Source organism: Nipponia nippon, unplaced genomic scaffold (assembly GCF_047370975.1).
Source record: "Nipponia nippon isolate SJK-2023a ecotype South Korea unplaced genomic scaffold, ASM4737097v1 scaffold_6, whole genome shotgun sequence".
In the NCBI taxonomy this organism is placed as follows: domain Eukaryota; kingdom Metazoa; phylum Chordata; class Aves; order Pelecaniformes; family Threskiornithidae; genus Nipponia; species Nipponia nippon.
Genome location: NW_028262380.1, coordinates 12,327,699 through 12,393,008, shown reverse-complemented (window position 1 = coordinate 12,393,008; position 65,310 = coordinate 12,327,699). Strand labels below are relative to the sequence as shown.

At 38.2% G+C, this 65,310-nt stretch overlaps 1 protein-coding gene across 2 annotated transcripts; it reads left to right on the top strand.

Annotated features, from left to right (window-relative positions):
• Nucleotides 1-5,852: 5,852 nt before the first annotated feature.
• On the top strand, nt 5,853-46,992 carry SH3TC1 (SH3 domain and tetratricopeptide repeats 1). Of its 2 annotated transcripts, none has more exons than XM_087736498.1 (18): nt 5,853-6,273; nt 16,604-16,855; nt 19,284-19,358; nt 21,605-21,732; nt 24,300-24,405; nt 26,226-26,369; nt 28,058-28,235; nt 29,012-29,085; nt 29,952-30,147; nt 31,033-31,160; nt 33,803-33,844; nt 35,397-37,085; nt 37,771-37,951; nt 40,966-41,116; nt 43,229-43,351; nt 43,641-43,791; nt 44,670-44,866; nt 45,093-46,992. In XM_087736498.1, the coding sequence occupies exons 2-18, from the start codon at nt 16,648-16,650 to the stop codon at nt 45,321-45,323; spliced, it is 4,002 nt and encodes a 1,333-aa protein (XP_087592624.1). In that variant the 5' UTR covers nt 5,853-6,273; nt 16,604-16,647; the 3' UTR covers nt 45,324-46,992. The 2 variants fall into 2 exon arrangements, with proteins under 2 accessions (XP_087592624.1, XP_009469415.1); XM_009471140.2 differs by lacking the exon at nt 5,853-6,273 and adding an exon at nt 10,314-10,376.
• Nucleotides 46,993-65,310: the final 18,318 nt, after the last annotated feature.

The following is a 65,310-nucleotide window of genomic DNA, read 5'->3' as shown; positions in this document are numbered from 1 at the left end:
CAAAGTTGTCATACAATATTTCTATTTAGTGCTTTTCTTGAAAAAGTCCAGCTAAAGCAAGCAAAAAGGATTGTTTCTAATATTTGTGAACTTTCCAACAATGGGGAGGCCATAGGCTTTCAGCACAATAAAATTATTACTTTTATTTGATTGTTTGCTTGCAAAGCTTTTTAGGTCATTGCCAACTGAGTATGAAAGGGGTCATATTTTAAAAGCATCTCAGTGATGGAGGGTCCGGCAAGAGGGAGAGGAACTGGAACTTCTGCACTGGGAATTAAGCAGAACCTTTGTCTTTTCAGCAAAAAAAAATACTTGTGAAAATCCCATCATCCAGCCAGTTGCCAGAAGTGATTTACACGCTAATCCAGAATATAGAAGACCACAAGTTCAAGTAGATGTTTAACCTGATGAAGGAAAAGAAATTGGCCCTTGGCTTCATGTTCAAAGCTGACATAGTATCACAAGATATTCAGGTCAAATAGCAACTTGGAGTGAAACTTAAAAACCAATTAATCAGTTTGTGCCAGCTATACTATTAGTTATTCAAATCCTTCTAAAAGTGTCCTAAATGGATATCTCATGAAAAAAAAATTGGAAAACCCCACATAAATTAGATTTCCTTTTGTAAATCCTACTGTGCATCTCTGTATTTCATGCCTTTAAATTCTATTAGGTAGTCTTGAAAACTGGTCTTAAGCTCCTAAGAAACTTTGGTAACCTGCTGTCTTTTGACAACTATTATATCTTCTGGAAGATAAAAAGTAATCTTAAAATTTATAGTAATTTATTTTGAAGTGCTTATGTTTTAAATGACAAATTATCCCTCAGATGTTGTGGTGGGTTGACCCTGGCTGGACACCAGGGTCCCACCAAAGCCAATCTATCACTCCCCCTCCTCAACTGGACAGGGGAGAGAAAATATAACGAAAGGCTCGTGCGTCGAGATAAGGACAGGGAGAGATCATTCACCAATTACCATCACGGGCAAAACAGATTCGACTTAGGGAAATTAGTTTAATTTATTACCAATCAAATCAGAATAGGATAATGAGAAATAAAACCAAACACCTTGCCCCCACCCCTCCCTTCTTCCCAGGATCAACTTCACTCCCGATTTCTCTATCTCCTCCCGCTGAGCAGTGCAGGGGGTTGGGGAATGGGGGTTGGGGTCAGTTCATCACATGTTGTCTCTGCTGCTCCTTCCTCCTCAGGGGAGGACTCCTCACACTCTGCCCCTGCTCCAGCCTGGGGTCCCTCCCACAGCAGACAGTCCTCCATGAACTTCTCCAGCGTGAGTCCTTCCCACGGGCTGCAGTTCTTCACAAACTGCTCCAGCGTGGGTCCACGGGGTGCCATCCTTCAGGAACAGACTGCTCCAGCGTGGGTCCCCCGCGGGGTCACAAGTCCTGCCAGCAAACCTGCTCCAGCCTGGGCTCCTCTCTCCACGGGTCCACAGGTCCTGCCAGGACCCTGCTCCACCATGGGCTTCCCACAGCCTCCTTTGGGCATCCCCCTGCTCCGGCGTGGGGTCCTCCAGGGCTGCAGGTGGATATCTGCTTCACTGTGGACCTCTGGGCTGCAGGGGAATCTCTGCTCCGGGGCCTGGAGCACCTCCTCCCCCTCCTTCTTCACCGACCTTGGTGTCTACAGGGTTGGTCCTCTCATGTATTCTCACTCCTCTCTTCTGGCTGCTGTTGTGCAGCAACTTTCTCCCCTTCTTGAATCTGTAATCCCAGAGGCGCTACCACTGTCACTGATGGGCTCAGCCTTGGCCAGCAGTAGGTCCATCTTGGAGCCAGCTGCCATTGGCTCTGTCGGACACAGGGGAAGCTTCTGGCATCTTCTCACAGAAGCCACCCCTGTAGCTCCCCTGCTACCAAAACCTTGCCACGCAAACCCAATACAAATGGGTTCCATAAATTTCCAGAAATGTGTCATTTCCCTATTACTTCAAAACTGGTAATTCTTTTGTATCACTGAAGACAAAGAACCTGGCATGACATACTGTCATGGCCCCTCTTTTGCTTTTTACCAATTCTCTTTTGTGTGAAGAAACCTCCCTAAAAATCTGTATGTTAAAAACATTTCTACTTTTTTTTTTTTTTGAGTCATATGTCTCTCAGGAATTCAGGGCTAGACAACTTTGCCTGGGTTACAGTCCTGTAACTAGACCTGAACTATTCTTATTTTATGTCTAATCCCAAATCTAAGTTATGATTTTTTTGGCATTAAAGCTACTATATCAGGGAATTACCGGTTCTGGGACAGCTGCCAAAGTAAGCCACGCTTGTGTTTGTAACCTGTTTGTGTGACAGTAGTTACCTCTCTACCACCTTACTGTGTTTGTTGTATTGATATGACATTGATAGTAAATAAAATAAAAGTCAGGTCTGAAGTTTCAGAAAAATAACAGGCTGGGATCTTAAAATGAGATTCTGGGTATGGAAATAAATTGCCAACTATTCACTGAGCCAGAAGTACACGTGTTTATAAATAATGAATTAGCGTGAAGCAGCTGTAATGAAATAATAACGTAGCACTATATTGAGATGTCTGCATCGCACTATCAGGATGTCTGTAGCAACTTCCATGCAAAGCTCCTCTCACACCGCAGGCAGAATATAAATATTGCAGCAGCAGTTATAACTTAGACATCAACTGCCCATTACAAACCTAAATGCATTATGATCAGTAGGTCAAATAAAACTCCCAGGCAAACTTTGAAAACAGAAAGAACGAAATAACATCAAAGGGAACAATGGCTGAGGATGAAAGAAATCTTTGTTACAGTGAGACAATCAAGGACTGTTCTCTCATGTCAGCAGTCAGCTTTTGGAAAGTTGGTCAGAACAAATAAATTTTAATATCACGGACTGCTGCATATGACAGGAAGGCTAGCAGGTAATGATTAGCACCAATATATAATGTATACAGAAGAATGACAAGCACCCAGGTTACAGCAATGAAATGTGCAGAAATACAAATGCAAAGGATGGTTTGGGGAAGAGCCAAGACAAAGCATGAATAATATAAAAGTCACTACACTTGCAAAAACATTGGCAAAAATTTAATTTTAATTTGAGAACAGCAGATGAAGCTTGCAAGGATTTCAGTGCAATCTTACAGTCTGTGTAACCAGCGATATCCGTACTCCTGACTGTAAACATGTAAATAATGTTGTGCTTGCTGTAGTAAACAAGAGAGAATGATAATACTGTCCCTTTTGTGCCTGTTGCGGAGAGGTTAATGCTTATCAAGCATATTGTGATCTCTTGCAAATGCAACTCCTTGGAAAATTGCTCTTTATGTGAAGCTACAGCTTCTCACTTCAAGTAGAGGATATTGCAATCCATTGGCCCTGAGTCAATTTAACTCTGTTTTGCAGTACAGGCTGATGTACACCGATTTCCTGTTGCTTATCCTACATTGCGTTTCTAACACTGTTCTTATGTAAAAAAAAAATACAATATCATGCTAGCAGAATTTAGACTCTTCCTGGGTGATAAAATTCTCTCATAGCACCATCTGTAAGTGAGGCTTTGCCTGGTAAGATGCACGGCAGTTTACAGAAGCTTTCGGCACGCTCTGCCAGGGAACATACCTGGGCTTGAAGACATCGGTCCCTAGAAAAATGCAGCTGTGACTGAATGCTCCTGTCTATGTACCCAGCTGCATTAAAGCTGCCTGGTACTATCAGTATTGCTTCCCAGGCTTAATGATATAAGGTGAAGGTCCCAGTCTATGTAATGGCCAGGGCCAAGCCGATCTAAAAGATAACTTAAAGCTTTTAGGTGAGGTTTGTGGATAACATATGCACAGATGTCAACTAGAAAATAAGGAGGAATGGAAACATAATATTTTTTTCCAAACATGGGAAAAAATGGAAAAAATATTATGGAATATAATGAATGGATATGACACATACATTTAATGGAGTGAGCCCAGAATATATTAATGCTTATTATATTATTTCTTTTTAGTTGCATACTCTTAAACGTATTAAGAATCTTTTTGTAGCATGCCCCTACACATTCACACCTTAACATCATTATTGTCTGTGATGGCAAGTGAAAGTATATTTCACTTAATCAAAAGTCCATAGATGGAATTGTAAGATGTCTCAAAGGCCAAAATTTAAATTGGAAGCATCTAGAGTTTTCACAATTTTCAGATCCATGTTGACAAAAGCTCCACTGTGCCTCAGATCTTCTCTATTAAATAGAAAATCTTTCCTCATATTTCTCAAGACTATTGATTGCACTATACCTTTTAAAGACTTTATTCTTCTTCTAAGAAATATTGCATCAAGCATGACAAGGCTGGATACTTAAGAAGCAGAAAGTGTTGTGCTTGCTATGTTTATTACCATCTTTTTATCTACTTAGTTGTGGTGTCTGTGGCCAAGTGGTCTAAAGAGATACATATAAGGGGAAAGATGTTACTAGAAGTTGTAGCTTAGACCTACAGATAAAACTGCAAAAAATGGACACCATTTTGGACACGTGAGCCCTTCTCCAGGTCTCAACTAGAGGGCAGCAGTAACGTGGAAAAATCCCAATTACTTTGCTATTTTTACACGGATGCAGACTTTTACAGTTATTTGTTAAAGTCAAAATTATCAATATAGGATTTTCTATACTGTAGACATTTTGGTGGCTGAAGATGTTCATTCTAAACTATAAGAAGATAGTATTTTGGGCTACCTTGATCAAAGGGAGAACCCTCTCGTGTCATGCCTACCACCACAGAAACTGCTGACATTGTGTTGTGTTGCACCTCATGAATGGCACAGAGATTATAGGATGATAAATTGCAATTCTACGATCATTTCTGGCCTGGTGGCTATCTATCATTTTGGGTCCTCCAGGTATTCCTTCAGGTATGTTCTTTCACAGAGCATCAGCAGAGGCAAAAGTGAGCCTTTGTTTCCACTGAATCCATATTAAAATATCTTTCCTCCAGTTTGGATGCCTAAGTAAGTCAAAATTTACTTCCTCAATACCAAAGCTAGCTCAGGAGATATCTGTATTCCATGTATATTCAAGCTCCCATAAATAAAGTTCCCTCGCCCTGCATTTTCTAGCACTAAGCAGAATCACCAAGCAGATGGGTAAAATTTCAGTACTGCAAATTAAGTGTTTCAGTGTACAGCTAAGGATTGTTAAGTGCTTTTCTGTTGAAAGCCTTTTTATCCATCCTAGAAGTGTTTTAGCACCCTAGTAAAAAAAACAGCGTGAATATGTATATAGAAATATAAAAATATATTTCAAATAGTATACATTTATGCAAATCCTTAGAAGGGAGAAGGAATTGAAGCAGAACTAAATACTCATTGCTGCTGCTCCTCCTCTTTTTTTTAAAAATCATGGAGCCATGGCTTTCTACTCCAGTTCTCACAATAAACAGTTCCAGATATACTGACATAGTTTTCTCTGTTTTAAAAGCTAACAGGAAAACTGTGACAGAAATCTCACTCAGGAAAAAACCTTGATTAGTGCCCTTTTCTGAATGCATGAGAAGGAAAATAAAAGATTTCTCAGAAGGAAAAGAGATGCCAAATTCATTTAAACAACAAAATAAATAATCTCAAATCAATATATCATTATGTAAGTATTTCCTGGCTATCTATAAGAAGGTTACAAATCTTTCCTTAAGAATAAACTCTTATTTTGACCTGCAAACTTCAAGCAGCTGGAAAAAGTTAACCTTAATGAAAATCCTTTCACCTGATTATAAAAGGAAGTACTCATTTTCCTTTAAATTATCTGTAATGCTACAAAAGGTGAGGATTTAGCTTGTGGAGGGTTAAAAATAAATTTTTTTTAAAAAGCAGGTGTTCTATGGCAGTTTAGCTATAAATTGAATTACATGTAGACTTTTTTCCCCTTTTAATAGTTGGAGGTTTGTGGAACAGTATTGTTGCTTCTGTATCAACATGTCTTACCTAAATTTTTAAGGTTTCATCAGATGTTTTAGAGGCCTTGTTTACTGGGTGGTTTGTTAATCCCAGTAGATAAGAGAAGATATAAGGAAACCAATTTCACTTTCAAAATTAAAAACAAAAATAGAGACAGCTCATTCCTTATACTGGAGTTTGTGAATACAAGCTCTCTGAATGTTTTTGGTTTGGGGTCATGGAGAAGTAAAAGCTTTCCGTGCCATATGCGACTCAAAGTTTGTGCCTAATTAGGGGAGGTTGTTATCCCTGTGGGGCAGAAAATAAATCCTGGTGACCCAGAGAGTAAAGGAAGGAGATAATTAATCTTCTAAGTGGTAAGTGCTAATTATAAATTTTTATTCTGAGCTTATGAAACTGTTTTAGAAGGTTTCTCTTTCTCTAATACGTGGAGGCCTGCGATCCATGTCATGGCTGAGACAGAACAGGGAATCCTATCACAACCTTCTTGCCTGCTGGGATTTGGATACGAGCCCAAATCGTTTCCTTGGTAGGAGCATGTTGGGTTTTCGGTCCATGGCCAAAAACATCCTCAAGTGAGTAACAGTGGCTCTTGGGAGCTGCTAAACTTAGGAGGAAGCTTTGTCAGGTGTGTACCATGTTATGGCTTGCACTGAGGAATAACAAGCTCAGTAACATCTATTATTAACATTTGGTAATTGTAAGTAAACTTAGCTATTATTTAGTGAGCTGGGTAAATAGCTTAGGAACTGTTTAAGTGGTGTAACAGCTGGATGTTTTGACTCAGCATTTTCCTGCAGACTACAAGGCGACAGCATTTCCGTACAGATGGATGGCAGTATATTTTTCTTTTCATGTTTTCTGTTTTTCCTTTCTGAACCAGGCTGTGGAGCTGGGGTGGTGTTTTTTTCAAGACCTGGGGGAAGTAAAGCTATCTGGGTTCCAACCAGGCAGGCAAAAAGATGACAGGACTCCATGAGAAAACACTTTAACTCTTTAGCTAACTCTATATGCAGTTACTGTGGAGAGATAACATGCTAATCAAAAGGAAACATATGGCTAAAGCTATTTCTGCGGAAGTTTTGTGTAACCATGGTGTGAAGAACTAATCCATCCATGCTGCTAATCCTGCTAAAATTAATATAATTATTTGGCTAAGTTTGCTAAGTAAAAGGTTGCTGCTGTAAGTTCACAATTCAGGCTGAATATATTTCACATCTAGGGGGTCAACTGGTATTTCTCTGTGGACTTTGCAGTTCAGATTACATTACATTACTTTTTTTTTTTTTAAGTGAGTACACCTCAATCACTGGATGAAATAGGAACTGATAGAGACTAATTTAGCCAAGAAATCAGTATCTTGTGTGATTTCAAGTTTGTCATGCCAGCTGTAAATAGTGAAGAATGCGAATTTGAGCAAAACATTAAGCAGAAGAGGATCTCTCTTATGATAGGGTTCAGCAAGGGAAAATAAGCCGTGTAACATTTTAGTAGACTTGAGTTGAAAGAAATCAGATGGGAATTTAGTAAAGCGGGTAGGAAGACTCCTTCTTGCGTAAATCTGGTATTTGCTAATGGTTATCAGTAAACAGTCAAACGAGTTACATTTCATTGTGATTACATGTTAAAGTTAGTCCTTTTGGCAATGGACTATTCCTTCATAGGTATGTCCCCAACTGTGATGGAATAACAGTTATATGGGAAGGTGTAACTTGGCCTTAATATTAAAATGTGTTGGCTTTCCTAAAACAAGCTGCTGTAGTGAAAAGTGGTCAGGCAAACATGCAGCTGCAGAAGGGCAGACAAACAGGATGATGAAAAGCAATGCCAGAGAGAGACAATTAGAGGAAGCGCCTTGTTTCAACATGCAATGTCCTCCTCGGCCTCCCGGCAGCTTCTTTTAATAATCCTGAAATAGATCAGGGACAACCAAATGTAAACAGGGCCATCAAGTCTTCATGTAATTTTAATAGCTAAAGAAGAAGTATGCTCAAGCCTATTTTTTACCATAAGGAAACCTGAACAGGTAGTACAATTTCTAGTGATTAAGATGTAGTATAAGGGATACAATTACTAATACGGAAGCCACTCTGTGCTGCCTTTGTGTTTTTCCTGTTTGCTACAATATATTGGTCTCTGGAGTTATTTCATGAGAGCAGCTGTTCACATCTTCAATAAGCTTATTCACATACGTTTCTGTAGTGCAGATTGGTACTGTTCTTATAAGACAACAGGAAATTTAGGGCCAACTTTTGATGTCACTACCCTGAAGCTGAAAACTTTGTTTTCCTTGTTTCCACTTAAACTAAATGTCAATAGACACCCCCAAGAATTGAAGTACCAGGCATGGTGTGATGAAATACACTTTGGAGTAAAATCATAGAGGACAGCTGAAGTAGCAGGTATTGAAAAGGGAGCTAAGGAGCCTGGAGTTCAGTTGTTGCTATTTTGTTACTTGGTTCCTTAAAGCAAGTTGCATCTCTCCTAATTTCACTTCTCTAAAATAAAAATTGCTTGTATTTTTTGAGATTTGACAGAGGCACTAATTAATGGTAGATTCTACAATGACTGGGCCATAGAAATAGAGGATGGAAGATTGGTGTTCATTGGGAAAAATATAGGGTTAAATAATTTTTTTGGTTTTTGCAAAACTACCTTAAGTCCACATAAAAGAGGTGATAGGAATACCAGTGAAGAACTGAGTTTATAAAATGTGACCGAAGGTTATCCTTAAATATACAAATAAAATAAATGTGATGAAAAGATTTAGACATTTAAGAAACTCATAGAAAATTAGTCAGTAATATGGTAACAGAAATGTGGTATTTCGTGCTGTTGGCATAGCTACTACATAAATTAATTAAACCTGAAGTGGCATGCTTTGTGTACTGCATTATAGTGCAATATCAAATTAATTCCAGTGGGAGGAGAGCCCTGTGGGATGATTGGTTAGTTGTGATTTATACAATGACTTGAATACCTTCCAACTTCTTAATTTCTGGAAAGATGGAGAGTTCCCAAGCCTACTGCAGGAACAGATTGGCCGATCAGTGTGAAGTAGCGTTTATAATTCATGTTAACATGGTGTGACGGTATGAAGTAAGGTAAATGAGAGTATGATTTGTAATTAATACCTAGTTTATAAAGTCTAAACCCAACTTTTAAGTCCGTGTTCCTTGAGACAGTTTAGCAGGAGTCATAACTAAGGTCTTTAAGGCATCTGAAGGGTCAGTTTTTTCTGTTCCTCCTGGCAAGAGCTGTAGGAGGGCAGCAGCGCTGTATGGGACAACCCGTCACCTCAAACCTCGTTCTCCAGGTGCTCTCCAGTCCCACAGGCCCTCTCCAACTGTTTGATTTGTCTCAGGACAACACCCCCCCACCAACACACACACGCACAACTGGTCAATGGCCTGATATCTCAAATGCTGGGTTTTTGCTGACTAAAGATGTCTGAGATAACAGATGTACAGCCTTTGGGGTGGACACTGTCTATTTGTTCTGTTCTCTTGCAGTGCCTGCTGCAACGCAGCCCACACTGATGGCATATGGGGTACTTGGTGCTTACCTATAAAGAGTAGCGTAACTGTGACCAACTGTATGTGAAATTTTCAGTATGTTAGGGAGGAAGAGAATATAAAAACATCTCAAGGTGTGGAGGACAAAAAGCAAGCAGATTTGAAGTAGGATGGATTATTTTCCGTTTCTCTTGTCCTTGCCTTTGTGGGTAATTTAGGATATGGCATCTGGATCAGTGATAAAGTCTTGCGACACAAAAGACATGCTCTGCATGTTCTCCACAACAGACTTGCTTGACTCCCAAAACTGATATTTAATGCTTCATGGCTGCATAGGGCATGATAGATCTGCAAAACTCCACACTTCTGCAATCTAAACCCAAGCATATCAGAGCGAATTCACTGTCACACAATTCTTCATCAGGCTTTTTATAGCTGGAACGACAGCAAGAAATCTAATTCTGTGATCAAAAGCACAGGGGAAACAGGGCCTGGTACTCCATCGAAGGACTATTTGTTACTCTGTCTGAACAATGCTCGCTTAGCACAATGGCCTGGATGTGTCCCATGGAGCCTTTTAGCCACTAATGCAAAATGCCAACATGAATTATTGCTCTGAAAAGCAGGAGTGTGTGAATGAACCTTCCAGCACACTTCATACATTTCTGCTTTGCCTAATGAGCTTTAGTAGCTCAACTTCATGCTCGTGAATGTGTTTTTTTCTTTTTTTTTTTTTTTTAAAAAAAAGAAGCTTTTGAATTAACAGTATCGGTTAATAGACAACTTTTTGTACTTGCCACATCCAAGCCAGGCTGTGCAATCAACAGGAAAGATAAGAAGGTCAAACAGGAAGAGCTGTGCTGGAGTCAGTTTTGAGCAGAGCTGAGGAAGGCACGGATCTCTGCTCTTTGCTGGCATGTTATAGCAAATCAGACTTGGAAAAGGTAGGAGAACTCTTGTGCTCTATATCTGCATGTCCATCTTTTGCTCTATTTCAGGTACTTGTGGTATTTGGCTGTAAGTTTCTTGTCAGGGTGCTAGAATTGCAGCCAAAGGGGCACGATTTCAGTAGTGGTGTGCCAATAATGAAATGACTGGAAAACATATGTAAGTGGGATCTGTCATGGCTATGAGAACGTGCTGGGAGTTCCTGTGCTGCTCTCTGTTCCCTCTTCTAGGTGGTGGTGTGTGAACTGAGCTGCTTGCTGTTTAGTAACAAACATTCCTCCTATTTTATTCCTCTGCATTAGCTGCCACAGGCCTAACTCTGTCAAATCTAGCACTCAAAATGAAGTACTGGGATTCACAGATGCCTTTTATAGTTTTCTAACAGTGACATGATTTTTTTAAAGTGCTCCTAAAGTTTATGCTTATTTTTAATCAGCTATGAAATTGTGAATTTTAGTCTATGATTTTCAGTATCTAAACTTGGAAATTCTGGAATTATGATGCTTTCAGAGCTGGATTGAGCTTGGAAAGTATATTTCAATGCTACTGAGTTATGAAGAAAATTAATCATAAGAGAGGGTTAAAACTTCTACAGGAATCTATTGCATCTTTGAAGCTTGCTAGGGCTTTTTTGTTTGTAGACCAACCGTGAACAATGATACTGCTTGCAACATGGTTTACTAAGAATTGCTAACTAACTTAAAGTTACTTCAGTGATAAAGGAGTCAATCTTCCATTTTTGGAGAGTACTCAGATTCCTAAGTCCATTTACCCTGATTACAGATTTGCTTTACTTTTCTGTGTAATACATAGCAGCAGTGGAGGAAAAAGTGTTAAGTGTTACCTATACAGTACATAGTATGGATTTTTTTTTTATTCATGCCTGTGACTGAATTTCATACATATCAAGGCTGTGATTTACTCTAAGGAAAAAGTTTATAATGATCTTGGCTGTAAGATGTTTGTAGAATAATGCAGAAGGTGTGAAACAAATGTGAGTTGAAACTGGAGAGAAGGAATAATAAAATAACTACTCTAGCATCAGTTTGGGAAAATGACCTAGATTAACTTATGGCAGTACTGTTGCAAGATGGAGGTATTGTATGACATGTGGGATGTACAGGACATGAAGCAGAGCAAAAGATTAAGGGTATGCACACAGTCAAATGTTCTTTAAATGGAGGCAACGCGGGGTTCGCTAGCTGTCTTGCCTGGTTTGGAGCCCTGGAGGAACAAAACACACCTCATGAGATGAGTATAAATTTGGGGACTACCAGAGTTCTCCTGTCTTAGGTCCAGCAGCAGTGGTTAGAAGAGTCTGGAGACTTTAAATTTAGAAGAGTTGCTCCTGATCCACCAGAGGCTCAGGTGAGGTGAGATGAGGCAAGAAACAAACAGTAGCTGATGCTCGTTTTCTTTGGATGAGATAGGAACTGATGCACAGAGGAGCAATGGCAGTAACCTTGAGCCATCCAGGAGGTTTCCAATATGTATAAATAATTCTCTTGGGATAAATTAATTCAACTTCACATTCACCTCTGGACTCTTTGGCTATTTCTCCAGCATTTCTATAGCACTCATGTATGACCACAAATAATCTTTGTCTTGACTTCCATCTCTGTAAAACTAGAATAATTATAGTTGCCACTGATAACTTGAAGCTAGGGGGGTGTTAATTTTTTTTCTGAGCCTCCTAGAGGGAAGATGACAAATGAAAGAGAAATATTGTATTGCATGCAGGTTTTAGGCAACTAGTTCAAATATAACCTCTTTTTATATACCGGGTCCTATTCTCATACTTAGAAATACACCTTTAAAGAGAGAGACAGAACCTCTTCAGTGGATGTTATTAGTTTTCTTCTTCAACCCCCTTTAATGGGAAGGAGGTGGGGTAGAGAAATGGTTCCTGTCATCCACAACTTCTCTTAAAACAACAACAAAAGGGGTGTGTGTGGAGGGAAACAACACTCAGTCTTCATAGTTAGGGAAATGGAAAATGTCAAGCTATATGTTTTTTCTTCTGGTTGGCTGTGTTTTGAAAACAGAGATACAAGCACTCAATGAAAAGGAAGCAGCAACAGAGGGAAAAGTATGATAATGGAATTATTCTATTTAACTTCCAGTAGGAAAAAAGTGTCTTATTTCCACCTTGTGTTCAACAGCTGTTGAATGCAGACCTTTCCAGCCTGCGGTGCCCTGTGAGAAGGCAAGGGGAAGGCGGAGTGACCTTCTGAGCCTCGTAAGCCTACCAGTGGCTCTATGTGGGGCAGAATGTCCAGGGAGCTCAGGCCATGGGTAGGGATGATGCCAGTGAACCTGGTAGCCCTCCTGTAGGAGTTCTTGAGCTGGACACAGCATCTGCCTCCCCTCTCTCACTGCTCATCCCCACTGTGAGTGCCTGCCTTAAGAAGTGAGGCTCCCCCACATCAGTGGGGAGTGCCACCTCTTGCCTGCATGGCTTTTCAATAGAGGTTGGCTCCTGGTTTGGAAAAATGGGAAGATCTTTAAGTTTTATGGCCAATGTCCTGCACCAAATATGGATTTCTTGGTCAAGCATCAAAGAGCATGAGGTAAAATCATTTTGCCTAAATTATAAATAAAATGCTTTGTCAGTGCACATAAAAGTAGATTGTAAGAACTAGTTATAGAAGACAAACTTACTTTACAAGGTGAGTATTAGATCGAATCCATTTCTTCATCCTGTATTTCTTGCTATCAACAAATGGCTAGTTGCTAGTAAGTATAATGGTAAGTTAGCATTACAGGTTTATGAAAAATCTCTAATGATGAGAGTGACTTAAGCACTGAAGTTCAATATTCTCTAAATCTGTTTTATAGTGGATGAATGTTTTTCTCTGGCTTGGTGCCTCTGAATCTGTTTTAATTTGTACTGGAATGGTTTAATAATTGATGAGAAAGCATTGACATGATAAATATGGTGATTATACCATAGCATTGTCTCCTGGTTTCAGGTGGGATAGCGTTAATTTTTCTTCCTCGTAGCTGGTATAGTGCTGTGGTTTGGATTTGGTATGAGAATAATGTTGATAACACACTGATGTTTTAGTTGTTGCTAAGTAGTGCTTACACTGGTCAAGGACTTTTCAGCTTCCCATGCTCTGCCTGGTGCACAAGAAGCTGGGAGGGGGCACAGCCAGGACAGCTGGCCCAGACCGGCCAAAGGGCTATTCCATACTGTATGCTGTCATGCTCAGTATAGAAACTGGGGGGAGTTGGCTGGGGGGCAGCGATTGCTGCTTGGGAATGGGCTGGGCATTTATCGGTGGGTGGTGAGCAATTGTATCGTGTATCACTTGCTTTGTATATTATTATTGTATTATTATATCATTATTACTATTACTACTATTTCATTTTACTTCAGTTATTAAACTGTTCTTATCTCAACCCACGAGTTTTCTGACTTTCACCCTTCCAATTCTTTCCCCCATCCCACTGGGGTGAGGGGAGTGAGTGAGCGGCTGGGTGGTGCTTAGTTGCTGGCTGGGGTTGCTGGTGCTTAGTTGCTTGTGTGTTACAGTTTTGCTCTTAGGGGTACTTATATGATAGTTAAAGGTGAATAGTTGAAGGACAGAGATGTGGTGCAAAGTTCTATGAAATCTTTGTCACTTGGGACCAAATTTGTATCACTTAGGATACATTTAGATGCTAAATAAACATTCAAAAGGGCCTAGGTAGACTAGATGCCTAGCTATAGGAAAGTTATTTACTATCTTCTCAATGGTTATGCAGAGCTGCATGAGTTGACATTTGATAGTTAAGGCAAACATTAAAGATGGGAAAGGAATCTGTAGAGGAGAGCATGACTGTTAAATGTTATTGAGATTTTAATTTTCATTCTGTGTATCTTGGAAGAGCCAAGAGAAAACATTGATGATAACATACCATTTTTGCTTTTCTTTCACTAATTCTGATTTTTCCCTTGGCTTAGGCTCTGGGATACTATGACTGAATCTTCTTAAACAGATCTTCTTAAACTGAATCTTCTTAAACATTTTGATTCATTCAGATGTCCTACTTGCTCTTGCAGCACCATGCTTTATAGGTTCATTCACAATCCTGTTTATATGTTACCCTTACTAACATGCACTGATGTAGAAGACATGAAAAGTTAATCAGTATCTCTTCTCCAACTCAACTGAATTCTAAGAATTCAAATAATGGTATACTTGTTTTCCTAAATTTTGTTGAGGATGATATTTCTGCTTATAGGTATGAGCTGATAGAAAAAATTTAAATTCTGAACACGGAATTTAATTTCTGGGATTAAGGATAATCCTGATCTAAAAATAACAACTGGCTTTGGATTCATAGAACAATGCCATTTAAACAACCACCTTTGGAATTTAATTATCCTCAATATCACAATATTTACATCTTCATCAACAGGAGATACCAGTATTTACAAAATATATGCAGAAAAGTGTTTAATTCTTAAGTGTGAAAATTACAATGCAGTACATATAATACTGGTGCAGTACTGAAAAGAATGGAGTTAGCTACTGTCATTACTTTAAGGAAAAGATCAGCTATATAAATGGAAAAGCATATCCCTAGCAAAGTGAGTCTGGTCTCTGGCAGGCCGTTATTTTTAATCATTTATAACTAGGTCATCAAGTCTGATAGGCAGTTTTTCAGGGAAGTTAGAGAAACTGAGATCTGAAGTCAGAACTACAATGTTAACTAAATATGTTAGTGGAAATGCTCTTTTCTGAGAAAAGGCATCAAAATGTTATCAAAGGCAGAAAAAAAACCCCTTGTATTTGAGTTACTTGTGTTTCATAGGTGTATATATACCTTGTGTTTCATAGGTATATATGAGTTTATACACAAACTTTATATGGAGAGCTGTGATGCTACATCACAAATCAGCCTTACCACTGTGATAGGCACTTTTGAATAAATGGCAAAATGGGACAATGAAAACATTAAAACAATATCAAGCCTAGACTTCTTCATACTTCATTAACTTATGTGCTTGTGGTAGATATGGTTGTGGTTTCATTCTCTGAGGTGGTCATGCCACCTGTATGTATACCTCAATAATTTTTTATAATTGCATAATATGCTTCTGTCAATATATAGTTTACTGCTTATTCAAGTGCTCCATGGGCTAAAGGTCTCAATGACTGCAAAACAGAGTATGAAAATTGTGTAAACAGATCACTGCCTTGTCCTGCATACCTGCCCTCCATGGCAGACCGCTGTTGGTGCTGTTAATGTTGGCGCTCAGTTTGCTCAGGTTTGGGGATCTGTAACATGAAGCCTAGAGGGTGAGAAGTGCTGGAAGGCATGTCTGTGAAGCAGAAAGCCAGAAGAATGTGCTTTGGGACACCCCATTGCATGGTGAACAAAGAAGGAAGACATTTCCAGACCAGCCTGAAGGCAGATTGTAAGGGGATACTAGGTGACCAGGCACTAGTCTGAGGTTTTGGCAGACTGAAAGTAATCTTCTATCAGCAGCTTCAGTTTTAACCAATTTCTGCTGGAAATCAAACGAGAGAAGAAATTTCACAAAGATTACAAGTTTGTATACTCATAATGAATGCAGCTCGTTAGTGAGTATGGCTGGAGTAAGCACAGAGGAATTTGGATGAAATCCAAGTGACAGGACTAAAGCAAAATCTATCCTGTGGCTCTATGAAATCAATTAGAGGCATGTGAGAACCCACTGAGGAAAAGGGTCTACATAACAGTGGGGCATGTGCTGGCTATGAGTCATGTCCTTTGCAGATGCATTGGCTGACTTATAAAAAAAAAAAAAGCTGGATTTATAAAAACGTTCCTGCTTGTTTGAATTTAGCATGCAGTACCTGTTCCATTCTCATCACCTTCAGAAAATTATGTTTTTCCCTGCATTTCCTCTGTTAATGTGAATGATGCTATCCCTTGGAGGCTCTGCATTAAAGCTGGCCAAGAATGAATAATTAGCAGCGGGCACAAGTACATTTCACTTCAGGCCTTGGGTGGTTGTTATTTGTCAAATCTATTGCTTTGTTGCTAAAACGGTGATGCCACCTGATTGCAGGAGCTTTTTCTGGGATGAATTTGGGTGTTATACAACAATTCCTCGCAAAGAAGTCTAAAGCAAATACTTTAATGTATATTACAATTAAAAAGTAACTCCTGCAGGAGTGAGACAGCTCTTGAATATGTGCATGTATTCTGACTTTTTTTTTAAATATCTTATTGAATTTTCCCTCAGATTGTTGATAATGTTAATTGTATCACTGTGAGGAACTGCAAATTATGGAGAGTTCAGCAGCGGCAGGCAGCGCGCCCGTACTCGGTGCTAACGCCATCATCCCTAGTCTAGAGGAAAAGCAAGACGGGAACTTGGAGAGGAAAGAAATGGAGCAGGGAAGGTGCAGGTCTGACTGGAAACGTGCGGAGGCCAATGCTGCCATCAGCACTGTCAGGGATGGAGTCAGGATGGACGCATTGCAAGAACAAATGGGTAAGACCTCGATCAATATATCTACCCTGCTCTTGACTTTTCTTTACATTTAAATTACTGTGTTCTTTAAACATTGCTTGCTGTGCACAAGCAGGGAACTGTTGCGTGTTTGTCAGCTGAGTGTTATTTTTAAATACATCTGCAACTGTTAAATGCAACAAAAAGCTATATTTCTTCCACAGCAGTGCTGCATAGATTAGACTGTTAAACAATCTATACGAAAATTCACTCTGGGCAGACAAATGGATTATCTATTAGTTAAGATAAACTGAGATGAAAATTATCAGAACCCAAGATCCAGAATACCGAAATATAAGTTGTCTAGCAGTTTTTGCTATAATCTCTAAGATACAGAAGCAAAGATGAGTTAGACTGCATGTTTCTATTTTAATATAATTCTTAGATTTCTGTTTTTCATCAAATGATGTCATACTATCTTTTTCTGTAAATGTAAACATTACTGCATGCAGTAAAAACATGCAAGTCTGAAACACTTTTTGGGTGGAAGGGTGGAGTGGCATAGGTAGCTGTGTCTCAAAACCAGTGGCCAGACTCTTACTTTATAGTAGGCTTGGGAGCTTTCTGAATGTGAAAATACTTCAAGCAATCATGGAAAAACTATTTCATTTTAAATTATACATCCTATGGCTTAGACAATGTCTTTCTGTTCACAACTGCAACTCTGCTGACATCAAAAGAATATGGGGGACAAGCATCCCAGGGCAGTATAAAGTTTCTCTTCAGCTTGCCAAGAAGTATGCAAGTCATCCCATTAATTAGGAATGGGGCATGGAGTTCATGTGAAGTCTTTGAATCTAATTATAGCACTTTAAACAGTCTCAGTGTTTAAAAGGTATTTATAGTAACTCATGCTTTTCTTCAAATTTCATAACAAACTATTATTTGTAATTAAACTCCTATAAGTAGTAAAATGCTTGCTTGTAGTTTTTGCCTTCCCCTAAAAGTCATAGAAATTAGGTTTAGTTTTTAAATAAAATATTACCCGCTTGATATTCATGTCTCCATAAATACCTTTCAAGGAAAGTCCATAACTGGTAATATCAAAATAATAGTAATGGCAAGTTCACATACCAAAAACATATGCTAATTAATTTTCCTTATCAATTGTGAAATGATGATCAAAGCAATTGATAACATGTTGTCAAAGTTTTGACAATTGCTCTGTTTGTACTTCTTACTAAACCAAGAAAAAGCAGAACTACAACTAAGTATGGTCCCAGAAGTTGTGGGGAACTTAAATTTAAAATGTTCCTTAAATACAGTCAGCCTACACTGCCGTGAGCTTACTATCAAATTTCTATTTAAAAAAACAAATATTGTTGAGTCCAGACTCAAAAAGTCAACAAAAAAATACCCCCAACACCCCTGTCAAACACCCAACCAAAACCAACGAAAACCAAAGTGCTTGGGAAATGAAATTTCTAATTCTCATATACAGTAATAATTGGCCTTTAAGATGCTGTTTTTACTGCTTACTGCCTTTTTTCTGAAGTAGGAAAATTCTCTGTTTATGAATCTTTATTTGTGTGACTTTGTTCATGTAACATCAACAGATGCACTCAAGGGAAGATGCAGAAGACATAGAAATTACCATGTCCTACTATATTACAAGTTTTTTCTTAAAAGCAGAGCTGCAGAGGAAAATGTCAGGATACATGAAAATTGCCTCAGAAGTTTTCCTTTAAAAATTAAAGAACTATTTCTCCCACTCCCAAATATCAAGCCTTGTCTTCACTGATTTTTGCCAAGGGAACCTTGAGAAAATGGAATTGGTTGGAGTGGGTGTTTCTTCAGCATGAAAATGTATTATTTCCAAAAGGACTGGAAGCAATATGGGCCAAAAAAGAAAAAAGCAGATTATTATTAACATAAAATACACCTATTTTGTGTTGTTTTTCTAAAACTTCAAATAACTTGTTTTTACATTACCCCTTCCCAAGTATTAAGCTTGTAACAAACAAAGAGAAGGATTATTTCTCTCCATGTATGAATTGGTACGTGGCACTCATCTTGTTGCCAATTTATACCACTGAAGCTTCAGTGGAGGCCACTTTTTAGTACAGGTGCAAGGGATAGAGAAAATGAAGTCTGACCCTTTCTCCCTCCCAAATGGGATTTTGGTTTCCTGAGAGGCTATCTTTCCACCACTTCTCCATTGTCTTGAAGCCTCACATCAAAATGATGAAATCAAGTTTTAACTTGAGAGAAATGATCTTCAGATACTTTTTGTGGGGTTGGGGAATTACATAGCAGGAAAGGGGGAAAAATACAGTTATTTTCTTTTAGTAATTATCCGATACATGAAATGCTTTGAAAGTGTGGGGTGGTTTTTTTTATTTTTTTTCCAAGTGTGATTTATATGGACTTAGAAAATGTGGTTAACCATTCTTTTCATTTATCATAATAGAGTGTTCTCAAAGTGAAAAATGCACGAATGTCAGCTCAAGGACCCTTCCCACTCAAGCAGAGAATTTTCCAACGGGTAAGACGTTTTCTTCCATCATATCTTATAAATATAATGCTTTTCTCATGGCTTGCTTTTTTTTTTAATTGAGAGAACCACATCAACAACATTTGCAGTCGTCATGGTTGTAACTTTATAACATACTTCACGGTACCTGTGAAGTGTCCAACTTCTACATAAGATTTGTTGAGACTTTCTCATAAAAAGAGAGAAGTAACTTATTAACTGCTATAAAAGCCAGAAACAACTTATGGACTGTATTATAATGGCTAATAAAAAAAGAAAAGCAAATAAAATGTTCATTGCTTATTTTATATATGGGTTTCAATTCTTCAAATGTCTTATTTTTAAGTTTGTGGCCTTTCCAAGTCTTAATTTATTTTTTTAATGTTGTATTTGCAATGAAGTTGCAATTGAGCACAGCTCTTCAGTAAGTAGGTACAGCAGGCTTCCCTTCTGGAGGGCTCATGGCTTGCTCTGTGGATTGAGGGGCAAGTCACATTTCCCTCCTCGTAGAGGAAGAGAAATAACCATCAAAAAACAACACTGGGATGCACTCTGTTTTCTGGCTTGACCTGACAAATCACATCAATGGTAGTCTCTGCCAGGCATATGGTTATTTGTAGTTAAAATATTTGTGCTTAGGTACTTGTTTGTCTCACTCAATACAGAATGTGGGTTCTTTATAACTGGGGGTATGGATCAGAGCTCAGAGAAGCAGACAGGAAGATTACCATAGGTGCAATGGGTTTTTGGACCATGTTTCATTTCCATAAGGCATTATTAATAGCTCTTTTGGCAGAAGCAGCCATATTTCAGTCATCTTAATTCAATGTAATTATTATTTCAGCAATATGAACTTTATATAATACTTAAATTGTGTCTCTGCAATTACATATTTAACTTGGAATCAATTTGATTATATAAAACAAAAATTTACATTTTTAAGTAAGTCTTCTCTTGTGCCAGTATCTTTTATAGCTTCAGGTAAAATGAAAAGGTCAACAATACTGTTACCTAACAGTGATCCAAGTAATGTTCAAAGAATCTAGTTTGTGTTCTTTGTACTAACAATTGACTATATGACCACAGCTTAAAGAGAGAGGTCTTGTAATTCAGTAACACTGCTTTATATTTGTGAGCCACCCTTGGCCTTAAAGTAATGAGTAATTTAGGTGCAAGTCATCATAAAACTCCTGGAGACATACATAGGAAGCCCCCTGAAAACAGATTAAGATGCAGCATATTAGACTAGAATGTGAAAACTACCTATTTTACTTGATTAAAAGGTGAAACTTAGAGGAGCTGGAATATTTTAGGATGTACAACAATCCCATTTATTGCTGGAAGTGTGACCCATTTGAATACTTGCAATTGGAATTCTTCCTGAGTGGGTATTACTGGCTTATATGTGCCCATCTGGGTATCTGAAAACTTAAGAATATGATTTACTGTTATTGAGTTAATTTAACAGACATGCAGAATGAAAGCAGCTTTATCAAAGATGCTCTTTATCTGAGAGAAACCACCTGAAACTGTACCGTTAGCTGTAGTAAAAGCTTCTCATAAACAGATGTCAAGATCTGAGAACAGGCAGCTACCTTCTTTCAGATGTGCTGGGGAAATCATGTAAGTGAGCTTTTAGTTGGACTATTTATCTTGGTTGCTACTGCTCAACCAGCTTAGCTGAGAAACAGCTTTTTCAGTTTTCACTTTATAGAAGCCTTCTGAAGTAGTGGGGGTGACATGTCAGATAACCATGAATTTAAGATTAGCATAAAGAGTTGCAACATGCTGAACTATATATGGTTTGGTGTTTTTTTTTGTGATTCTAGTATGTTTGCCTCAATTTTTAAAATATGTATGGGATATTTGGAAATCTAGGCATGTTCTCAATGTCCGTAGAGCTGTCTAATTTGACAAATTACCAATCTGCTTGCTTTTTTTTCCTCTTCTCTCTTGTCTATTGCCAAGTGTGTCAGATGTCTCCCAAAATTTCTACAGACTTTCACATCACTCTCCTTTTGTATAGCTGTAGCCTTTATTGTGCAACCAAAAAAATCTTGTGTTTTATGCTAGGCTACTATCTCTACTGGATAATAAAAATGAAAAAGAAACATGCAGTAAGTCAATTTTCCATGTGCCTGTCTCTGAAGCTGAAAAAAATAGTTCATAATGTGGATTTTGTGATTTTGAGGGATTTTCTGCTTCTCCAAAGCTGATTCACAAAACTTGTAGCACTGTAAATGGATATCTTTCTCCAGATATCTCCTTGAAGTTAACGATGGTAAGACGAAAGAGTGGATGTCCTGATCCCAGACTCCAAAGACAGCTCAGAGGGCAGCTCCGTCTTCTGGAAAATGACAGCAGGGAAGTGATGGCAGTTTTCAGTGTAAGTCAATTGCTTGGGAATTGATTTATTTATTCGGAGAACACACTCTGTACTACTGAAATAATCTGAGAGATATTTGGGTCCCATTTCCGTCTACATGCTGTATGCTCGAATTTGAGTGACCAGAGTTTCCCATGGCCCAAAACCATCTAGAGACATTAGAGATATTGAACCACTGAAAAAGACTGGAATGCCAAATTGATGTAAAATAAACCCACCTAAATAAGGCATTGAAGGGTTTTATTTTAAATATGGTCTGCTTTGATTTACATCAAAGGAAAACATGGTTTTCTGATTTTTTTCAATTTGCTCTCATATTGACTCTTGACTTCAGTTTCCAGTCGCTTGGAGTCACTTGGCATGCAGGTTACTGAGGAAGTCCACCACTAAGCCGAAGAGGAAGTCTGAAGGAGAATAGCATAAATATTGGACTTCCTAGGGCTAGATGGCTGTAGCTTTCAATAGCACATGAGAAGGTCGGCATATTTTTATTACTGTCTTTAATTTGTTTGTAGGAAACCCATCCTCTACAAGCAATGAGGTTTGCTTCAAATACGACTTAAAGCCTTCTCTTTCCTCTTGATGAAAACCAGGATGATACAATTTGACCTCTGGTATCCTTTTTTTTTTTTCTGAGCCATGAGTTCCAGCCTCCTTCACTAGCAAGCCAAACACTGAAATCTTAATTAGTTATGGCTTTATGACTGTCTCAGATGCATGTGTTTCTACGTGATTTTCCCTTCATGTGTTGTGAACTCTCCCATCACCAGCCTGCTGATTTTGTGGCTGTGAAAGCAGTGTCTACTCCTGCTACTCTGCTCTGGCTCTTGTTTAGGGGGAGATGGGATCAGGAGGTAAAAGAAAACAGCATACAAATAGACTAGATTTGTGGCCTTATTAGAAACAGAGTGGGAAAAGGACTTTGAAGGAAGCAAGGTTTATAATGTTTCCTTAGAATGTTGTTTTGATATTCAGCAGTGCATAAAGCCCTTGAGGCTGAGATTTTAGCATGTGTTGGCAATTTATTAATAGATTTCAGGCTCTCATTAATATTTAATCTAGTGTAGAAAGGGGCATGCAGAAGATCAAAGCAGTGATGAGGAATGCCTGTTGAAGAGGCTTAAGTTCGACTTCTGTTTTCAAAAAAGAATTACTATTTTAATCTGTTCATGTTGTGTGAATTGAAAATATGGAAGTTAAATAGAATTAATTCAGAGATCTTTTAAAATCATGACACAACAGTCATAAGAACAGTGGATTAGCTCCATCTTGCTCAGATTACAGAAAATGTTTGAGGAACAATTTTTTTTTTTGCCAGAGTTAGAATCAGTTTTTTGATTAGTCCTTAAATTGTTTTAAGATGCATTTCAATTTTGGTGTGATGGGAGCAAGGGTACAGTACTGGGAAATGATACAGTAGCATTATACCCGTTAGCTTTACATCTGATTTGTTCTCTGAGATACTGGTTCAGATACTTGTCTCATAAATTGCCACAGTTCTTTGTATTTTCCTGAAAGACAGTAGCCAGCATCATTGGAGAGGCCTGTTTTTAAGCTACTAACTGAAGTGCAGCCAGACTCTATATTATCATTCTTTGGCTAGAATACATCAAAATGTGTATTTCTTTCACTTATTTGAAGGTTTATGTAGTTCTCCCTTTTAGCATTTCTGAAATTCTTTATAAAATCCATCATTATAACTTACAATGATCGTTGGTCATCTTTGTTAAACACACAATTTAACGCTACTGTAGCAACACAAACTAGTACAAATAAGGAGAAAAGGATCTTACTGCATCTTAAAAAACAAATAAACAAACAAACAAAAAACCCCAAAAAACAACAACAAAAAAACACCAAACAAAACCCTCCAGTATATTTAATTGTCTTAACCATGGAAAGAGTGAACTAGGGAATGACTATTCAATGTCTCTTCTGGAACAAGACTGAAGGTATCAGGTATCAGGTTCAAATGTGTTTTCATATGTGTACAGAGCTCTGAGGTTAACCTACAGCTGGATCTTGTGGATCCTAAGAATTTATGATGGTTCAAGCAACCTAGAGAAATTTGAAGTCAAAAAAAACCAAACCAACAAACAAAAAGAAACCCTTTCCACTATTTAATATCAATGCCCGCACATCTGACAAAGGCAGTTCCCAAGCTGTAAATTGCTCTGTGCTAGGAGAGTGTTCTTGGAAAGTACTGCTAGATGCTTGCCTGGCTTTCACACTCTAAATAGAGAATGCTGGCCACTATACATAGGCCTGTCTGGTTCAGACATGTCTTTAGTCACACTCAGTGTGGTCAGTAATGAGGTCTTAATCCCTCTGTAAATTAACCTTACTGGAAATGTTGGTACAATTGGTAAGAAAAAATCAGATTAAAACTTGGCTCACTGTATGTTGTAGGTATGTGTTAAAGAACAGGTATCTCATATAGGTAAAACCCTGGATGTGTTTTTATCCTTCTTAATACATAGCATTTTAGCATAAGTGTTACCTAGTGAGAAATTGTGCTCAAGTCTAGTATAATTGTAATTAAAATATTGGTTTTGATTTTTTTTTAGGAGCTCTCTGCCAGACTGCTGTCCATTCATAGTGATCAAGATCTAATAGTGGTGACATTTAAAACTTTTGAAGAAATATGGAAGTTTCTAACCTACTACTCACTGGGTAAAGCTGTTTCACCATACAACAGTTCAATATGCTTTTGTTATTCCTCTGCACACAATTTCTGATCGGGAACTTGAACAGGATTTTGAGATTCTTTGTATTAACTCGTAATAGCAGTAAGTAATGTTCCTGAACTGGGTACTAGTGATAGGGCTGGAGAGACCCTCCAGCCTCCAGAAGAACCTGCATTTATCCCAAAGCAGGTAACAGCTATAAGTTCCTGGCAGATGTCTTATCTAAGTTAGATACTCCAGAATCAGATTGTATCTTCTAAGTAGTCTATTCCAACCCAGGTGTTTTTGTCCTAAAGTCTAAACTGTGCCTAACTTAAATGCTTTTACAGCTTTTTCTGCTCACTAGAGACATGTCGAGGTTAGTCCTCTTTCTTTGCACCATGCTAATACCTATTTGGAGACTTCTAACCCACACTTCCACTCAGTGTTGTTTTCACTAGGAAAATCAACCCTAATTGCCATAATCCTTCTTCACAGAGTGTATTTTCTAGACCTCCGATCACTGGGCTCTTTCCTTCTCACCACTGGACTCTTCTAGTTGTTCTACATCTTTCCTGAATAGTAGTGAGCAAACTGGACAGAGTTGGTAAGGCTTCAGAGGAAATACCAAGTAAAACAAAGATTACTTCATATGCTTTGCATGCTTCAGTTCTGCTTCTAAGTGTGAGCATGCCTTTTCTAACAATATGATGCCATTGATTTGAGTTCCATTTTTATTATACTATAACTTCCAGGTCTTTTCTGAAGAATAGCATTTAAATCAGATCTTTGTCTCCATTTTGTTTACCTGATTTTTTTTCTTCTGTGTATGGAGAGCTTCTGTGCATTACTATTGAATTTGCCTGTTTCCATCAGACCAATTTAATGAATTTTATTTTTAATTTCATGTTACTTGCTATTTTGTATTTTAAAATCCTCCTTAGAGAACTAGAAAAAATACTGTTTGAATTCAGTTTTGTAGAGAAAGCACAAGAAGATGAAGTTTCTTCTTAGGCAAGGCTGTGGCTAACAGGGAATTGATTTAGCATCTTCCAAATAGCAGAGTAGCACCTTAATCACTGATCTGCCCACCTTTCCTCTTCACCATAACTTTCTGCACCAAGGATTTGCTAATGTATTAATGTTGGCCCTTTAAGTAATAATCTACTATCTATACCATGCTGATTATGATACACCAATCCAGATCTCCCTGTATAGCTTTGAAAGCCTGAAGTCCTAATGCAAGGAGTCCCAGCTTCCAAGGTCAAGTGCTACCTTCTTGTGATTTACATGACTCTGGTATGCAGCAGCATCTCTGTCCCAAAGAAATTCCAGGAATGTGATACCCAGGCACAGTACCTGCATAAATCGGTACAGCTGAATCAGGCAACAGAAATTTATAAAGAGATTATTTTTTGAGATTATTTCCAGTCATCTGTTATTAAGTGGTGCTAAGCACCCATTGCTCAAAGCTTTCTAGTGATTACCTCTTTCAGACTCCAAACCTTGCAAATATAGCTAAACTATGGGGAACCCTCGTAAGGGGAGGACATGGTCTGCTTTTTCAGCAGGATTAGGCACAGAAAAGTTGTGTGCCTTTTAGATGTAGTTTGTGAGAGCTAAGCATTAAAAGTAGCTGTAATGCATGTGACTTAATGGATATAATTTTGCCAATACTATGTAGTAAAATTAGTTATACATTGTGGGTTAGAGCAGTAATGGAGTTATCTGAATGCCTACTCCAGTCTTTGACTTTCTGAAAGGTTATTTTCTTGTATAGTACTGTAATACTGCAAAGAAAACAAACTGGATATTTTTTTTTTCTAGGTTTTATAAATCATTGCATGGAGAATTTATTCCTAGATCAATCTTTCTGGCTCTATTCTCAAGAGGAAGAAGAAACAGGCATTGAAGTCTGTATAGATGAAAAATCATTAAATTTGATGTACAGAAGCCTGCTACTACAGGAAGGTAAGGAAGACTGTACATGCTAAGGCTAAATTTAGAGAAGCACCTTTCTTTAAAATCCTAAAATCAAATATTAAGACCTACTCAAGTACTTAATGAAGTTAAAATTTAAATCTATTCACTCCAACTGCACCAGAAAGAGAAGAGAAAGGAACACAGATTGGGTTCATAGGATCGTAGAATCATAGAATCGTTAAAGTTGGAAAAGACCCTTAAGATCATCGAGTCCAACTGTTAACCTAGCACTGCCAAGTCCACCACTAGACCCCATCCTCAAGCACCACATCTACCCATCTTTTAAATACCTCCAGGGATGGAGACTCAACCATTTCCGTGGGCAGCCTGTGCCAGTGCCTGACTGCCCTTTTGGTGAAGAAGTTTTTCCTAATATCCAACCTAAACCTCCCCTGGAGCAGCTTGAGGCCGTTTCCTCTTGTCCTATTACTTGTTACTTGGGAGAAGAGACCGACCCCCACCTTGCTACAACCCCCTTTCAGGTAGTTGTAGAGAGCAATAAGGTCTCCCCTCAGCCTCCTCTTCTCCAGACTAAACAACTCCAGCTCCCTCAGCCGCTCCTCACAAGACTTGTGCTCCAGACCCTTCACCAGCTTCGTTGCCCTTCTTTGGACACGCTCCAGCACCTCAATGTCCTTCTTGTAGTGAGGGGCCCAAAACTGAACGCAGTACTCGAGGTGCGGCCTCACCAGTGCCGAGTACAGGGGCACTATCACCTCCCTGGTCCTGCTGGCCATGCTATTACTGATACAAGCCAGGATGCCATTGGCCCTCTTGGCCACCTGAGCACACTGCTGGCTCATGTTCAGGCAGCTGTCAGCCAACACCCCCAGTCCTTTTCAGCCAGGCAGCTTTCCAGCCACTCCTCCCCCAGCCTGTAGCATTGCATGGGGTTGTTGTGACCCAAGTGCAGGACCTGGCACTTAGCCTCATTGAATCTCATACAGTTGGCCCCAGCCCTATGATCCAGCCTGTCCAGGTCCCTCTGCAGGGCCTTCCTATCCTCCAGTAGATCGACACTTCCACCCAACTTGGTGTCATCTGCAAACTTACTGAGGGTGCACTCGATCCCCTCATCCAGATCATCAATGAAGATATTGAACAGGACCGGCCCCAACACTGAGCCCTGGGGAACACCACTCGTGACCAGCCACCAGCTGGATTTGACTCCATTCACCACCACTATATCATAGGGAAATTAGAGAAATTCGTGTGCAACTGGTCCATAAATGGATACCAAAAGGATTAGGGAGGGATGTACATTCCAACTTGCTTAATATTATTGCAGATCCTGGAGATGTATGGGAGAAGGATTACAGATACAGATTGTCAGGCTCATGTGCTTCTCCTAAACAGCATCACCTGCTGCCACTGTCAGAGACAGAATGATGGGCTAGATGGATCATGGATTACTGCAATAAGAACATGCAAAATGGTGCAGCAGAAGGTTCTACACTTCATAAAACACCTCAGCTCTGCCTTTTTTTTTTTTTTTACTGAAAGAGAAACTAGGCAGAAAAGCATGAATATCTGACAATCAGGAAGAAAATTCTTGTGAAATCTCAGATTTTCAATCTCTAATTGAATATTACTGGTGCTCTTGAAGCCAGTTTTAATGCTTGTATGACACTAAAACATCACATAAAATGACATCTGCTCCACTGCTTTCTTTTTAGGGGCATTTTTTGTTTTATATCCTGACAATCTGATAAGAAAGATAATGGCTAGAGACAATGAAATAAACACTTATTTTGAGACCGGGGATTTTACTGAAGATGTAGCAGGTGGATCTGTGGATGGTGACATGACCATGCTGCCTAATGCTTCTCCAGAGCCATTGATCCCTTTTCATCAGTAGGTACCTGACTCTAGCTACCTATTTCATATGCATTTATTTCATATGTACACATGTCTGCTTGGACATAGGTGTCTCTAAATCGTAGCTTGTTATGGAACACCCATCTGCCATTAACACTGAGAACAAATGCTTTATTTCCTTCCATACCACACAATTGAAATTAATCCAGATGCCTGCAGAGCAGCATTTAAAGATGCTTTACTATGTTGTGAGTTAGATATTGCTTTTTTTTTTTTTTCCCCCAAGTCTGAAATAAAATCTGTTAATGTTTCTAGAATAACATAAAGTGAGAATTTTCATTTTTCAGGATGCTTGGAAATGTGGATGATACTAGACTAGCAGTGTTTTTACTCAACACTATTGACAAGAGCCATCCACCCCCTTAGTGCAGTTAGTTTCAAGTTCATGTCCAAGCTCATAATTGCTATAAACCCAAAATTACATCAATGGACTCACTTCAGGAATTGCCAGAAAACCATTCATTCTTAGTGCTCTTAGTAGTTAAAAAGCTGGAATTTTTCTGTTGACCTTGGGCAGGGAGAAATAGCATGACTTTCTAAGTTAGGTTTGTTTGACTGAAGTAACGCTTCTTTTACTACTAGTATTACTTAAAACATAGCTCTGTCTGAAGTATATGGACAGTGCTGAAATTGAAAGATAGCTGTGGGAGTAGCGCATCTGTTTTCAAATGGATTTAAAACATCACTGGTATTGTCACAACCTTTAGTGAAGTGTTTTACACACTAACTTCAATTTCTTTTTCTACTTTCAGATGGTTTCTTAAAGGGTATTCTAATCCTATTGATTTTACATACAAACCTGAATCTAAATCCATCAGGAAAGTTGGTAAGAAACTCCATTCAAACATCAGCATTAAAAAAAAAACCCAAACTTATTCGATGCTCTTTGTTAGGACAGACTCTAAAGGGTTCAATAACTTATTTTCCATTGTATTAGGATGGGAAAACAGCTTTCAAAATTACATTGTAGCAAAATTAGTGAGAGCATAAATTCCTGCGTAAGTTGAGTTAAACTCTAAAGGCTTATCTCTCCCCTATTTCCTCTGAATTACTGTATTAAGTAGATGCACAAAGTAATAAAGAGTAATTAAGTTGATGCCTCTGTAGATTTGATGACAAACTTTAAAGTAAGAAAATGCACTAATGTAACTGTTGTGGATCTTTCACATGTGTATTTGTTTATCTAATACTGCCAGAGAAATAAAACTTATACAGATGGTCTGAGGTTAGAGAGTAAGTATGGCTTATTTTCTACTATATGTGTCAGTTTTAATACTGTATTGACTGGTATATAACTGCATGTTTATCCAATAGGGATTTTATTAGTTGGTTCAAATGTTTTTGCTCTGGCCCAAGTTCAGAGCCCTTTATAAGAGGGAAAGTAGGGACTTAAAACATTTCTTTTTGTTGCTTCATAATGGAATTTGGTAGAATTTTGAAAACGTTTTAGATTTTGCTTTCTAATGGCTGGGAAATGAGGCCTTTTTTTGCTGTTATTTACAACTCTAATTGCTCAAACCCAACCGATGAGGCTTGGATGCTTTAAATCTTGCCACATTGGATGTGCAACTTGTGAGTTCCTGGAATGTCTTTTGCTAAATATATTCTTCTGCTGAGTTGCTATTCTATTAAGTGTATTTGTGTTGTTAAATTACTTTATCTGCAAATATTATTTATCTCCTTATTACACAGCAATGGGATCCTGTCTAGCTGTGATGAATTATGAAAGTATTGTGTTGGAAGAGATGAGTTTCCAGGAAGGGGACAAAATTGAGATCCTTGGCTACTTCATTGAATGCATGGAATGGTTTCTTGGAAGACATGTGTTTACTGGCCAAATAGGTTTTGTGAAGACAAGTCATGTTAAACTGGACTTATCTAAAAATAAGTAAGTGATATGTATTTAACTCAAACAAAAAGAGACTTAGTCTCTTAAGCTTTAAAATACTGAATGCTAAACTCAGGTTTGGTGTTTGGTTTTTTTTTTAATGAGAATTGTCATAGTGTGTATCAGTCAAAACAAATGCAAAGAAATTGGAATGTGAAGTCTACTTAAATGTTGGAAAATGTTATCGGCCTGTACCCAAGTTACTTACTGGGAAAAGGGGTTGCTGTAGTTGGTATACCTGGTTCAGTCTGTGTTCTTTGGATCACAAGATCCAAGAAGTTTTACTATTGCAGAAGACTCCATTTTTACTCGTCTTTCAAGATCTATGTTAAAGTGTCCAAGTTCTGTTTTTGCTAGTACCCTCAATTACAGGCCTTAACTTGTTTCAAATGTGGCTCCTCTTAAAAGTAATTGCTCATAATGCAGAAAGAAACCTGTAAAAAGTGTGCATTTCAGCATGCATTGGCACCATGTAAATAGGCTTCTCCTATTAATATGTCTGGATTGGTTGCATGCTGAAAAAGAGTTCTTAAATGTTGTTTGCAGGTCCATTTGATGTGTAACTTTAAGCTTATATTAGAAAACCTATACCATAATGTCCTTAAAGATTTGTGCTTTTAATAAATTGTCGCTCTTATAAAATGCTATACCATGACACAGATAGACATAAAACTTACTCTGATATGGCAGAAACTGTTAGCTGCAATCATAGATACTATCACTTTGTATGTTTATAAATGATTGATACTAATTTTGAACACAACAGGACCTATAATGTAAAGATTGTATTAGTTTCTCTAACAAGCTCCAATTTGACTGATGCAGTGAGCTTCTCGAGCCAAATCTGCTTTCAGACACCTTCAAAGCTGCTCCTTTCTTTGTTAGACCACAAGACCTGGATTTTCTTGAAGCAGAAGAGCTATCTTTTTTTTCAAAAGAAAAAAATGTGGAAGAAGTGATACATTTGTTGAAACAAACCTCCATCACAGATGTTTGCTCTGTGTATCGAATAGGTAAGTATGATTTTTACTCCTTTTTACTATACAAGATACATGTGCTGTTCCTATATCCCTGTTACAACTGATTTTTTTTTTCTATTTCAATGAGATTCCAGCCTTTACACCTACTTTGAAATATCTTAGTATTCAGTTTCGTCATAGATAGGCATGTAAAAATCCTTTATATCATCTTTGCTACTTTCCTGCTGATGCAAGACTTCTCCCAGCAGAGCATTTACAAATCTTTTGTCCTTTTTTGAGTGAATTAAACAGCAGGGTTTGAAAAACTCTGTTATTGAGCTGAACAGATCTTCAAGCTTTCAAATGTCTGAGTGCTGCTTTATAAAGGCAGTATGTTCACCCAAATACTGCTGGCTTTTCATTCATCTTGGGAAAGGTGGCATAATAATTATTGACAGCTAATGCAAACATACACCTCTTCGTGCTTGATTTAACTTTCAAAGGTATAGAAAAATAGCAAAATGTACTCATACAAAGAAAAAAAATATACTTTTAGCTACAGCATCTCTGATACAGCTATTATTCCTGTAAGTGCTCATGCTTTACACAAACTAATTGGAATATTTGGGGTTTCACCTTTACAGACTTAGTGTAAGGTACAGTAATATAATTGTCTTGTTGAATTGAGCAGGAGCAGCAATTTCTTATCCCGCCACAGGCTGTTCTGTGGCAATACGTATGCTTGTCAAATATCTAACAAAGTTTTATCTCCATTAGTGGCATCCTAAGAGACAGGCCCGTAGGCTCCAATTGGAAAGGAGCCGGTGTGTAGGTTTGACTCGGGTGCATTGGTCTAATTCTGTAAATCAGTGTGTGTGTGAACAATAACTAAGGTATGTCACACCTGAGTTGCAAAATGTAACTCATGTCAATGTGCAAAATGACTCTACATCTCGCCTTCCTCGCTCAAATTAAAAGCCTGGGAATGAAAACTCAGACCTCTGTTAGTTACTAAAATAATCTCATGGGCTTAATGCACATACTGATATTTTTGCCTGTTATATATTTTTCACCACATCTCATCTCCTCTGTAATCTTTATAAGTGCCAACTTCTTTTCACATCTTCCTAGCTAATAGTACCATCTTTACCACTTTTTTCTCTTAAACTACACAATTGATCAACACGACTTACCCACAGCTGGCGTTTTCAGTGTTCGCTTGATGTTTTGTTGTGTGATCTGAGTAAATGGGGTTTTGATTCCTTCCATCTACATCAATCTAATAAGTATTTACTTATGAGCACTCCCCCAATTAGATATTTAGAACATTAAGTTACGGCTATTGTAAACATCTGTGGCATCTGTCCACCAAAGTCAGGAAAGTATGTAAAGAAAGAAGATCCAAAAGTAAACAGTCAATGAGAGGTCATTCTTAAAGGCTAGTAAAATAGCTTTCCATCAGCTTAAATAGACCTAGTTCTGTGAGCCTCTGCTTTTAGATATATCCTTCATGCACTCAGTACCACTTATATTGCATCTAGTGCATGAAAGACACTGAATATAATCCTGAAATGCAGCATGACAACTGAAATATCTTGAGAAATATTTTCTACACAAAACAGTAATCCTTAAATGTTCTACAGATGTGCTATGTTAAACATTTAAAACTAGATGTATAGTAGTAACGTCTACAGAATTTAAAGATATGCCATTTAAAAGAGAAGATAGATACAGGGATTTTTCATCTGCATGCTGTTGGAACGGCCACAGAAGTCTGACACTCTTATCTACACAAACTACCCTAAACGGAGTACCCCTGGAGTACTGTGTTCAACTCTGGGGCCCCCAACATAAGAACATGGACCTGGTGGAGCGAGTCCAGAGGAGGGCCATGAAGATGATCAGGAGGCTGGAGCACCTCTCCTATGAGGACAGGCTGAGAGAGTTGGGGTTGTTTAGCCTGGAGAAGAGAAGGCTTCAGGAAGACCTTACAGCAGCCTGCCAGTACTTAAAGGGAGCCTACAGGAAAGATGGGGAGGGACTCCTGCTCAGGGAGTGTAGTGACAGAACGAGGGGTAACAGTTTTAAATTGAAAGAGGGAACACTTAGATTAGATGTTAAGAAGAAATTCTTTACTGTGGGGGTGGTGAGGCACTGGCACAGCTTGCCCAGAGAAGTTGTGGATGCCCCATCCCCGGAAGTGTTCAAGGCCAGGTTGGATGGGGCTTTGAGCAACGTGGTCTAGTGGAGGGTGTCCCTGGCCATGGCAGGGGGTTGGAACCAGATGATCTTTAAGGTCCCTTCCAACCCAAACCATTCTATGAAATAATTATTTCCCCCGGAGTGATGCTAAAACTTATTTCAGTAATATTAAGGGCTTTTTGCTACCTCATTTTAGGGGTGGGTTGGCTTTAATTCTAACTGCAATATGCAGATGTCTCTCCACCTTACTGAGAAGTGGTAGGTGCATGATAACCATGTAGAAAGCAGTTAATTGTATCAGCAGGAGGGTAAGTCCCTAGTATCTATTAGCTTTGGGTCAGACTTACAAATTTCTTCCCTTCTAAATTTCCAGGACACATCCAGTTCTTCTGACATAAAGAACTGTGAACTAAAAAATAGCCTTATTTTAGCATATTTAAAACTGAAAAAGAACTAAGATACCGTAACTAAATGACTTTTTTTCTTTCTTACAGACCAATTAGAAGAACCAGAATTTCAGAAAGCTCGTGAATGTGGTAATACTTCATATGCATAAAACTTTTACATAAAATTAATGCGAATTCTGATATTTTTGGTATCTTTGCCAGCTTTTTCCCTTTCTAATGTTCACATTCGAACTTTCTTCTCTCATTGTGTGCTTTCCTAGGTTTTGCTGTAAGACACTGTGGGTTTTCGTTGATATCAGATGCCTTTCTTGGACCTTGCTATCCAATTGCAAGCTGTATGACTTTACTGCTGTGACACACACGTGTGCCACCCCCTGACTCCCTCATGTTGTTTAACAGGGCAAAATACTGTTGGTGGGGCACCTGGCAAGTGCTGACTTTGAATTCCAGCAGATTTTCTGTCTGCTAGAAAAATTCATCCCATAATTATATTTCCCAAAGGAGATATTTTGATGAGAATGCAGAATTATTCCCTTTGGCATTTAGTTGCTAAGCTGTCACTATCATTACTCGTATTGTACTACATTTTTCTAAATACCAGTTTTTATATTTATAATTCTGCTGAACAGTTTCAGAAATGAGATTCTAAGGAAACTGAGCTCTAAATCTGCAACTTCAATAAGCTCCTGTTGATATGCAGCTGTAAGCTTTACACTGACTATGACTGCAAACTAAATCCCTAGTCCCTGCCCTATTACCTTGGCTGGATAACAGTGAGAGGACTAAGGAAATGATGGCATGTCTGACTTTTTTTTATATTTGTAAGGTACTCAACAATGTCAGTACTAAGAGAATTTAGAATGACCACATCGATCACCACAAACTTGGTAATTTTGAGAAAGCTAATCTGTGCCAGCAGAGAATCAGGGTTGGTATTTGATTGAAAGAAGAAATATTATTACACGTTACACAGGTATGGTGGGCTACACAGAGGTAATGTGGACAGGAGAACAGGACCTTTGCAGGCACTCTCACAGCACCCACGTAGACTTCAACAGCTCAAATAGCTCAGTCTTGCTCACCCCCTGCCGGCTAACCAGCCTTAGCTGTCTCTCAAGACATTGGCATACCCTTACTCAACTCGCATGTTCAAATTCACAGTTCCCTTAGACCTTAAGTCCATCCAGTATCCATGCCCTGACCTCGGGACCTTTGTCCAGCCTCCAGTTCAGACCTTGGGTCTTCCAATTCATTGTAATTCATTGGCAGATCTCTCTTGCTTATATACACACAGAAAGAACAGAGAATATGTACTCAGAATATACTTTTTGAGTATAGTCAGACACAAACCAATTTGAATTAATGTTGGACTTCAGTTGGATTAGTGTTGGATCAGGCACAGGGCCTGGCTAGGCAAGCATACTGATCAGCAACCTGCTTACATGTGGCAAGTCCCGTTTATCCCCACTCCTCCAGTCTCCCACACTTGTTCCTCCCTGATCCTTCTTGATCTCTCTCTTTTCCCCACCTTTGGCTTGTCTCCTAGACATACTGTTAAGAAAGTGCAGTATGTTTACATAATGTCTTCCTAACAGCATCCTCTACTGATAAGTGTTTTTGTGGGATCTTTGTGTGCATGCACACATGAAGTTGTGACCTGTAATTTATTTTTGAATTTCAGAAATTCCATGTTCACATTCTAGCACAGGATCCACTACCAAGAATGGCAAGATAGAAGAATTCCTGAAGAACTTGAAGAATTCGGAGGCTACTCAGGCAGAAGAGCCAACTACTGAAGAAGAGCATTCTGTTAGCTCTCAAAATACAGAAATCTTTCCTCCACCTGAAGGACCTCGCTTCCACATATGTCAAGATGATGTTCAAGCATCTGACATCTTTGAGTCATTGTTACTTTTCTTAAATAGGAAAGAGTATGAGAGAAACTTCAAAAACTTGTATGATTTCTCTTATCCATTTATCACTAGCATGTTTTATGGGTTTTCAGAAGAAGAAGAACTGGTTAGCTTTTTTAGATTAGCAAGGGAAGCAGCAAAGAAAGCAGGTATGTCCTGGGCACTGGCAAGGCTATGCTTTCTGTTAGGCAGGCTCAGTGTTAAAAAGCTGAAGTTTTCTCAAGCTCGGGTGTATTTTGAGGAGGCGTTGGGAGCAGTAGCTGGAGGGTTTAGTGATTTGTACTTTGTAATTGCTCTGTATACAAATCTAACAGTCATCTACTTGACACAGAAGAACAAAGAAAAATGTGCTCATGTTTTTGACAAGGCTACATCTCTTCTCATGGGAATTCCCAACTACATTTGCAGTGCTGACCTGGAGTCAGATATTCTAAAGTATGCTCTGAAGAGGACAGTTTTGAGCCAGAACAAACACGCAGAGGCAAGGGCATGCTTTCTACTGGCAAAACACTACAGTGCACGCAAACAGCATGAAGAGGCACTACCATTCTTGGAAAGGTTTCAACTGTTGCTTAATGACTTGGGTTTACAAAACAACTTATCAAACAGCTGTTATTTCAAACTAGCGGAGTCCTACAATGAAAAGTGTTTGCCGCACATTGTATTAAGTTGCATAAAGGTCGCCTCTTCCCAGAGCTCCAGTGCTCTAATGGATTCCTTGAAAAGGATTGATTTAGTCATCAAAAATGCTCCCAAGCTCTATGGCCTGAGAAAACTCAGACAAATACTCCCATCCCAAATTGCGCCTTACCTCATACAAGCACTTTCCTCTGTGTTTACTAAGGAGCAGCAAGGACTGTGCAGCACTATCTATCTTAGTTTAGCAAAACTGTACAGCCACCACAAATGGTATGGAAAAGCCATTGTTTACATGATGAAAGCACTGGACTCTGATGTTTCTGCTAAGCCAGAGGAAACTATTAACTATTTGGTTTTACTTGCTTGGTTATATATTCTTTACAGGCAATATGATGTGGCTTTAGCCATTTTAAATGCTGTCGTAGACTCTTCGTGGAGCAATCCTCAACAGCTAGGCATCGCTTATAATATGCTTGCTATTGCTTTGAAAAGAACAAACAATACAAAAGAAGCTGCTGAGAGCTACTACAAAGCACTGCATCTTTCAGAAGAGACCAATATGACCCATAACCAAGCTATAGCCCTGGCTAATTTTGGGGCACTCTGCCTGCATGCAGCAGCCAGCAAGCTGGCAGAACGTTATTATATCAGGGCAGTGAAGCTATTCTCCAAACTTCCAAGTATGGACTGTGGCCAAGACTTTATCCAAGTCCTCCTTCAGTTGGGATGTTACTATGTTGGTGGAACTCAAAGAGAAAAAGGAAGGTTTTATTATGAATGGGCTTTTTTAGTTGCAATGGAGACAAGTCATCTGGAAAGTAAGTACGTTTTTTTTCTCTCAAAGTTACACAATGTACCATTAGGTTATGTTTGTTATATAGGTATGTTATAGTTGTTCCTTAAATAACATTTTATGTCCAGTTATGTGATAGCTATCAAAGTGGTTGAAATCTTTGGTCTGTCCCATAATGGTGAAGAAACAAATACATGTTGGCTTGCTCTTCTGGTGGTACTTAGGTTTGTCAGACATTATAGAGAAAATGAAATATTAAGAAAAAAAAACCTAAGTAACTTAATTAGTAAAAAGTCTAGAGATTTCTATGTTCAATAATATTTACAATAGTTCTGATATCATTGGCAGTACAAACAGCACCACACTCAAGTTTAAAGGTATGAAAACAATTGGTGATCTGGATTACTTTTGCATAAAATAGTTGTATTTTGAAGACCCATGCTTTATTTATTCTTGCTATGATTAAGGCAGCTTATACAGGTAAGGTGACTGTTTTATTATTTTATTTTAGAGACCAAGTTTGAAGTAACCTCTTTGTTAAATTTGGGGGTGAAGAAACTGGCAGTGGAATCTTCTTGTTATGACTTTTATATTGTTATTCATTGACTGTGCTGTATTTGTGAAACAGTAAGAATGAATTATTTTAAAATTAATTTAACATTCATTTTAAAATAGAGATTCATGTTAGTATTTCCAATCTATTCTCCTAGGTCAACTACAAGTAATTAAAATGCTGTGTCAGTTCTACAGTACAGTTGTTCCCAATGAGGCTCAGTGTGTCATCTACAATGAATATCAACTATCTTTAGCTAGAAAGATGTCCAACAAAGTTCTGGAGGGGCAAATTTTGGAAACCATTAGTCAGCTCTATTTGTCTTTAGGAACAGAAAGGTAAGACATGCTGAATGACTTTGCTTTTATCCTGATTGTAACTTTTCTGTCATGCTAAAGGATCTCAATTTTCATGACAGCTGAATCGTAGAATAGTTTGGGTTGGAAGGGACCTTTAAAGGCCATCTAGTCCAACCCCCCTGCAATGGGCAGGGACATCTAAAACTACATCAGCTTGCTCAGAGCCCTATCCAGTCTGACCTTGAATGTTTCCAGGGATGGGGCATCTACCACCTCTCTGGGCAACCTGTTCCATTGTTTCACCATCCTCATTGTAAAAAAACTTCTTCCTTATATCCAGTCTGAACCTACCCTCTTTTAGTTTAAAACCATTACCCCTTGTCCTGTCACAGCAGGCCTTGCTAAAAAGACTTCCCCATCCTTCTTGTAGGCCCCCTTTAAGCATTGAAAGGCCACAATAAGGTCTCCCCGCAGCCTTCTCTTCTCCAGGCTGAACAACCCCAGCTCCCTCAGCCTTTCCTCATAGCAGAGGTGTTCCATCCCTCTGATCATTTTTGTGGTGTCCTCTGGACCCGCTCCAACAGGGCCATGTCTTTCCTGTGCTGGGGGCTCTAGAGCTGGGTATGAGCTGAATATGACTGATTTTTTTTTTCTCTGCTTTATCTATATGCTTTATTAGAATTGAAGGGTCCAGTGCTAGTGGATACTTCTCTTGTGGTTTTTTTTTTTAAGTAACTATCATCTCTCAAGGGAGACAATGTTCAGCAGGATTAACAGCACTTCAAGAGCCAAATTATTTTAAAAATCTATGTAAATAAATTTAAAAAGTATTATATGTTATGCAACTCTTTGACTGCTGTAGCTCTAGGATTATTGCTGGCAGGTGACTTGTTTGTGATGATAAATTTTTTACAAGACAATTTTTCCATTAGAAACCAAATAACATATTCCAAACAGGTCAGATGTCAAAATGTCTCTATGTAAGTGTTTCTCTTTGAGGAAATGCTTTTTTCAGAACTTGTATAAGCACATATCCTATGTACAAAACTGCATAGTGTCAGTCTCCAGCCATTTCTATACTGCTCTTATGTTCAGAATACCATTTTTTTGCTTTGCTTTGTTGAAAAGACAGACTGCACAAGTCAATTTATAGTAGCTAACAGGTGCTGGGGAAACCTACAGGTTTCTCTAGACAATCTTTCAAGTGTTTTTTAAGGCAGCTTTGATTTTTTTTTTTTCTTACTGTATCTTACTTCAGGGAGTCACTTTAGATTCAGGTATTTTCAAGCATGCCTCAGTAAGGAGGGAAAAAATATCCTCAGTAGTGGAAAGAGAGTAGATGCTTATTTTAGTTTTGTGGCTGCTGTCCAAGCATCTAACTTTCCTAATATATGACCTAATTTATTTTGCTTTGTTCACTGCTGTTTAATGAGATAGTTGGTGAAAATCCTTTGGAGAGGCTGAAGAAAAGGATTCGGTTAAGATTTCAAACTACCTGGAATTTGCAGAAGGATTTCACTAGCTGGAGAAAGTGCTCTTTGTGTGCATGTAGCGCGTGGAATTTATCACAGAATCATAGAAAATCTCAGGTTGGAAGGGACTTATAACGATTATTGAGTTCAACTCCCTGCTCCTCACCTAGAAGCCTGGCTCCCAAATAATGTTGGCTGTGTAACCTTAGCACGCTACCGGATAAAAGCACGTACTCAATAACGATATTAGACCATAGTATCACAACGTTCAGTCCCAAGTAAAAAGGCTATGTGTCTATGATGAAGTAACAAAAACAGTGATGTCCTTGGTGTCACCACCTCCATTGTAAATTACTGTGGCCATGCCAGAGGACACAGCCTGACCTGTTCCAGCTGCCGTGCTGGGTTATGGATTGGTATATGCTTCTGTCTGCTGTAAAAGCAAAAATTCTGAAGGAGGGATGGAAGTGGCATTCAGTAATTGGGCTGAGTTGGACTACTTTAACTACCTTGCCTTTCCTCGTATTAGCAGCTTGTTAGCAAAGAAGAGAAGACTGAAATGTCAGGCTTGTTCAGTGGCTCCTTACTTCCTCTTGTGAGTATAAAAGGAGTGACAGGTCTCTTCAATCTCTGTAAGAATCGGGAACTGGTAAAAACATTTTTTTTTTTTTTTTCCCCTCAGATGAGCTAGCTTGTTGAGACAGAACTGAAGTCTTGATAGTGTGAAATACTAGGGAATGTATTACTTTTAGATTTGTTGTGGATCTTTTTGGAGGTCTAAGTAGGCTGTTCTAAAGATGCACTGGGTAAAGATTCACTGTAACTGCACAGTTCATGGTATTTCATATGTTTGTATTGTGCTTGGAGGAAAATGCACCAGAGCAAGGTGATGGGAGTCTATCACAAGACAGCTAGAGAAGGATTTAATAAGAAAGGCTGAGGCTTCTGTGTCTGGTATAAAGCACAAGCTCAATCAATCTGACAGGCCTTTCCAATGAAAAGTATGACCACTTTTCTGAAAGCACAGTGCCCTTACACTTAAAGAAAATTGCACTGCCCAGTGGTCTAATAATTTAGGTGCTTCTAGAACTGATCATGTCTTGTCCATCCCCCTCCAAGATTTTCTGTGAATGCTGATTAGTTTGAATTCTGCTTATGTCTGAGGCCTAGGTGATATTTACAAAAAAAATTTACAGACACAATTTCTGAGGTTTGTAGGAAAAAGCCATAAATGATAATTATTAAAGATGATAATAAATGATAAAGAGCTAAAGATGAGGAAAGATTTTTTTCCACCTGTCACTAGCCTGAGGTGTAGGGGAAGGACACATCTAAAATAAACTATCCTGAAATAATATAATGTGATAACAATGTAATAGGAAACATAGATTGAACAAAAAAAGGAAAAGGAAGAAGACCAAATCTGATAATTACTAATGGAATATAGCTGAGATTATAATTGTGCATTGAATAGAGGAAACATTGTTTTTTACATTAACATAAAGGTTTTTTTATTATGAAGAAAAAACATTCCCAATTCTGAAGAACCCCTCAGTGATTAGCAGTTTTCCCCTGTTTCAGGGCTTACAGGTCAGCTCTGGAATATACAAAAAGAAGCCTTGGAATATTTATAGATCTCCAGAAAAAAGAGAAAGAGGCATATGCTTGGCTACGGGCAGGAAAGATCTACTACATTCTGAGGCAGAATGAGCTTGTGGATCTTTATATTCAGGTATGTTGTCAACACTTACAGGCATGCACATGTTGTCAACATGATGGAGGTGGCATGGTAAGAGAGTAAGTAATTCAATTCAACACCAGAGATTTTGCTAACTGATGTTCTGAACATATAGTAACACCATTTATGTAATACTTAACAGCTGAAAGTCTCAGCATTTTCCAGTGGTGCTCCATTTTAATCTGTTGACTCCATAAAGATTTTAGGCAGTGACCTTTCTTAGTGCCTGCTCTGTTGTAAACTCTGTATTTCTTCATCATCTGCCAGCTCTACAGCACCACAGCAATCAAACTGTGTATGCATGCTACATGCTGGTGGATAACATAATCATCTTAGCATGCTGGCTTGTGGGCCAGATCCACAGGAAGAGAGAGTAGCTTTTTCAGGAAGCGTTTCCAAAGCATCTAAAGCTTTCCTTCTGTGGCCGTGCATAGCATGGCACGGAGCCAGCTGGAGCTGCCGCTGCCTTTGCAACAGTGAGGCTGGAGGCAGGTGGCTCGCACACCTCGGACCCCCTGCGACCAACTGGGACCTGCTGCTACTTCTCCTCCTGTGCTAACACAGACTGAAAGGTGACCTGAAACAGGGATGTAACCCTTGTGGCTGCTGAAAGTGGATGATCTGGAGTCTTTCTCTGAGCTGCGCTGCAGCCCAGATCTGACTCTGTCTATATGGCTTCTAGCCATTCACTGAAGTATTTGGGGAATTAGTTTCTTGCTTTTGTAAAGGAGTTAAAAATACTTCTGTTATAAGGGATAGTGCTGCCTTGTAGTGCAGGATGTATACAGAACCTGATATAGTAAGATCTGAGTCTTGGCTGGTGTGTGAGTGGTACCAAAACATGATCTCTAAATAAAATAATCACACATCTGTTGTTAAGATGTTTTGAAAAAATTTTACAAAGCATCAGGAAAACATAGGAAATGCTTTCATGTTTAAAATGTCCTCAGACAAAACAGGTGAGGCTACTTTAATGACTTTTTTTTCTCTCAATTAAGTTAGATTTTTGAATACTTACCAACTGAATAAATGTGCTTACAGGAAGGGACTGTGTTATAGGCCTGTTATTTCTTTTTTCTTTTACTAAATGATTTTAGCTGATAGCCCCCTAGTCAGTCACCTGGTAGTACAAAAGCAAAATCAGCATGTGGGATGATTTTCTCCATCTGCTTTATTTCCCGCAAGAGGAGGAGCAGGCCAGGGACAAGCATGTGTATTTTACACTGTGCATGTATGGAACCTGGTCTTTAGAGCAGAGTCAGTGTCTCTCCATGAGAAAAGCCTCAAAGCAGGAATCTGCCCACTAAAAGGTTGACCGCTGTGCCAGTAATTTGTGCAAATCATCACATTTTTATCTTGCATGTAAAACAACTTCCAAAAATGTGATGCAATAGAGTCCTTAGGCGCCTGAGGCCAAAATAAGCAGGAAGACAGCACTCCTTTTCAGCCTAAGTAGTGAGCTGGACTTGTATTAATTGAATGCAACTTGAAAACTAAAGATCCCAAAACTAAAGCAAGATTCTTCAACTTGCTTCATGTGCAAGTCCCCTTTCTCATTACTGCCTATCCTATCAGCAACTGAGTGTCCTGGTATCCTTGCTTTGGGGAGGACCCATGCTACCTTTCAGGGAGTCCTTTTGGCTAACATGGCATATATTTATTTCAGAATAACAAGAGTGGACCTGTGTTTATTTACAGAATTCACTTCACAGGCTTTTAAATCTGCACTGTTAGCAGTACCTAACTTGCAATTAGAATTTATAAGTGCAATTTAATTCAAATTTAATGTTGCAGCTATCAAATGCACTATTGGTTTTTAGAGTGCCATGTGCTGACAAAGGTAGCAGGGTACTATTGCCAGAAAAAGGGAGAGCATAACACTATGTACCCAGGTCTTTATGTTCCTTCTTCAGCATCTGCCACCGGCCGGCTCAAAACCAGGGTAGCAAAAAGACAGAGCATGGTCTCACAAAATATAGCCTTTCCTATCTTATGACAGGCCTTAACAATATCTTTTTTCAGTTGCTAATATTTATGATTTTTTTTTTTCTTACCAAGAAGTAACCAAGATTTTCTCTCTTTCCCCATTTTTTGTTTTCTTTTCAGGTTGCTCAGAATGCTGCTCTTTACACAGGAGATCCAAACTTAGGAATGGAATTGTTTGAAGCTGCTGGAGACATATTTTTCAATGGTACTTGGGAAAAGGAGAAAGCAGTGACTTTCTACAGGGTTTGTGTGTTTTTTCTACTGCATTGATAGTTACATACCCTCCCATCCCAGCAGGTGTTCGACAAATGCCGAACCAAAAGCTGATCCTCTCAGCAGTTTGTAACTTATTGCAGCTGAGTACTTTGTCATGGTGTTAATAGATTTCACCTGTTGCAACTCCTGTGTGTAAGATATGGCTTATGCAAAGAGCAAAATAAAACCAGGAATTGCTTGACATGACATAAACAGAAGCCTGTCAGTGCTCATCTTGGGGGTTCAGCAGCACCTAAGCTGGTTTTATGCATTTCAGGACAGGGCTCTTCCACTTGCTGTTAAGACTGGCAACAAAACCACTGAACTCAGATTGTGCAATAAACTGGTAGAATTGCTGGTGAATCTGAAGGCTTATGAGGAAAGTCTGGAATATGCAAGAGCATCTCTTACACTCAGTGTAAGTTTAGGTAAGACCCATTTCAATTACAGCTGAATGTTACTGCTATCTCCAAAATAAGGCAGAATTCTAAAAAGCTTTCTTCATTTCAATTCAGTTAGATTTCTTGCCAGGATTTCGTAATGATGCTATAATTGCTATTTTTGCTTCCATTCAAGAATGAACAACTTCATTGCTGTCTCTTCTAACTCCAAGCTCATATGGAAAACCTTTGCTAAAGCACAGAATTAAACCTGGGATTCCAAGTCCGAATTGAGTGTTCTCACAGCTAAGCTGTAATACTAATGAATAGTATTGTACCAAGAGGCTTTGGAGTGTCATATATTTCTTAGATTTGCTCATAGCCTTACTGGTGAACTGACCTAGGAAAAAGTAGTCAAAAACAATAGGGCAGTTTCCAAAATGACTGTTCTTAAAATTTGAGAGCTGTTCAACTGATTAAGAACCCTCTCACCCCTCCACACGCGCACAGACAGGTCACTCTGATCAGTCTGAAAATCATCTTTTTGTCATAACTTTTGCTGTAAAGTATGTACTGGGAGGGGCAAGGGAGTCTTTAATCCTTTTAACTACTATACTTTCAAAATAATCTATTTCTGTTCTGTGTCAGTATACGCAGGGTGTATACATCTATACATGAGAGATATGAATGTAATTATTTCTAAGAAAATCCAAGACACTGTCAAATCCTACACTGGGAAATTCGGGAATTCTGTGGGACTTTTCTTAAAGGGCAGGTTTTGGCCATGCATTTCTTCAGCAAAATAAGTTTTATTCAATAAAAGATCAGCAAATACCAAACAAAAAATAGCATAGATGTATTCTGGTTTGAGAAAATTTGACTACTTTCTCTTTGATTTTATCCTGACTTATACATTATCTCATTAGGAAATCAGCTAAATGAACGAATAGCTTACCATCGGCTGGCTGCCATCCATCATCATTTGGGTCACTGTGAACTAGCTGAACACTTTTATTTAAAGGCCTTGTCCCTCTGTTCCTCTCCTCTGGAGTTTGAGGAGGAAACACTGTATTACGTCAAGGTGTACTTGATCTTAGGAGACATTATATTCTATGACCTTAAGGTAAGAAATACAAAAAACCGCTGCAGAAAATTGTTACAGTGAGCAATGTTTCATATCATCAGGTTTTACCACATTCTGTTTTTATGCATTTAGAATGTAAATAATAAAGTGGGAAAACCTACCAGAATCTATATTATTCTCATTTGATACCTAATAAACTGAGCTTGGATGTCCTCTTACACCGGTTGTACTATAGGGGGTACTATCTTTGTGTCTCTTATTTCAGGATCCCTTTGATGCAGCAGGCTATTATCATTTGGCACTTGCTGCTGCCATGGACCTGGGCAATAAAAAAGCTCAACTGAAGATTTACACAAGACTTGCAATCATCTACCATAATTTCCTTGTGGATCGGGAAATGTCTCTCTTCTTCTATCAAAAGGCAAGAACCTTTGCAACAGAGCTGAACGTTAGGAGAATAAATCTAGCTCCTGATCAGTGTTACAAGAGTTCATAAGCATCTTTGGAAAATGTAGTTGAACAACTTCAGAAGTACCTAGAGAATATTGCACTGGCTTTGCAGGAGGATGAAGAATGCATTCAGTGTCTCATTATGCATATGCTGTAAGCCGGAGCTCAGCATCCCAGACTAAATTACCAGTTTATATAACAGTGAACTACATTTCATTCTCTTCAAGATATACAGTCTTGTACTTGTTGTTTAAGGATCAGCCTGTGAACTAAAACCAAAACCCAACAGTCTTTTTTAACTAAATTTTTCTTTGCTATCTGTTTTCGCCTAGCTGGATACTGGAAAATGATCAATGCATAGATGCAATGAAAAATATTTAATAAAGTGTTACAGAGAAAAAATACTCCATAAAAATTGTGGCTTTCTTTGCATGACCTAGTTCTTGTATGACCTAGCTCTATTGTATTTACTTGATGTCATAAAAATATGCACAAAAGCATGTTAGGTGGGGTATTTGAGAATTGGTTTGATCCAGTTCCCCAGACATCACCCCTCATTTCCTATCAAATTCATCTACTGCAGTACTTACAGGCACTAGTTAAGATTTATCTTCTAATTCCTGAGAACACTTATGTACATGTTGTAATAACTAACTGGTTGGTTAGTGTAACTGAATTCTCTAGTAATATGTAAGTTGTAGATTTGTGGATTTCAGTGGTCATGTGAAGGCCCTCTTTTCAAAGACAAATTATCTGGTTTTTCTTAACTGACACTTTTCAGAACTGTCAGTATTGTCTGCAATGACTTATTACAGCATTTCCTACCATCTTACATATGACTACATTATGTTCAGAAAAATATACTACTTCACTTTAGTTGTAAAAATTCTGGATCGTTAATTTTGAGAGTTCTAAATCTTTGCCTCAAAACACTTTCATACTAGAGCTATAATAGAAATGACAGATCAGGCTGTATATTTTGAGAAGGAATGTCAATGTCTTAAAGTCTGATAATCTTGCAATTAAATCTTCAGATACACTTTGAAATGATGCCTTTTCATTCTCTGTAACAACGTCATACAGAAACTGCTAGTTTATTTTTTTAAGAGATTGCAAAGAATGGATGTATGGAAGTGTTTTTGGAAGCTGCACAGAGTCTCAGAAACAGCTAGGGGTTGCTGGCTACATCTGTTTTATTTGCTTATACTGTCAAACCCGAGGAAAGGTGCAAAAGAACAACTTTTTTTTTTCTGGTCTGTATAACTATGTACTCTCATTGCTTTGGTTCTTTGCCTAAGAATCTTATTTTTCCTAAAATCTGTCATTCACAGCGCACTCTGAACGCTTTCCATGTACGCATTCTGGTATCTGACTTTTGTCATCTTTTTGACCTTGTGAATTCTTCATTAGTTTTTCTTACTCTCTCCTATAGGGAGAGAGGATACTTATATATACTCTAGATAGACTGACACTTAGGATACTCTCCAGGGAAGTAGGAAGTGCATCTTCTTCCTGGGTGAGTGCTGTAAGCACTAGTTTATGTAACAGATAGTTGCTACTATCATAATTGTGACCTGTCGATTACCTTGAAGAGAAGATTTGACTTCTTAGGTAGAAAAGGTAACTCTCTGCCACGCTGTACTTGGCTCAAATGTCCAGAAAGTGAAGTGGGGTTTCAGTGCTTTACTTTTGAGCTTAAACACTTTGTATTTGCTATTGCTAGAAGGCTCCTTGCACATAAGCATTTTTTTTTGTTTTCTCTTTTGACGCTGTAAAGAGAACTTAAGTGCTCCTGTGTGTTCAGTTTCATGCTGAGGATTAGATGGCTAAAAATAATTAACGTGATAATGCCTTGCCTGTAAATATGCAGCAACATTAAATATATCTCAGCACTTTGCTTTTAAAAAATAAAAAAGCTTTATGTTGGGTAGTGAATCAGACCTCTAATGTCTTGATTGTAGAAATGTGTGTACTGCTCAAAGCAATTCTGCACATGATTTTTTTTTTTTTTTTTGGACACTCACCATCAGACTTTAACTAAGCATTAAAGTTGGAAGTTTTACTGTTTGGGTGTCTGAAGAACTTACCCTGAGGACTCAGATGCAGACTGGTGTCATACTGTCCCACTAAGCATGGGTAATTATCCCATGTTCTCTTCCTTGTCTTAACCTGAAAGCTCAACAGAAGTCCTGTATGATCCCTGCAGAGCTGGGACAATTGTGGATGTTGCTCTCCATTTATTAACTTTTCAGTGCTTGGCAGTCTATTTTCCATTTAATTTGGCTTTCAGACTAGATAAATTTATAACCTTTCTCTGGTTCCGATTGCTGTAATCACAGGCAGTCTCTGTGTTCTGGGAAGGGAAGCTGCACTTCCTAATCTAGAATTCAATTCTGCTGATAAGACCTATTTCTTTCTTGCATTCCTACTTCATTTTGTTGCCCTGATTCCACAGAATTTTTGCTTTCATAGCACTCCAATCCTTTATTATTAATTCACCCTTTAATGTTAAATTGTGCGTGGGCAGTGTATAGCACGCAATTTCTTGGGCTTTCCCTTCAAGCCAGCTGAAAACCATATAAAAAAGTATCCAGCTTTTGAAAAGGCAGTACCTGAATTCTCTCCTTGCTCTGATGACACAGGAATTCTGTGTTTTCCTACTCAGTGTGGTTAAAGTGAGTCATAGGCATAGTATTTCAAAGAACTGCGTTCCTATTAGATACATAAATGGCATTTTAGTTTTTTAAAAAATGGTTCGAAACCTATTAGACCTTTAAATATATCTTTTTCTCCAGGAAGCACAACATCATTTTATGATTCTGTGATAACAAATGCAATGCACTTGGACAGCAAAGTTGGAATTTAAAAATTTTACAGTTCTGGGAGGAACTGAATCTGCGCTAAAGGATTTTACTGTTAAGTTTTGTTCCCTTCGATCAGGAGTGGCAGAATTCATCTTCCCTGCAGGAGACACCTGTCAGATGGCCCTAATATCTTTAGCATCAGAGAACGGTCAACTGTCTACAATGTAGAATTCTATAGATGGGTGAGATTAATCTTACCTGGTGTGCTTCCTGGTGCAAGTCTTTATAAATGGAAGTCTGATTATTTGAGGTATTATAAATCTGTTTTCCCATAGCTGTTATGTAAATGATCAATTTTGGCTAGATATCTGGCAGAACATTCTTCTAGTTTAATGAAGCAAAAAGGCAGAACAGCATGGAGTCTAGATGCTTCCTAGATGGGGTATAAAAAGCATACCTCTGCAGAGTCTGTCTGTTAGAAAAGACAGTAAGGGATGGGATGTTTAAATGATAAATGAAAAAAAGACATAGGAAGCAGATGTAGATTCAGAGGGCTTCTAACCAGAGCTAGTTATATAGCTAGTCAGTAGCAAAAGTTTGATACTCTTAATGAGCCAAAAGAGCCCTGCTGAGCTGTTAAAAGCTCTGCAGGCACTGATGCACTAGGTATTTCTGCTTGATTTGAAATAACAAGGTTCTGCTTCCAGGAAGGCATGAACTGGTGCCCGTGAGCAGCTACATATCTAGAACCCTGTCAGATATAGAGCCAGATACTTGTGGTGGTTTCTCATCCAGGAATGACATATGTTGCCAAGCGTTACCGCTTCATTTTTAAAATAGGATTACAAAGGCGGCAATGGTAGTGACGCTATCATGGTACGGAATACTTAATTATTGGAAAGGGGTCACCTCAACCCCTGTGCTTTCCTCAGCCTGTAGCTCACACTTCCAAAGAGGAAAATACAGACTATCCTACTCAGTGGGCTAGGGGCCTGTCCTTCTCTCCATCTCTCCTGGTTAGATAAAAAGGCATGCCAAACTCTGCATGCTCTCTGGGTGTGCATGAAAGGGAGTGCAGCCCTGTCCTCTCATGGCTAAGGAATTCACTTTGGAGTAAAGGAAGGCTGGACTCCATCACCCGTGCTCTGAAAGGCTTGCATTAAGCATCTCTGCATAAAACACAGTCTCTGGAGTGCAAACTGGCATACAGGATTCCTGGTCATTGGGTGTCCATTAGTCTCTTTTTTTTACTAGGTCTATTGCTTTCTCATGTCCCCATTTTTGCAACTTTGGCCTCATCAGAGATGTTAAGCCTGCTTTATGTTGTTTTTTTCAGGGCCTAATCCATTCAATCTTAATACTTCATATTTTGCAGGACCAAGCTATAGAGTTTGCCAGCCAAGAGAGCCTCTAGCCACGCGGTGGCACTCTCTAGCTTTGCATCAGTGGCCTCCAGTCCAGAAGGTTAAGAAAGTAATTCAGAAACGTGAAAAAGTAGCACACTGTTCCTCCTTTACCCTTCCTTTCCAACTAAAATCTAATACCTCTTTAAAAAAAAAACCAAAACCCACTCAAAAAAACTCTTCACAAATGATGACCTAGATCCTAGCTAGGCCTTCAAGCCCCTTTACCAGGACAAGAGAAATGCAGATCTTCCCTAGACAAGCATCTTTGTGCCCTGTCGCAAAGGAAATACGCTCCAAGAAAGCAACGAAGCCCTTGCAGGGAGCAAAAAGATCTGAAGGTAATAATTCTAAGCTTAATGCTTAAAGTTCTGATAACTGACTTGTCCACAGAGAACCTAGAGAAAGTTGGCTGCTCTGAGATAGTACACAGCTTATTCGGTAACAGGAAAACTGGAGTGCAAATACAGAATACTGTGGTAGAGAAGAAACCTAGTAAATGAAGTCAGAGGCAGGCACATGCTGAAAACTGTTGGTGTTACTTTGAAATGGTCAACTTCTGATAGCTACTTGTTTTGTCAAGAGAAATGCCATGTGAATTGCTTTGTATGAGCCTGATGCTATAGTATTCTAGGCAGTGACACTCAAAATACTTAACCTACAGAGTAAACCACTTTTTCTGAAAATGTACCAAAGATATTAGCAGAGTCAGTAGCTGTTTTCCCACTTAACATAAATTGCCTGCATGGTGTTATTGTGTGCTGATGTGCAAAGGAGATGTTCCTCTAAATATTTTGCTTCTAATGTTTTTCTGCCTTCATTTTGCCATTTCAGACAATGAAAGGGAGAAAAATAATGTTTAATTCCCAGAATATTTATTTCTATCTGGCACTTTAATCACTGAGTGGCAGGTTAAGTTGCCTTTGCAATGCACTGACATACTAAATGGATTGTATCTTTGTATGAAAAGGCAAACTAAACAAGATTACTCTGACTTACAATATCGTAAAACTTATATGCCATTTAGATGCTGAATTACTTTAGAGAGTTATGTGCTGGGAAACTCTCGAAAATTTTCAGCAGGTGTTTTTCCTGATGCAGCAGATGTATAAAATCTGCTCAAAGCACCCTTTCTTTGCCAAGTCAACAGAAGGGAATTTCACCATTGCATGGAAAATATTTCATTTTTTGGAAGTTGGAATGAATATGATAAATGGAGCATTTTTGCTTTTCTAAAAACAACGTGGATTCTTTCTGAATGTTTCCTGAAGTATATCTAACACCACTGGCTGGTGCTAGATACTTGTGTTCTGTCAGTCAGGTTATAAACTGGGGGAGAGAGAAACTTCTCAGGAGTCAATCCATTCCCAAACTGGGGAAAGACTTTATCAAGGATTATGGACCATTATCCACCTGCTCATATTTTGCTTAAAGTGCAGATACATTTCCGTGTGCCTGCCTTTTCTAACATATGCCATAGTTACGTGTTTGAGATGCAACACACCTGTTTCTCTTCCTTGAGAAGGAGATGTAACACAGTGCCAGTGTAACTGGGCACTTTTTGTAGTATCAGAAAGCAACAGGATATGGGTATTAGGACAGACAAGGAAGCACCTAGGAAGTGTCCGAAAGTGACCTTGAATGAAAATATTGCCTCCTTTTCTGGAGTTCTTGTACATTTTTGCCTTTGGTCATGAATAAATGGCAGAGGGGAGGTGGGGGGGCGTTTTTAGGGGAACTGGGGGCTTAGGTCTAGTGATGTACTGAACCCCCAAGTTAATTTCTTCATTTTTTCCATAATTTCTCTTTAGCAATTCATATCCATTTAAAAACATACAAAAATTTCCAAATACAGCTGCACTGTTGTTCAGTGGCAATGCAGCAAAGTATCCGTATTTGCTTGAAATTCAAATGTAAATTAATTACTTTTAGTCTACTTTCCGTTTAAAGAGTATCTTCATAGAATCATAGAAGACCAGGTTGAAGGGACCTCAAGGATCATCTGGTCCAACCTTTCTAGGCAATTCAGCCTTGAACAACCTATTGTTTATTGAGGCAATTTTATTCTCAATTCAGAATTGAATTACTGAGCATCATTGTAGATTGATGTTTTGTCTCATGTTTTCAAAGTTGATGTTAGTACTAACTATGCAGAAGCATCCAAATTATAAAGAAACAGGATAGTAAAATAAACATATCCACTCTATTTATGAATCTATTCCCTAGAAACTATTACTTTTTGAATTTTTAATTCTTGGCATAATTCTGTACTTATTTCTTTGGTAGATTAAAGTGATATGCACTGCAATTTTCTTTAAAACCTGAAGCTTTGTCTCATATTGGTCAAGACTTACATGGTATAAAGACTTAGTTAAAATTCATGCACTCTTGTACCGATGAATTGAACTCAAGAGAAAACACTTGTAAATTGCTTACTAAGTAATCTGAAAAGTGTTTTTCTTTTATGCTCTGCTGTAGGTCTGTCAATTACACACTGTATAAAAGTTCTTTTTTCTGTTCTTCCTGCATACCAGAGATAACAATAGTCTTACATGCAAACATACAGCTGAGTAAATATGTTGTTCACCATGAAGTAATGATAATTATACGACTATAATATTATTCTTTCTTTATTATCCAAGATAGCAGTCATTCTTCAAGTTTCCCACTTTATTTCACTTATTAGTAACTATAGGTTTCTTAAAATCTTGAAAGACTTGTAACTACAAGAAGTTTCAAGAAAATGGAGGTGTGTGTCAGCAAATATCTTAGCTTAAAAATCTGTCCTTTACTAACAAATTTTAATTAATGTCTTTTTTTTCTGACATATTTTTTCTTCTTTCACAGATAAGTGGAATTTTTGGGTAGAATCACTTTGTTAGATTATCTTTTTTCTTTTTCTGCCTACCAGTTGATCAATGTTTATAAATTTGAGTCTGTCATTTTCTAGGTCATTGAACAGATGACGACACTTTCTTATTAAACCAGAGAAATGTTGTCCTTACTGCACCTTTTGCCAATTACATTTGCTCTACTGCTTTCCTTTTTTAGACACCATTTTTACTCGGGTTTAGGTCTGCCAGGCTTTTCATCACCCTTGCTGAATCCTGGGAGTCTGCCACATACCAGTTAATGTTGGAAAAAAATCAATCCTATTTCTAAGAATGAGTCTGGAGAAAAATGCACTAATTGGTCAATGTTTATTTTAAACCAAATGAAGTCTGGTTACCTGTTCTCTATAAAGCTTTAGTGACCAGGAGCACTGATTTACCAGCTAAGTGGGGTTGCTTTAGGAATGGACTTTCTCCTATCAAAAAGTATTCCTGTCAGAAGCTTTTAAAAAATTGCAATTTCATAGGAAAGATGTTTTGACACATGCTACCAAAACTGTATGCCTACTGAGTAAGCTTGAGCTACTTGCATCTTGTGGGGGTGAGCAGGTTCTGCCATGCGTATGCTTCATGCTGTTACAAGGGTGAAGCAAATAAACCTATGAGACTTGCAACAGAAAATAAGAGAATTGCTTTGGGAAGTATGAACAAAGCTTATGCTCTGCTCAAAATGAGGAAGAATGGGAAGGGACCTACTTTTGAAGATGCTGCTGCATCACATCAAGTGTCCCATGCTCACAGCAACGACACATTAGAAGCTTCAGAATTCTCTGCTGCTTTTTGTTAAACAGCCCAAAACACATCCTTTTTAACTGGCAAGAGGTGAAACTTAAAGCAGTGCACCGAATATGTTTCTCTATGGTTTTGGTCTTTGTAATGTGCAAATAAATATCTGCAGTTTTGCAAGCTGCTTGTTTAGTGCTTCTGAACTTTATATCTGGATTACCCAAATGTATTTGTTGATCTTTTCTGAACTCTCTTCTATTTTTAAATGACTTTTGATAAACTAGTCCTGTATTAAATATGCTGGATATGGTTTATAACGAGTTAAATCCAATATAAACTTAGATTGAGCATTTAGAAATATTTAGATTGTTGCCTTTGGACCTCTGTGTTCACAAGTTAAGGTTTTACTTTATTCAGTTGCTGAGACATGGAATTCTGATTTGGACAATATGCCACATTTTCAGTTCACATAAATCAGCTAAGCTCCATTAAAATAAAGCCCCAGATCTGGGTCAGATTAAGAATTTGAGATATGGCTAAAGGTCTGTATCTAACATGACATTCCCTTGCCGCAGGAGATTAAAGCTAAGTGCTGAGGTCCTGAATAAAGGTCCAAGTTGAATGGACTCCTGGAAACGGAGAGTGTATGTGGGCTGAGAGACTGCACCTTCCTGCCATCTGATAGCTGCTGAGCAGCTCTGGTGTGTGGCTGTGTTTTCCCGTGTGAGAGTCTGGAGGAGCGGGTTGTGTGGGCATGGACAAACTGGAGCGACTTCCTCAGCACGGTGTTTGAACTAAACCGGCAGGAGCACTTCTCCACAGGATGTACAAGTTTTGGCATATTCCTACACATCCTTCTTCTTGGTTGTCCTCTCAGTGACCTTCCCCTCCCCTTTACTGTTCTACGAAGTATTAGAGGTTCTACTGGAAAGAGGGCTGCAGATTAGGACACATTTTACAGGATTTGGTTTATAAGACCTGTTAGAGAGGTCTGATTCTGGAAGAAGGTACAAGTGCATGCTCTAAAACCAGTCTCTCACTTTCCTCATAGTTCAAGATCTTATGGAACTTTTTATCTTCTGAAAAAAATCTAGAATCCTTCATTGGCTGATTCATATTTCTGTAATTAGAGTCTTCTCCCATTCCACAATTTGTAAGCCAAGATACTGTCTGCTTTGTTTACATTTTCATGAAGCTAATACTTGGCTGATTTTACTGGAGTGTGATTTTGACAATTTCTGCTTGGATTCTTCCTTACTTCTTTTGTCATCTTATGCAGAAACCTTGCACAGTTAGTCTGTCAGTTAGACTATATGAGAGACTATCAATGAGAGCATAATTTTATCCTGCATTTAATTTTGAATATTATGAAGACAGGAAATTGTAAAATTAAGCCTTCAGTTCCTCTGAATTAAGGGAAAATATAAGGGAAATTGTGAATGATTTTTTTTTCTCAAAAGTGCTATCAAGGCATATTTCCACATATTCTTTTGTAATTTCAGAAATTTTAACTTAAAGCTGAAACAGCTTAATATAAAGGCTCAGATTAAGCAAGCACATGTATTTTCAATGTCACTCAGCTAGTTTAAAATAGTCTTGTGAGCATCTAACAGAATGCATCTGGTGTTTTATTAAAGTAACAATGCGTGTGGGATATTCAGCAGTGTTTTTCCATTGTGGTCAAAGTAGTTCGGAGAATTCAAACACAACGAAAACAGTCTCATGACACTTGGAGATTCTCTCTTTTTTTTTTTTTTCATTTTTATCCAATACACTGTTACTACACGGCTTTTAATGACTTTATTTCTATTCCACAAAAAAATCAAGCATAATCTTTAGAATAAATTATGCAAATAGTTCCTTTCAGACTACAGAAAAAAATTAAATCTGCACATTGGACAGGCACAGGATAGCAATGAATCTTTAATATCTTCATTGCATCTTCAAAAGCAGTAAAATTTTTTTCTCATGGTATTGATTAGTTATGCCATAGCAACTAAAGAATAAAGCCATTAAACCCACTCCTGTACCACCAGTGACATAATTTAAGCAAAGAGGCTCAAACTGGTAACTGAAAAACGTGTATGCCAATAAGATTCAAGCATTCATTAGCTACATTCCCATATGAAGTTCTTGGTGAAAATTACATGTATCAAAAAAAGTACAAAATGTACAAGAAAAACTACAAAAAAATTAAAAAAAAAATTACAAAAAGATGGGAGATTGCAGAACCAAGATTTTGTATAATAGGTCTATTTTCAAGATCTTAGGTACTTTTATTCCTTTACTCCAGCTCAGAAATTCTTCATGTTTGTATTTTTGCAAACATACAATTCATGTTAAGATCTTAGCCCTATTTTTATTTTGCTTAAAGTGACTGCAAAACTTATTTTCATATAGTAGAAGGAGGATTGGGACACTATAGAAGATATGTGAAAACAAAGATAACAGTTACACCTTATGGAATAAAGTACCACCTTATGGAATAAAGTTACAACGCTTGAGTTCCGCAGGCCTACAGGTTCAGTTAGCTGAGTAGAAATGTCTCAGATATGCACGCAACCTCGGCCAATGTCTGAATTTTTACTGTCATGCTTAATTGCTGTATCCCATATTATGGGGTGCGGTGGAATATCGATGTTTAAAATCATCCATATCCTGACGCAATACTTCTGAATAAATGGTGGGAAACAAAATGGATTAAGTTCATCCAACTTTAGAAAACATCTGAAAATAACCCAAAGCTATTTTTCTTCCTTTCAAATGCTCAATCCATTAAGGGGAGGCGGGTCTTCTTTGCTGGGTGGAGCCAAGTATCACTTTTCATTTGGTCCATACTCTACTGTACATTAAAATCATGTCCATTCTTTAACTTCATCTTTCATGAATACAAACAAAATAATAAAAGTCTCTGGAAGAACTCACCATGCAAATAAACCATTTCATTATTATAGAGGCTTAAATCATCACTTAGAAATAGGTTTATATACTTATAATTGAACTTATTAAAATAAAAGATCTTGTTACAGATTTATTTCACACACCCTTTTCCAAAGAACATACAAATTTGGTTCAATCCCAAGAGCCTACTCTTGGATGGACTTTTTTATTATTACAAAGAGTTCACTAGAAAAGCACAGAGTCTCCGCAGTTTGGATTTGACAACAACATTGCAAATCCTAGATTATCATTGTCCTTATATTTTGCAGAATCTGTAGTGGTCATTTAGGTAGCCACCTTTCTTCTGGAACCTCAAGGACTGCAGAAGTAGGGTTTAATAAAAACAAGGCATAATGTACGGTGAGACTGGCAATAGGGAATACCAAGATGATGGTAAACTGTCTTAGAGCTCACATGTCTGAGTTTGCCAGCATAAGTACTTTAATGGGACAGTGGATGAAGATGAAGTAATAAATGCCAAAGTATGTAAAACAGTGTTACATCATACATCCTCTTGTACAAGAATACATAAAGTAAACATGTGATTTACTGAAAATTCAAAAATAACTTGTTGGGACTTCATAATATCAAAATGGACAACCTTCAGAGAGACAATTTTGTGCCTGTTTACATGTTTTAAAGAAATCTGCATGTCTATAATTTGCTGATGATGGCAAATTGAAAGGGGCTAAATGCTCTACTGAGGTAGGATCAGAATTCAAATCTCTTTGAGAAATAAAATGTGTTAAAGAAAGACCTGTGTTACGGAAAATAAATGTGGAAGGGGGAACAGCTGACTGGGTGACAGGAGAGGATGAAGGATTGTAATGGGTGACAAGTCAGATGAATAAACATTTTAGCTGTAGTGCAAAAATGGCAAGCTTCAAATCAGTAGAAGTGTCACGGACAACATACAAAGAAATTTATTCTCTGTCCAGTGAGACCTTGGATGAAGAACTGTATCCAGTTTAGGCACAACACAACACAAGGAAGATGTTGACAAATTAGAGTACAAAGAGGAACAATAAGACTGATAAGAAGTTAGAGAATATGAACTTTGAGGAAGGGTTGAAGGAACAATGTTTGCTTAGTCTAGAACAGACCGAGGGCAGATGTAATAGTCTTCACAATGTAAAAGCCTCTTATGAAGAAGATAGCTCTTCTCATCTGCAGGGGAAAGGAAAATAAGATTTATATTGTGTATTTTCATAATAGTAGAGTAATGAAGTACCAGCATCTGTTACATAAGGGGAGTCTCCTTTGTTGCAGCTTTTTAAAAACAAGTTAGATATAGATAAATATTTTTTTTTTTTATATTTGGTATCCTGGTTGTAGTTATTTCTGCCTCAGGGCACCAGGGTTGCACTGGATCCCTAGAGATCCTTCTGATCCCTTGCATTTGCATGCTTTCAGGATTTAATTTGACAAAATAGAACAGCTTAAGCTATGGAGGGATCAAAAGACCTCCATCTGTAAATGTCCCAGAGCCTAGTGGATATAAGCCAAAGGAGATGGTGATTCAGACTCTTTCATGTCTAGCTGTCCAACCACTAACTAAAAAGGCATTATTTCATTTGGTTGTGTTCTGTAGTGACAAACCATGCTTACATCACTAGAGTGAGAGATAGGGGAAACCTGTTTTCTTTCAGTTTTGTAAGGGTATAGCCGTTTCTTTGGCACTGTCAGCACTGATGTGTATGTGACCAGTGCCAAAGCTGTAAGCGTGCATGGGATTTAATCAGGCTGAAGAGTTCAGAAGACATTTTGAATGGTGGTTATACCAAAACACTGGATAGATGCTTAGTAAGGAATCCCGTATCCTACAGTGACTGAATGGGCTTTGGTCTACCCCAGCTAAACAATAAAAAAATCTTTTTGGAAGATTTAGCTTTTTCATTGTATTATTCTTGTGCTCAGACAAGCTTAGTGCTTGTGAATGAAAGCAGATATGACAGCAAAAGAGACAGACATAGTTTCTTTATCTGCACAGGCACAGCATGAAATACAGTGGCAATGCTGATGCTAAAAGGCTTTCTCAGTTTATGGGAGGATAGTTTAGTCTTCAGGCTGATGCAGAAACAATTACTTACCAAGACTGATGATTCTGATATGGGTGCCTGTCCACTAGGAAATGAGATTGAGAGAGTAGCGTAGGCTAATGAACAGCTGTCACTAACATCTTGGAATTTAACCCCAAAATTTAGAACAGAAATGTAACATCCATTGCATGTTACTGGTCTGTTCAGCAATTCATTTCCACTAACTAAAACATTTTTATAAGCAGAATTGTTTTATACGCACAGTTTTATTTCAGCTGAATGTAAGACTCCCTAATTTTAACTGAAAAATGCAGCTACTTCCAAAATTTTACAAGATTTGTCAGGAAGAAACAGATTCAATAGTGGGTCAAGCATGACCCAATCTTTTCCAGTAATTTTTCTTGTTATGTGTTTCTGCTGGCTTGCATCTCTTTTCCATTCATCATCCTCAATGAAAATACTTCAAAGTTCTATTGTGTGGGCTAGACAGATGAACGAATAGGTCAGATATTAGGCACCTGACACCAAAGCTCCAGTCCTCCGAACTCATGCTTATCAGCTGCTTAAAGCAGTCTGAAGTCCATAGACACTTATAATTTTGTCCACTGGATTCTCTTGACTAGATGTTCTTCCTGTGGTATAACCATAGTTCCCACATCACGAGTAGCTAAAACCTCATATCTATGTCCCATCAGGCTCTGCTAACAAGACATTCCTTTGCTTATTTTGGTTGACATCTCAATCCAGAAAGCAGTTTCAAACTTGCTTAATAAATCAGTCTTTTAAAAAGAATAACTGAAAGGGATTGCTCTCCCTAACCATCAGGCACTGTTAATTTTGGGGAAGAGGTAATAGAAAACGGAAGAAGTTCTATCAGTACATTCCTAATAGGCCAATAAGACTGTGAAATCACATGGAGTCTCGCTGGCTTTGTGGTCTACCATAAACTGATGGGCACCACTACTGAATATCTTAGTACTTTTCCTAATGTCCCAGATAATCATACATGGGCTTTGCAGGTCCAAAAGCAGGTTCTTATTGGAAGAGAAGTTTTGTTTTGGAAGAGGAAGTCACACCAGCAGAACAGTGGGGCAATTACCATATGCCTACCTTTGCTGCGTCTCAGTTGTATGAAAAGTACAATGATCCCAGTGTTGTAAACTTCCATTACACATCCAATTGGCTTTGTTGATTGGCCTACATTGGCCTTTCAGCTTTGGGCACTGTGGTTTGAAGTTGATGAAAACTCAGGCAATCACCCTAAACACTAAAAGACAACTGCTTTTTCAGTGACTGTGAAGTTTACAAAGATATGATCAACCATTCCATAGTATCAAATCAATAATGTGCAATAAATTTTCTGTATTGCTACATACCTCCAAGAATCTAGACTAATGAGAGATTTCTTGTGTTTAATTGGCAGAGTTCATGCTACTGTACTAATTTTGCCAGCTGAGAGATTTGTTGTCATTGAGTTTGGTGTCCTATTTCAGGTATAAACCAAGAAATATACCCTAGAAAGTACACCACTTTTAGCCACTGAGTTTATCACTTTCATTGCCAAGGAAAATATTTTCAAAATTGAAAAACACGCAGGCTTTATTTTCATACTTGTTGAAAAAAAATTTCCACTGCTACACAAACACAAACACACCCGTGAGCACAAATCCTCAGTGAGGTAATGGCAAAGCTCAGAAGCAAGTCTGCAAGAACTGAGACTTGCTTATGTGGACAAAAAAATATTAAATTTACAGGCTGGGTGGCTGACTTCCATCTTCCACAGGTGCTAGACATAATTTAGCAACAGAATTTTTTTAATTACTGCATTCAGTTTTTATTTCTGTTTGCTGTTATTTATAGAATATGCCTGTCAGAAGCCTTTGATCCTAATTACTATCTTCTAATTACTCTTACTGAGCTCCTTTAATTTTAATGGATATCCGTATTTGTGCCTGAGACTAGTGGACTGAAAAGACAACACTGAGGCTACAGTTTGTAACCATCATGTTTGCCCTTATGTGGCATAAGGGAGAATGTGGTCCTGGTTCTGTTAGTAAGAATAGCCGGTCTGTTACTGCAAGCAGTATGTTTGATCTGAAATGATTTGGAATAATTTTTGAATTAAAAATTACATTCCTTTTGGAGAAAAAGGGAAGTGTATAAAATATTGGGAAAATAAAGTATTTAGTATCATTTTTAGTTTTAGAAATGTGCGTAATTTTTTGTGTTTCTATAGAACTGGTGACTTAGTGAGGACAGAGGAGTGAAGACTGAGAAATTCCTTTCTTCCCTCTTCTATTTTCACTGAATATTTACTCTTTTTCATTAAGTTGTAACCTGAAAATCCAACAATTCCAAATGTACCCTCAGGCAAAATGGCTATTACCATGTATATGAAAGTAGACTGCTTTAAGAATATTTTGTCTGTGGGTTTCATAAAAATGGATTTCTGGTGACAATTTGATCGCTCTCCAATGGAAAATTTCTGTGGACTTATGAGCCATTTTGAGTTATGAAATGCTACCAATGCTGATTATATTTGTACATGGAAAATCTTGACCTATGTCATGAAGCCTAAAGGAAAGCAAAACAAAACCCATTTTCTGTAGGAGAGAACTATGAAGTAGGTTGTGAGAATAACAGCTTATGTAAATGAGTTTCTAACCTCTCACACAAACAACTTCTGGGATCCTTACCAGTATTACCCAGACTGTAGCAGAGTAGAGAGCACACAGAACAGAGATCCCCAAAGCCTGCAAAGAGAACCAAAAATTGCCCCTAGGAGCTCTGGAAAGAAATTCCTTGACACAGATGTCTATGTACTCCCGGGTATGCCCACAAAATTATTTCTGTAGAATGAAGACCATAACCCCCTTCCCTAAAGAGTTATAGCCTAATAGCAAAGGTGACACAACTACTAAGAATTAGAAACAACAGTTAATGATAGATGTGGGCCACAGAAAAAGTTACACCATACTGAAGCTTCTAAGAATGTCACAGAGCCACCAGTGAAAGCAGAATGAGTAAGGAACATATCATTAAAAAAAAAACAAACTTAAAACCAAAAACATCGAAAACCCCCAAACAACCATCATAAGTACCATAGCATGGACTGGAGAAATCACTATTTCACAGAAGTTTAGGGCTACAGAAATTCAGAGCTTCGTTCTATCCTTCCATTCAACAGTCTGGGCATCTTTGACATAAGTTATGCATAAGGCAGCTTTTTGAGAAGGCAGACACACGCAGCCTCTTTCCCTGAGACCTTACGCAATGATGTCCTAAAAATGCTTACTGTGAACAAAGTTGTTACCTCCTATGGTTCCTTGGGAAATTAAATGTCTTATAGTGTAAGAGTCCGGGAAACAAAAGGATGTATTGCCATGTATACAATCTGATTGGTTTTCTCTCTTCAAGAAAACAAGACACATTTTGACTTAGATATGTGTTTAATAAAAGGTAAAACACACTCCTGAACCCAGCTGAGTGCTGCTTTATCAGTCTCTGAGAAAAAGACATTTCTTTAAATGAAGAATACATTGGTGGTAAGTTTAGGATAGTGTCATTTAATTTTTTTTAAGATAATCTCTGCCTTCCTATGAAATCTAAGGGATAATGAGCCTAATATGAAAAAATAGAGAGCGCACTGAAAACCAGCTGCTTAAGATTATTTAAAACTATGTATACAATCAAAAAATGGTAACAATTTATCTGTCTATAGCATGTCAGATAATTTCTAGGTCAAAACCAAAATGAAAGACCAGCATTCCTACTACAGCAAAATTCTTCATTATGCTCTACTGTAACATGGTAATTTTTGGAATTATTATTGCATAGAATAAATATTCTCCTCTCTATCAGGGTTTCAAACTCACCAGTGAAGAGGCCTGATCCAATGCCAAATGGAAGCAATGGAAAAACTAGGACAGACTTGAGTGAGAATTGAAACAGTCCTTGGAGGAGGAAGCTTGTTGTCAATAAAGTTTGTTCCGTACAGTATGCCTTTCCTTGAATGGATGCATATTTCCACAGTTAAAAACGGTTTCATAAGCGAGGTACATTAACTGCTGCAGGCCTTAATGAAGCAAACTGAAGGTCCTACATTACCTTCTTTGCTCTGTGGCTAAAGTATGGTTGCTACATCTCAAGTAATCTACTCACAGCTACTTGCTGAAGAGCTTTTAGCAACGTTCTTGAAAGAAAAAGTGAGAAGAGCGACAAGTATTTAGAATTAAAATGTATCATCTGAATACCAACTAGAATATTGAAGAGAAAGTTGGCAAAAATAATGCAAATCTTGCTAGTGTTTTCTACAGGAGAGATATCTGAACAGTTCAAGGTCCTTAATTTCATACACATACACTTAAATAATTTTAGGTTCTTTCTTTCTGAAATTATACTTTCTTCCATCCCACAGTCCAATTGGTATCATCAGTTTGGTACTGGTGCAGTGGAATGGAATTGATGACACAGGAGGATCCTTGCCCAACCCAAATGAGTCTATGTAATCAATTTTTTAGCTAACACAGATTTTCCTGCCTCTCTGGTAATCCTTATTATGCAGGATATGTGCCTTTCTTAAGGGAAGAGATATTCCTTACATTCAAAAAAACACAACTCTTTGAATGCAAATAAAATGACTAATGCTTCTGTAAGCTTATAGTGGTTCCATGCAGTAACTTAAATGAGAGGCTATTAGTTCATCTGTGACTGAAAACCAAAACCAGATGGATTAGCTTGTTAGAGTTCTCACAAAATATAGCTATGAGTTATGGTCATGGTGGGGAATACATTTCTTTTTCAGTTGCCTTCCTTTAAGCTTCTCTTTCAGCTGTTTCATTATTCTAGGCTTTTAGAAAAGTGTTGTATCTAATCTCTTCTAAAAAGTCTTACTGAGTAAGAGGGAAGGAGCAGATGTTATTTTCAAATGTGAAAATATAGCTAAAAGATGAAACACAAGTTTGCTAGGGACAATTAATAAATCCTACATGTTCTACTACTCTCTCTTCTGTCAAAGAGAAGCCAAATTTGAAACAGAGTTACAACAACAGGAAAAAGAGATATTGGCCTCCTTTTAAAAGCATATTCTTCTTTTTGAGTCTGCATGAATTTAGGACTAATGAATTAATGTGATGGTGCCTGCTGTTCATTGTTCTCTGCGTGTACGTGAACATGCCTAGTGAAACAAACTTGTCAAAGGAATTTGGCATAAAGATACCAACAATGTGAATCATAAGGGGCTTTATCAGGAAACAGGCAGCCAGATACCCAGCTTGGTCAGGACAGTACAATTGTATGCATGCCAAGAAGAACAAGTTTATATGCGTAAGGAAATTTTAACAGGAAAATGACACATATTGCATTTCAACTCATATAATGCACTTTCTTGGTTGTAAAGAGCTTCTGCTCTGAGAGTTCTGGCAGCAGAAGTATGCTGTTGAGTCCCACTCCTGCTCATACTGGAGTCAGTGGGAAGGCCTCCACTGCTCTCAGTGATAGACTGGATTTGTTGGGTCATTCAGCATGTTTAAGAATGCTCTAGCCCCTCTCAAATTTATTTGAATCCAATAAGCAATGTGGATGCTCAGTCCCTGACAGAAATTCCTGAAAAGGTTCATCAGGACGCCTCATACCAACATCTTTCCACTATACAATATGCCTCAAGCTGAACTGTTAGGGTAATTGCCATGCCTCAACCCTCAGCTGTTAGGGTAACTAACTGCCATGCCTGTTTGGCCTTTGCTTGGCCTACTGGGACCCACTACAGAACTTTGGAGTTAGCAAGCTGAATCAAACTTCATTTATTGTATCATAAAATCTGAGTCTTGGATACATAGCTAGTATCAACTTCATCGGTTTTATTGAGGAGGTAGATATCTATCATCTACAGGACTGAGATAGCAACCAGCCACTAGATGAGAGTAAGTTTTGATTCTGACTAGCTTCACTTTTATTTAAAAGGAAATAATGCAGTCTGGATAGTGTCAGTTTGGAGGGCTATTCAGTCTCCCAAGCTGTTACCTTTATTACACATAGCTGAGCTGATTCACATCAAGACCCATAGCAAGGCTGCCGGTGTCTTCTGTGAAAGATGAACTAAATCCTTTTCAAGCTCTCAAATGAAACAACACACAATGCATGTGATTCCTCTCACCTACTTCAAGGACTGAATTCAACTGTCTAAGTATCAGTGCAGACCGCGATTTTTAACACCTTAATATATTCAAGACATCTGCATAGGGCTGCCAGGCACAACGGCGCATATGAGAGAGCTATGCCCTTCTGGGGTGTCAGGAACCTTTTGCAGACCAGATGGAATACCCTGGAGCAGCTCAAATGGCAGCAGATCCATATGTGTGCAACTGCATTGAGTCCTCAGTAGTTGCAATGTACATGTCTACATGCAACTTGGGTGTCGAGGCTAATCTTAACATCAATAGAGTTAAAATGTCAGTAAAATACAGAGAATTATTTGTCTAATCTGAAAGTAGATACTCACAGTTGATCAAATGAATTTCACCTTAAACTCCATTGACGATATTCACCAAATGAACTAAACATTCTGCTCTTCTATAACTCAAAGTCCATAACAGAAAATATAGCTAAAGAGTCTTTGTTTTGTTGTTGACCACTGACACTGCGCTGAAGTTCTTGTTTTTCTGCCGGTGCCTCCACATTGATACATAAGGATTTTCTCTCCTCAGAAAACTGTTATGGCTCTCCAGCTCGTATAATTTTCTGTATCTATCTCCACCAAATTGAGTAAAGCTGTAAACCATAGACTTAGATAGCTAAGAGAGAATTGTCAGACTGAAGAGATGTACTTTTTAATATGACATCTAAGTTCCCTATACATTTTGCCTTTTCACCAGCTAACACCATTTGATCTTTCTAGTTGTGTCTTGAAAGCTGTATTTGTATTGTGGAACCTGTACATAGTCTGGAAATTTTAGCCTGCCTGTATAATAAAGAACCTAGTTATCAGCTGTTGATTTAAAGGTTTCTTAAATTGTAAGGCACTTTCTTCAAGTCAGCCACTATACAAACTTAGGTTATGATCTCTCCAGATCTTGTAAAGCAATGCAGGCTCAGAGTGGCTAAAATCTGAATGGAAGCTGTAATCTCGAAGAACTACCAGATGCTGCTGTGAAACGGTGGTAGTGATTCAGAAGGCGGCAGTCTTCCCTCCGAGTCAGCATCAAACCAGTGCCTGATGTGCTTCAAAGAAGC

Coding starts and splice junctions, on each gene's coding strand:
- SH3TC1 (XM_087736498.1), top strand. CDS start 16,648: ATGGAGAGTTCAGCAGCGGCAGGCAGCGCGCCCGTACTCGGTGCTAAC. Junction 21,733..24,299: donor AAGTGATGGCAGTTTTCAGT/GTAAGTCAATTG, acceptor ATTTTTTTTTAG/GAGCTCTCTGCCAGACTGCT. Junction 43,792..44,669: donor TACACTCAGTGTAAGTTTAG/GTAAGACCCATT, acceptor TTATCTCATTAG/GAAATCAGCTAAATGAACGA.